Raw genomic sequence first — 55,000 nt, forward strand, 5'->3', positions numbered from 1 at the left:
TTTTCAAACACTTCTTTAAATAAACGAAGAGCTATTGTAACAATAAATGATCAAATAAGCATATCTATAATGATGATTCATGACAACACTGTCTTTTGCTTTTGAGGTTTATAATTCTTACATTTATTGTGTTGCATCAGTGGGTATATTAAATATGTCAGACGTGTATTGCACAGTAACTAGCCTGTATTTATGTCTACAGGAGAGGACGAAAGGATGGAAAAAAATCTCAACAAATACAGAATCTGCCATGTCTTTTAAAGTGAAAATCCTTCCCTATTCTTATGTCCTAAACTCTAATCACCCCAGCATGTTGATGCACAGGGCTATCATTTGCTTTCCAACCCCCTAATTTCCCACCCACACTTGACTTTTCCTTCTCCTTGTCGCTTCCTTATTAACTCTCTTTCCATTTTGAATGCTGCGGAAGTGGTTTTGTCCTCCGCGCTGATTCTTCTCGCTCATGCTTCCATCTTCTACTTCTTTTTCTTCTGGGAAGCGTCTGCACTGATTCTGTATTGCCAAAGCAGCTTTCTCTGTCTCTGGCGCCTCCAGATCATGTCGATCTCTTCTTCTTGTTCTTGCGTTGGGGGATTCGCACTTTGCTCGCCAGGTTTCTCCTGGGCGGCTGAGAAACACATCACAGTGCAAATATTAACAACATTATTGGTATAGTAAGTGGACGAAAGTGCAATATTTAGGCCAGTTAAATAATTTTTAAATCAAATTCTAGAGTTTTTATTTGTTTTGATGTCAAAATAATTTTCTCATATCTCAGCATAGTATGCAGAAACATTACATTTAAGTATTTAGTAGAACGCATTCATTTATTCATTTTCCTTCGGCTTAGTCCCTTTAATTATCAGGGGTTGCCACAGTGGAATGAACCTCCAACTTATCCAGCATATGTTTTACTCAGCGGATGCCCTTCCAGCTGTAACCCAGTACTGGGAAACATGCATACACACTCATTCACACACATACACTACGGAAAATTTAGTTTATTCAATTCCCCAATACCGCATGTCTTTGGACTGGGGGAAACCGGAGCACCCGGAGGAAACCACGCAATACGGGGAGAACATGCAAACTCCACACAGAAATGCCAAATGACCCAGCTGGGGCTCGAACTAGCGGCCTTCTTGCTGTGAGGCGACAGTGCTAACCACTGAGCCACCATGTCACCCTATTTGGTAGAATTTTTAATCTAAATTCACCGACATTGCTTTCAATATGCACATTTTATGATTTGCTTTGTCTGGGATTCAGTCCTGTGAACTTGACTTGACCCGCAGGATTTATTTACCCTCATGTTGTTTCAAATAAAATATTCTATAAGAAATGCGTTCATCTTCGGAACACAAATGGAGAAATTTTTAATCAAATCTGTGATATTTCTGTCCCTCCTTTCAAAGTCTAGTCACCTCAAAACATTTGGTTACTATAAAATATTTCAAAAAAGAATAATAATAATAATATTTACAGCTAATTTTCCTAATTTTAAATATTCTGGATGCTTGACACATGAGAACCAATGAGGTTTGTTTTTGCAAGTCAAGCAAGTGTGGTTGAGCTTTTGTTTGTGTAGCTTATTTCAACGCTTTTACTTGCTTACTCCCAGAGCCGTTTATATCGAAGTTGATATTTAGCCGCACCCATGTTGGTGTTTTGTAACATCTACGAGGTGGGTCGTTAACCCAATGCTCAACCCCCAACCAGGAGGACCAGGACATACAAACATACATTACGGACAGTTTAGCTTACCCAATTCACCTATAGCACATGTCTTTAGACTGTGGGGTAAACCAGAGCACCCGCAGAACATGCAAACTCCACACGGAAATGCCAACTGACCCATCCAGGGCTTAAACCAGTGACCTTCTTGCTGTGAAGCGACAGTGCTAACCACTGAACCACCGTGCTGCCCATATCAATGCTTTTAAGTGATATAAATAGCTAAATTAAGTCTGTTTATTGTATAAAGTGATTACTGTATATCTAATAAGAAGACTTCTTGATTCATGTCACGTGTCCAGCGTTTTGGTGTGTTCATGTAGTTTCCATGTTTATCTCATGTGATCTTCCCCATGTTTCCAGCCTCCATGTGTGTTTGTTTGTATCGTGAGACCCCTTTGTTCTAGTTCCTTGATTATTAGTAAGTCCCACCTGTGTTCAACCCCTGTTTGTAGTTTATTAGGTCTTGTGTATTTATACTGCTGTGTTTTGTGCAGTCCTTCATCTGGTATTATATTACCACACACCCCTGTCAGTGTTTGGATGGTCCTGTTGAGTTCGAGGTTTCTAGTTCTTTACAAGTGTAAATATGTGGTTTTGATAATTGCTGTGATCCAGTGCATCTCTTTATAGAGTGAAAGTGTGACAATTCATGTGGGTTTATTTTTGATCTCTTGCATTTTGAAGCATCAGAGGTTTTGGGTGAACTGACTTTAAATAGGTGGACAGAAATTACTTATATTTTGTTAATTTTTTCATTTGTGTTTGGAATATGAATGAAAATTTGGAATGACACTATGAGGGCTCTCAACTGAATGATGGTTGACCTTATAGACCAGCCTCCACTTGATATGCAGTAGTGAAGGTTTGAGTAAGCATGTGCGCTTTTGTTGTTGAGGGGATAGAGACAGAAAACTGAACTGATCTAATCAGAAATAAAATTTTAAAATATAGAATATTTCAACATTATTTATCAATATACAGAAATTTAAAATACAAAACAGGAAATATGCTGGGACCAATGTTTTTGTTTACATCCCTCAAAATGGTCTATAAAACTGTAAAACCCAGCAGTCAACTTTATCAAATGAAATGAGTATAGTAACTCAAAATTCACTGAAAGTTAATTCTACTCATTTGAAAAGAGTTTTGAACTTGTAGTGTTGAAGGTAATGAGTTAATTAAATACTTCATTACTTTACTTAAATGGAAGTAAGTTCTCAGTACTCATATAGATTAGTTGTTTAACTCAAATGGTTTGTCAGCAATTGGTTTTCCACAGTTTGAGTTGCCTTAACTTATTGAGTTTTACAGTACTCAGTTGGTTTGAGTTCTCTTCATTTATCAGGTTTTACTGCGCTCAAATTGCTTTGTTTACTCAAATGGATTAAGTTCACAGTACTCATTAGGAGTAATTTTGAACTTAAATGATTTGTTGCAATCGGTTTCCTAAAACGGTTTGAGTTGCCCTAATTTTTTGGGTTTTACAGTGTAGAAATCTGATTGAAATGGTTTTGACATTTGTGTTGTAGGTGAGTATATACAAATACAATTGTGCCTCGTGTACCTGGACAGGATTGGTGGTGAAAATGTGGAATAGTTTTCATAAAGTACATTAAGAAAAGTGTAAATATAGTGTAATGAAACTCATAAAAATGCACCTTTATCGTCAGTGACGGGCCCCTGAGTGCTGTTGGGAGGATCAGAAGAACTGTTCTGAAAGAAAGAGATGGCAGCTTTTAGATTTATCAGCATTCAGACAAGCAGTAAAACAAAAATCACAACATTTGTGATTTTTTTTGGGTCTACCATGGCATTAAAAGCTTTATCGTGCATGTGTTAGGACACTGAGTGATAAAGACCCCTTAATCCCCATCAGTTTAATCCTCCTTTTTCAATTCTGTGTGCAATCTGGAACAGTGGCACTCAGCCCTGGAGAGGATCCCTATAACATGCAAGCTTAATATGTATGTTTTATATAATATATATTTAATTATTCATAACTGCTGATGTTTGATATTTGAAATGCAAGGTTATAAAATGTTTATATGGACATGTAATCAGTTTTATTTATCCGTGTCTCCATAAAAGTAGGGATATGCACAGCATGAGCAAACTACTTGAGGCCAAAATGCATTCAGTATATCTGTGACCTTGCTTCTTCATTATAGAGCCTTGAGATGATGGCCTAGATTTGAGTTATTCCTATAGACATCGGTATTCAAGACATGTCAGTTTCATTTATTTTTCTTAATTTGTGATGTGTCACTGCATCTCTGATATTAGCTCGAAGCTGCCAGTATACTGTACATACTTTGCACACAATTTTTGGAGCCCATAAAATGTCATGAAGAGAGACGAAATGGAGCATCGCCTTACACACACACACACACACACACACACACATATGCACACATTATCCACCCTTTCTTGCTGCGAGGCACTCTTTCAAATGCAAATCTCTGCAGACCTTCCCAAATAATCCTTTTTTGGGGGGGGTGAGAGAACATCTTCACCCTTATAACTCAGAACCATCCTCAAATTCCTCTCTCCATTTTCAGCACACCTACACATCCACAACACATAATCCCTGTGTGCATAAAAACGTCAACATTTGTTCTTCCTGTCTTAGTCCATGCCCTTCTGTTGTTTACTTTCTGCTTTTTAATTTGCAAAAAGTAGGTCATGTGAGTATTACAGAGGTATTTTTTCCCCTCACTTCTGGTTTTCACACTTAAAAGACACAATGATGAGGGGTGAAAAGAGCCCATCCACAGCCAGCTGGCTCCCAGTGTGTTGGCTATTAGTTTTCCCCTGCTACATTACCTCAGCCAGCACTTTATTTTCTCTCTTCCTCACACTTCAGTGATACACAAGCCTCACGCCACAATCTCCATCTGCTAATTAGCCAAGCTCACATCAGCAAGGTCAAGCTCCCCTGAGTCACTTATTAATTGCCAATTAATAGGACACACACACACACACACACAAGAAGAATGTAAAGCATCACATTTTCGTTTTTACCATGGTAAAACACCATTCTCAATGAGTAAAATCTTAAAGACGAGGGTTATCTGTAATACTACCTCTAGTTTATCTTAAGTAAACTTCATTCATTCGTTTTCCTTCGGCTTAGTGCCTTTATTCACCAGGGGTCAACACAGCGGAATGAACAGCCATCTTATCCAGCATATATTTTACACAGTGGATGCCCTTCCAACTGCAACCCAGTACTGGAAACATCCATACACACTCATTCACACATACACACACACACAACGTATTTTTTTAGTTTATTCAATTCACCTGTACCATATGTCTTTGGACTGTGGGAGAAATCGGAGCACCTGGAGGAAACCCAAGCAAACACAGGTAGAACATGCAAACTCCACACAGAAATGACAACTGACCCAGCCGGGACTCGAACCAGGATCCTTCTTGCTGTGCTAACCACTGAGCCACCGTGTCGCCCTTTATAAGTTAAACGCCCTTTTATAACTTAAAAAGTACAATATATTTTTATATTTTTATCTGCACTGAGGATAAACTGGAGACACGTCGACGTCTCTAATGTTAAACCATCCGTTAATAACGATTTACGTTCTAAGTATGTCAATATATTTTGGTCACCTGTGAATAACGTTACATTTACATTGCACATTGACGCCATTTTAGAATTTTATAATAATCTTCTAATGAACTTTTAAGTTGTTAGGGTTTATATTAGTAACAAATAAGCACTCACCTCACTCATAGTTCCGAGAGATGCCGAAATGGCCGTTTGACTTCGCGGGTTAATTTGTGACGTGACTTTGAATCAATGAAGAATCTCCGTCGAATTGTCCTTTTTTCAGAGTGCTTTGAAAATATGTCAAAACAACTGAACCGAGGATAATGTTATGCAGAGGTCTGTATCTCCATCTCTCATCCCGAAAAACACGCCCCCGATCTCTCTCTCTCTCTCTCTCTCTCTCTCTCTCTCTCTGTCTCTCTCTCTCTCTCTCTCTCTCTCTCTCTCTCCATCCGCTGATCACTGCAATGTTTAGATGTTTAAATTTAGTTCGTTTATTCATTTGTCAATAATAATAATAATAATAATAATAACTAAACATTATGTTTAATTTGCAATTAATTCTGTTTAGATTAACATGATTATCAGTTTTCCCAGTGTTGGATTGCGGCTAGAAGGGCATCCGCTGCGTAAAACATATGCTGGATAAATTGGCGGTTCATTCCGCTGTGGCGACCCCTGATTAATAAAGGGTCTAAGCTGAAAAGAAAATGAATGAATGATTATCAGTTCATCAGTATTTATTTTTCCGTAATTGTTTATAATCAATATTAATAATTTTCTAAAAATATTATCAATATTGTAAAACTAATATTTAATATATTTAAATGAATCAAATTGTATGAAATATTAATATACAACTGGTAAAATAATAGATAAGAATTAAATGTTAACAATTAAAAAATAATAAAATAATAATTACGAATATTTGATAATATAACTTATAACATAAGTTTTTGTTAATTATTATTATTATTTATTTACAACTTTGGCAATATTTTGTAATTTATTGCATAGTGCATATTTATAATAATAATAATAACAGTAATAATTATAATAATTATTAATATAATAATAATAATAATAATAATAATAAAATATTATTATTATTAATTAGTATAATATAATTATATCATAATATAATACATAATTATATAGTTATATATAATAAATATATAGTATTATAAATAATATCATATTTAATAATATCATTATTATTATTACTATTATTGTTTTAATAATAATAACAACAACAATTATTATTATTGTTGTTGTTGTTATAATAATAATAATAAAATATTGGTTGTTATTATTATTATTATTACTATTATTATTATGTTTATTAACTGACTTTTCGCAATATTTTGGAAATAATAAGTGATACACAAACGTTTATTGTTATTAATATTGTTATTGTTGTTACTAAATTGGTAGTTAATATTGAGTGCAAAAAAAATCTTGTGCGTGTATATTTTTAGCGTGACCATAATCCATCACATAGTGTTTACTGTAAAAATACGTGCTGCTTTGTTCGTGAATCCAGACGCACTTCCGGAGAGCGAGCGTCTTGCCGGAAAAAGAAAGAGAAAAAAGAAAGAGAAAGAAAAAAACAGAAGTGCTAACGAAGCAGGGCAGTGAAAACATAAACACTGTGGGCACGACCGAAAACGTGACCTAAATCTGCGGGCTTTTTGCGCATCGCCACCGCCTGAGGTTGTTGAGGGCACATCTCACTAATGTGTCGAGCTTTTGTTTGCGCTTGACTCGAAGGTGAAGGAAGGAAAATCTGCGCAGAGGATTAACAAGTGCGGAGACTTTGGGCCTACAGTAACGTTAGAGGTAACACCGTTCGCTAGTTAGCTCTCCATTTTCACGCCACGACAAGTGTTTACATGTTGTCAGCTTGAACCAACAATCATAACAGACTCTCCGCGGACGCGTCGAGTTCGCCTTACGGGTGCACGACAGATTACACGATGTTTTCCCGTCTAGACGATTTTGTAAACTTGACAACATATATCTCTTTGTTCAAACTGAAGAGCCACTGCTTGCTTGCCAAGAGCCGTGTGTGCGCTTGCAAAACTAGCCAGCAGCTTTTCTATTTTTGACTAGGGTAATGCCACAAAAGCAATTGCTAAGATTAGTTAGCACATTAGCTAGTCGCAGCCAGTTTACTGCGCAGTCACAAACATAAACATTGCTAACTTTGCTGCTGTCTAATGGTCGTTTGCAGTGGACTAGATTGGACTAGGCAATGTTATGGTCATTGCGATTAGAGTGTTTATCATAGTGTCCAAGTAGGCTTATTTTGCCATTTTTAGCTGATGTCAGGGATCCTGTCAGCTCGGTCAGCCTAAGAGGTCAGCACCTTTTAAATGTGTCAGAATGGCAAACATGTGTTTGTTGTGCTCACAAGTTTGAAGACCTGTTTTTTGATCGAAATCAGTGATTGGAATCCATCTGTCAATATGCTTTAGATGTATCATCAAAGCTACTTGACCGTAAAATATAGTGTAGTTGGTAATCTGGTGAACATACTGGAGTATGATTTAATTAAAGTAACATGGTCTCTTTTTTTTCTTAAGGGTCTCTTCTGTCAGAAGAGACAATCAGACAGAATGAGCGATACAGGTGGTAAATCCAGCATCCCAAATGGTAAGTCAACAACTTGTTTTAGCTTTGTTTACTTGCTTATTAAAAGGATTTGTTCTCCTAAAACTAAAATTTAGGTGAAGTTTCAACCAGGGTGCGAATTACACATTGACAATTGGGGGGAGGTCAAGTTTTATGGTTATGTTCGGTAATATGCCTCAGTGAATCAAAGTTACATATTTAATTCAATTACATCTAATTTATTAATCAAACATAAGTTTTTGTTTTGAGGGATATTGAGTGGTTCTCAATGACATTTGGGATATTAAATAAAAAGTGATAGGCTTGCATTATTGCACCTATTAATGGCCATGAAAGACTGCAAATATTTTTATTTTACTGTTTAACTTCCATGTGCGAGCAAGTGTATAATAAAATACAAGCTATGTATCTAGTTTTATGACAACCTACAGTACAAATCTTACAAGAAACATGTTTGAATATTTACGCTGTCTGTTGGCGCTCTAGATTTGCCAGAATTAAACCACTAGATTAATATTTTGGGTCAAACATGCATTCACAATGATATGAACCATTATAGGAGTTGTCAAATATATATTTTTACGTTATCTATTATTTTAATTAGTAATATTTTTTTAAGATGCAGAGCAAACTATTTCTTAACTATTAAAGGGCAGACATCTTGTTTTGATGTTTTTCAGGGGGGTTAGTGTGTTAATTAGAAGGGTCAGACCCCCACAAACCCCCTGTAATTGGCATCCGGGTTCCAACCACATGTTGTCCTCTTTTCTAAACAGCATGTGGAACATAATTTCTCATTATCAATATTATATTCTCTTTAGGATGAAATTAGGTAGTGCTTTTAACAGCCATGCTTCTAAATTCATTCATTCATGTTCGGCTTAGTCCCTTTATTAATCAGGGGTCACCACAGTGGAATGAACCGCCAACTTATCCAGCAAATGTTTTAAGCACGGATGCCCTTTCAGCTGCAACCTGACACTGGAAAACACCCATACACACTTATTCACACACACTACGGCCACTTTAGTTTATTCAATTCACTTATAGCGCATGCCTTTGGACTGTCGGAGAAAACCGGAGCACTCAGAGGAAACCCAAGCAAACTCCACACAAAAATGTCAACTGGCCCAGCTAGGACTCAAACCAGCGATCTTCTTGCTGTGGGGTGATCGTGCTACCCACTGTGCCATCGTGACGCCCCATGCTTCTAAATGTCACCGTAAAATACTTCAATGTTATTCACGTGACTTTTGAAGCAATGTCGTAGCTTTGAATGAAGACCAGACCAACATTTCATTCTTTCCAAACTGATAATCTTCACCTCATTTGTAGCTGGTCTGTTATGTCTTGCTTTGTGTCAGATGTCATTATTCTTAAAATCAAATTTTTTTCAAGGAAACAAAATTAAATGGGATCAATATGACATGAGAGTGCATAAAGTTTTGGGTGAAATACTTCTAATCTGTTCACATGATGTCAATTAGGGCTGCACGATATTGGAAATTTTTAACGTGGCCATATTTTTTTTTTTTATTCTGCAATATATATTGTGATATAAATACAATTTCACTACATGAGTTGAATTAATGTTTGTAAAGAATTTTTAATTTTAGGTTGATTTGGATGATTCTGTTGGAGCGTGCATAAATGATGATAAACGGTCTACAAGCAAAAATATATTCAACAAAGAAAAAGATACAAATTAAATAAACACCGTCTTATTGTTACACAAGGAGTTAAAATGTGTTCAGATGTACAGTAATTGAATAATCACATGTAAAAAAAATACTGCATATTCTTCTTTTTATAAACAATTCAATAAAATTTATCATTATTAATTTTTCAAAGTTACAAATGGAACAATTTTTTACACCTGAATACTTTTATAACCCTCATATCCCTCGGTCACAGGCCTCATAAACACTAAATTATAATCCAGGCACATCGTGATGTGACTATTGCGAATGATCACATTGTGACATCGATGTTGAATCGATATATTGTTCAGCCCTAATGTCAAAACCAACTTTTTTTTATGTCTGGCACTTTACCAGGTGGTTCTGATGATCCAGAACCTGGGGAAGGAAGAGGGGAGGCTGATACATCTGATGCATCTGCAGCAGCAGAGGCCCAGGCCAGTCCTGAGTCAGGTATGGAAACCAGTAGTCTTACTGTAACTGTCATTTACACTTCCGTTCATAACTTTGAGGTCGGTAGTAACTTATTAATGCACTTGAATGTAATCTAATAAAGGTTTTTTATGTTCAGCAAAGCTGCAGTTATTTTATAATTAAATAATTACACAGCAACCATTACACCAGTCTTCAGTAGCTGTGTTTCCATTTAGCTTTTTTGTGCATGCTTGATATTGTAGTAAAAAGCAGTAAGATGCATATGAATTCTAAAATGTGTAAAAAAAATTCAATAAAAGAAAATTATTTGTGCCAGATAATGTGTCTAAACAACAAACATTAATGCAAACTATGATGAAAGCACATCTCTATATAAAAGACAAAATGTGATGTGATTGAATGACTCAGCCGATTGATCTCGCTCCACAACATCTTAGGGATAGTTCACTTTGAAAATGAAAAAAAACCACAACAATACATTTAGGGCAAATTTTACTACTATTTCTTTATGTGGTTTTCCCTGTTAGGAAGAGGTAAAATTTGTAGTTTTTACTGTTAATCATCAGTTGGCACTGTTAACCCTTTATATAGGCCTGTGCAAATAAAAGCTTAGTTTCTGGATTTTATACAGTTATATGGAGTATAACAGCAAATTTATGTGTCTGTATGTGTGCCTGTGAGTGTGTGAGAGTGACCTTTGCACACTTACCTTGATGTGTCTGAGAAAATCAAAATATGCTCCTCAGTTCTCAGAACTACAAGGAGTAAACAAAAACAAAGAGGCTGTATTTATTCACTGGCTGCCTTTTGATGTTGAGAAGTATGAACAGCCCCTATGTGAAATGCTTGTGTTTTCTTGATGGTAAATCCAGTTTAAAACCTTAAACCTTTTCATCCCAAACATAACGAAAGGGTAGTAATTTTGAACAGTGCACAAGGGATAAAAAAAACGTACTCTGGGTTTTTGGATTTTGCATTAGAAATTTGGATATTGTTGGTCACATTGACCAATAAATAAATAAATAAATAAGCAGTGTGTCACCAATTGGTCATTCTTTATCTTCACAGCGAATTTGAATTCAGCTGCAGAGGGAAGTGAGGGTGGTCAGGACAAGCTGATGGCGGACTCTGAGCAGAAGCAGGGTCTGGCTGAAGAGGAGGACACCGACAGCATGGATGGCAGTGGGTTGTACTCCCTCACTGAAGAAGGAGAGCGGGAGAGTGAAGGAGGAGGGAGGGGAAAAGATGAAGGTAAGAGATCAGCCAGGAAGAGGAATCGACCAAGCGGTGGAGCCGCACATCACTCTTCTAGTTCAGATGATGACGATGAAAATGAGGACGACGATGATGTTGAGGAGGAGGACGAGCAAGCCATGGAAGCATGGCTAGGAGCAGACTTGTGTGACCTGAGTCGTCCATCGTGGCGTGCCGTTCCTTCACTACGGGCCCGAGAGATCGGCCGGGATTCACAGCAGTTTGTGAGGAGGGTGTGTGGGGCACGGGGTCTGGTGCAGAGGCTGGAGCTGCAGGGCCGTCTGGAGAGACACACGGGCTGTGTGAACACCCTTCACTTTAACCCCTCTGGCACCAGACTGGCTTCCGGAAGTGATGACCTCCGCGTGGTCATCTGGGACTGGGCTCGCAGAAAGGCAGAGCTGGAGTTTGACAGCGGGCATAAAAGCAATGTCTTCCAGGTGAGGAAGCTCCGTTCACCTGATTGATGGTGTTTAAAACTCTCAAATGTTTATATTTAAAAACCAATGTACACCTCTATGTTTGGTAAAACTGTTACTTTAAATGTTTTTTTTTTCTTATTTATATATTTTTTATTTATATATTTTTTGCTAAAGGCGACATTTAGGAGTTTGAAAATATAAGGGTGGTCTTGAAATTTTTATATTCGCCATTTTTTAGATAATTTAGTAGTCAAAATATAAATTAATGTTGTAAATAACATTGTACGTGTGTAAAATAAATTATTCCTGGGATGACAAAGCTGATATTTCAACAATAAATCATATAAAGGGCACCTATGATGAAAATCTACTTTTGGAAGCTGTTTGGACCAAACTGTTTGTAGGTATTGGAGAGACGCAAGCACGATAACACTCTTATAATACTCAATAATAACTCAATAATACTACTTTTTTTTTTACTGCCATTAAAATATGATCCAAATTCCTGAAATTCTGAGTCCCACTGCAACGCAACTTAGGAGTGCGCTTTCCCCACCCACCATCTTGATTGACATTCTCACATTAACATATTGATTAACAGTCTTGTACAGTCTCCATAGTAATGCGTATAATCATATCCACAAGACAGGACATGCGCGAAGCAAATGGGATTATAAGATCTGTTCAGCTCGCTGTGATTGACTGCACCTCAATAAGTTTTATAAGTTTAAAACATTTTTAAAAATGTTTGTCATAAAGAGAGTAAAATCGCTATGTAATAGCAACACAATTATAAAAGATGTCAGTCCTGGTTTGTGGTCTTAAATCAGGTTTAATTTTGTACATTAACATAACGGATGTCCATACAGCAGTGGATATTAACGTGTATCTTGTTACATTTGCCATGACATTGTATGTGACTCATTGTTGCAGAAAGGCTTGAATTAACTCCACAACAAATGTATCAAATAACCGTTGGGAAAGTGCCTACTGTAGTGCTGTATGTGTATGCTACGCGCATCAGAGCAATACAGAAAAATCTCTTTGGCTCTGACACACACATGGGAACAGTGGGTGGGGATAACCAGATTATCATTGAAGGCACAGGCAGCAAAAACAGCTACAATGCCTTAACAGCTCAAATTTCCCAGATTCAGAAAGTATATTATAATAAATAATCTGATGGATATTTTGAGCTGAAACTTTACAGGCACAAAAGGCTCGTCTTAAATCTTGAAAAAGGGGTAAAATAGGTGCCCTTTAATATTTATTTCTTAATAGGTTTTTACAATCATTTAGTCACATGATCTTTCATCATTCTAAATCACTGATTTGGTGGTTAAGAAACATTTATTATAATTAATAAATATTCTAAACAACGGTTAATATTTTTGTGGATGCATTTGGCATGACTGTTTTAGGATTCATTGTTGTAATCAAATTCAATAGAAGAGCATTAATTTGCTAGAAAGCTTAATTAAAATGCTGAACAATTAATGCATCCTTAATAGAAGCTTTAGGAGATTGTTTCTCAATCACGTTCCTGGAGGACCACCAACACTGCATGTTTTGGATGTCTCCTTTGTCTGTCACACCCATTAAAGGTCTTTCAGTCTCTGCTAATGAGCTGGTGATCTTAATCAGGTGTGTTTTGTTAAGGACACATGGAAAATGTGCAGAGCTGGTGATCCTCCAAAATTGTGGTTGAGAAACACCACTTTATGGTATTTTAGAAGAGTTTAGAATCTTTGCATTATTTAAAAATGTTAAATCTATCTATCTAACTTGGCTGTATATTTCGATCCAGTTTAAATTGGTGTTGTGTTTTTGTTTGACAGAAACCGCTTTTTTAAATGGAGAAACTTCCTTCTTTTATTTATTATTCTGTCCCCAGGCAAAGTTCCTCCCACACAGCGGTGACTCCACATTGGCCATGTGTGCCCGAGATGGACAGATCAGAGTGGCAGAACTGTCTGCCACACAACGATGCAAGAACACCAAAAGAGTGGCCCAGCATAAAGGTGCAGCTCATAAGGTATGAGTTTTGTTGAATTGTTTGACATTAATAATTGATGACAATCGGAATTCAAAGATTAAGACCTAACAGTTATTCGGATGTGTGGATTCGCACTAAATTAACAATTTAACCATGGTTAACCTAAACCAATCAGCTTTGAAATCTTTAACTGTTTGGAGCTGAGCATTAGTTGACTAGTTCATTAGTCAACAGTGTGCAACATCTTTCAAAGAATCAGAAGAATAATTCTGTACTTGAAGCGATTGTTTTATTGATTTATGGCAAAAAAAAATCACATGTGAATGCTTGTGATTTTTATTTATTTATTTTCTTAGCTTGCACTGGAGCCAGACTCTCCCTGCTCTTTCCTCTCCGCTGGTGAAGATGCAGTAGTGTTCGGCATTGACCTGCGTTTAGACAGACCTGCCAAGTGAGTGCAAAGTCATGTCACAAACAGCCCTAAAATTGCCAGAGGAAAAGAAATGAAGCACTTCAGCCAAGCGACAGGAGCAGGATTAGATATCCTACAAAGAATTGTGTCAGCAGCTAGATGAGTCAGTGGAAGCTTCTGTCTCATGCTATTATATGGTTTACTTGACAGTGGTCCTTTTCAATTTGTGTAACGCTGCTGATGCTTTTGGGAAACACCTCGTGTTAATTATATTGCTTTCTGTCGGTATGCTATTAAAGAGTCCCTATTTTGCATTATAAAGGGTCATATTTTGGTTTTTGGGGTCTCCAACAGTAGGCTGATATGCATGCAAGGTCAAAAAACACTTTCATTGTTCTATAATAAGCATTATTTTTACCCAATTATCCCAACAACTCCCATATGATTCGTTTAGTGATTCATTTGTAATGTATGACGCACATTCATTATTAATCCATATAGTGGCAAAAGTTGAACTTATTTGGAAATTGAACGCATCGCACGTGTATGAACAACTGAAGGCCAAAGCAACGGCAAACCGCAGAGGATCAGTAACGCGTTCAAATTGGTAAAGGAAGAAGCACAAGTCTTTTTAACATGGTTTTGGACGCAACATGTGAAGGTTTAACCTGAGAGATACAGTACAAGCACTAATCTACAATAGATAAGTAATTACAAGCCGTACGGGGGCGATTACAACTTACAACACACAATTAAATACATATCCTGTGATCCCTGCTCTCCGCTAGTGTCTAAATGGAAAGGCGCGTTCACGTTTTACCGGATTCGGCACTTCATATTTGGTTATCACGTTTTACCGTATCGATGTCGACGCGTTCAAGCAAAAGAACCCGAACACAACATGATTCATTTATTCGACTCTTGAGTTGACTATTTCATCAGAATCAAGAATCAATAGTTTTAAACACTGCACACTTTCAGATTTAAAACTCAGCTGGATGTTTTTATTCACTTAGAGCTGTGTTACACACTGCATGGAAGGTCATTTTCAAAAACCCATAACAGGGGCTCTTTAAAAAAACTGCTGCATTTATCAAATTAACAACAATTTGACTACATTTCAAATGTTTTAAGGCTTGAAAGATTAAAAAACATAATCAGTCAATACTTTTATTCAACAATGATATATTAAAGTGGTGTAAAACAGGAGTATGTTTTATTTTTTACATTGATCTAAAAATGTAATGTTTCATGAGCACCTTTTTAGTTTATTACATTACGATGTAATTTCATATGATGCAGAAGACTGGAGTAAATGCTACTTTGCATCACAGGAGTAAATTACATTTGAAACAATTATATTTTCTTTTTTTAACCACAAAAATAATCATTTTAAACAGATTATAATTTTAAAAAATGATATTTTAAATTAACATAAAATGTTTTATGGCATTATACTTACTCCCAGAACTACTCTTTTGATCCTAAAAAAATATATTTTATCCTCTAGCAACGTTATAGATTTTTTTGTAGCAGAAATGCAACATAATGTCTGAGTAGCTTTATTGAAAGGAATGGCTGTGATTCACAGGATACATAACATGCCTATGTTCTATATTAAGCGTACACTCTAGCTTACTGACCTACCATTTTCCCATTTTTTTTTATTCTCAGCAAACTGGTAGTGGTGAAGGAAGGTGAAAAGAAGGTAGGACTATACACCATTTATGTGAACCCAGCCAACACACATCACTTTGCTGTGGGTGGCAGAGACCAGTATGTCAGGTGAGACCAACAAAGTCATGCTGCTGTCTTTTGTTTTATGCAATTTAAAACATTCCTGAATATCCAGTGCCATTGTATTTCTGTCTTTAAAATTTCAAGCTTCTTCTGCTGTCAAACATGATACCTGATCCTGTAGGGCTGGCCTGATAAACAATATCATATCGAATCGCAATAAAATTTATGTCGATTAGGATGATAAGCTCTGGACATTATTACTCGATATTATTCCTAATCACCAAGGATCAGCCAATCACACAGCAGATATATGCAACAACAGGAATCTTTAATTGTGTTGATATTAGAGATTCACTGAATTTTTTCGCCAAATATAGCTCTTGTTGCGTCACCCAGTATTGGTTAGCACGCTCGTTTCCCTTTCTGGTCAGCAGTGTCCACCTTCAGTCATGGTTGGGATACTCTTTTAAAGGTGGAAGCAACTTGTATCGAAATATATATTGTTATCATTCAATATAGAAAATAGTTTTCGAGATTGTATTTTTGCCATATCGCCCAGCCCTATGATCCTGTTATTTCTCCAATGTTAGGCTGCCAGTAGATAAAGGGCTGCTGTTCTGCATCACTTACTGATTCTGTCCCTTCCTGTTTCATATGTGATAGGATCTATGACCAGAGAAAGATAAATGAACACGATAATAACGGTGTGCTTAAGAAGTTTTGTCCCTCCCAATTGGTGTCCAGCGAATCCAAAACAAACATTACCTGCTTAGTGTACAGCCATGACGGCACAGGTAATATGCTCCAAATTTGGCTCTTGTATTATTGCATGGCTTTTATTAAACTCTTCACATGTTGCAGAATTCAAAGTGTGTTGTACTGCATTTCAGAGCTGCTGGCAAGTTATAATGATGAGGACATCTACCTTTTCGACTCTAGCCACAGTGATGGAGCAGATTACCGCCGGAAATACAAGGGCCACCGCAACAATGCTACAGGTCTGAAACCTGAATGCTTTTATTTGGTTCAGTTGTGACATAATTCTTGTATAACACCTTAGCTTGTGTGTTTTCACCAAAATAGATTCTGTTTTTGAAAAATACAGTCTTTAACCATCTCCCCCTTTTCCTCTTTCCTGTTTGGAACCTGCTCCTCAAGTGAAGGGAGTTAACTTCTACGGTCCCTGTAGTGAGTTTGTTGTTAGTGGCAGTGACTGTGGACACATCTACCTGTGGGATAAGAACTCTGCTCGGGTGGTTCAGTTTATGGAGGGAGACCGAGGAGGAGTGGTATGATACTGTCATGTTACCAAACTAATTATCAAAAGCCATATTTTATGAAAAAATAAGTCTTTAAAGTCACACCAGGTTACACTGTTGTAAAAATGTCTTAAAGGTCCCATGAAGTGCTTTAAATTGTGCAGTTTTATTTGATGTTTGACGTAAATGTGGACATAAAGTAGCTCCACTCCTTTTTGAAAAAATGCCTATAGCGTTTAGTTTTTAATCAAAGCTCAGCCAGTGAGTGTGGTTGAGCTCAAGTGCATCAAATTAAAAGCAAATAATAATCATCTTGAAGGGGTGGGGTGTGTCAGATACTAGAGAGCATTTGATTGGTCAAACTGATGAGAAACTGGAGTATGAGATGACGTGAAAAAAATAAAACGTTAATCCATTTAGGCGGAAGTGACAAACAGCTATCTTTACATGTTTATGTCAGTGTTATATCTATTATGCACAAATTTTGTCACTGTGACTTCACTAAAAAGAACAATTTAATGCCAGTACATAAATACATTTTCTTGAATAATTGCTATAAATAAGTTAAAGGGAATCTATTGTTCTTTAACATTGTTGGTGACACACACCACTAGCTGTGCTGCCACAGCAAACAAACCCAGAATTGAACCATGGCTCCAATACCATGTACCAAACCATAGCATTGGTGTATCATTACAACCCTAAAAATGTATATAGGTCTTTATGCTATACAAGTTTAATTCAAATGTAAATTATATAAAATAGGCTGCCAGTAGCCATAACTCACCTGATGCTGGTAGGTCATGTAGTAGTGTACTGTACATACTAGTATGTCTCATTTGTCACACATTTGAAATGTATTTATTATTGAAATAGTCACAGCTTATTTCAGATGATTAAAAACATTAGTTATATGCTTGAAAATAAGGTTGATCATTTAATTTCTGGTTTCCAAATTGATATGGAGGTAATGTTCCCGTTTTTTGCTCAGGTTAACTGTCTGGAGCCGCATCCTCATCTTCCAGGTTTAGCCACCAGTGGTTTGGACCATGATGTGAAACTGTGGGCGCCCACTGCTGAAAATCCCACAACACTAAAGGGACTTAAAGAGGTACATTATGTGCTGCAGACATTATCCTGAAATGCATATCATTTGAGGTTTAGTGGTCCCATTTGTGCCAGATTTAGATATACCAATTTAAATATGAGGTGATTTTTGCAATGTTTTTGATGGTCTCTTATGTTCAGTAAGGCTATATAATTTTGTCTTTAAATAATAATGCAATTCCTGTGTTGGCAAAACTAAATTTTTCATCAGATTTTAAACAAAGTTTAGCAGAAGATTTATTTGAATGGAAATCTTTTGTGACTGTCTAGAAGTCTTCAATGCTGTCACTTCTGATTGTTTTAGTGCAGGGGTGGCCAAACTTTTTCGTATGAAGGGCCGAAAACCAAATGTCATTGATAGCCATGGTCCAAAGATAAATATGCCAAATTATTTTACATTAACGCTACCATGTGTAATTTCTTAATTCATTTCATAATATTAAAAAATAAATAGAAAACATTACTGTTAACATAATCACATTTATTACACAGTGAAGTTCAATGCTGACTAGTCAAGCAGAAGCCATCTTTGCCTTGATTTGCTCACCAAAGTCTGCATTGCCTTCTATGCGTTTTATGTACATTTAACACTAAATCTGATTAACGTACAGCATTTACATTGAAACATTTAATTTCAGAAAGCTTTTCTGTAGCTTAACAATAAAACAAACAAATAAAAGTTTCCATTAAATTTGAAATGACAATCTCTGAACCTTTCTCAGATAAGATGGCAGGTCAAATCATAGGTTACCATGGGCCAATCTCTGTTTTAGCGCTTTCTTGTTGAATAAAAGTATCTGTTAATGTAGTCCTATATTTCATCTGGTTTTAAAACTTTGAAATATTTTGACATTTCACGGTATGAAAATCCCATAGAAATCACCAGGAGTTAAAAATATAATGCATTACCTTTTTTCAGCTTATATGTAAAATATCATTCAAAAGTTCAGGGTCAGTAAACTTTAACAAGACACTTAAAATATATATATGTTTTGTGTTTGGTAAGGATGCATTACATTTTTAAAAAGTAATGGTGAGGTCAAAGAGTCAGTTTCCACAAAAGTATTAAGTAGAGAAAATCTTTTCTTTGTGGATTTTAAACAGATTCTGTGCCCCAAATGTTCATATTATAACCATGGGTCATATGAAAGTGAAAACTGAAAATCACAGAAATAAATAGCATTTATAAATATACTGAAATAATATTTTGTCGTAGCGTGTGAAATTTAGTTCCAAAACATTTTTTGCCAATTTTTTTGCTACAGTGCTCAGCATATATGAGTGCACCCAAATCTCTCTTTTAAATTCATATTTGTAATAGGAAGCTATACAATATTATATTTGTGCATACACATAGTCAGTACTGAAGGCAAATCTGGAGCCTATCTAACAAAATAACTTACGATAACGGTCCAAAAACTAGTACAGCCAAATTTATATGTTATAGAAAAATATTAAATAAAAATTTTAAAAAGAGGAAAAATCAAGAGAAGCAGAAAAATTTTGTTGAAATTTTGTAGGATGTAATTTTTTATTATTTTTTTTTGCAATATTTTGCTTGAAATGAATTGTTTTATCTTTCAATTTCTAAATATATTTGGTGACTAAAATATTATTTTAATAAATATGTCTTAATGAATCTGTTTTGTTTTAATGCACCAAAATACACTGCCTATATTCACTGAGAAATGGCAAAAAATAATATTTATTTTCAAAGTTATGCTGAGCGCTATATAATCAGTATTTTGCTAATAGTTTTACTAAAATGTTTTGTATTTTAACCTGGCTAATTAGGTAATGAAGAAGAACAAGCGAGAGCGTGATGAAGACAGCGTTCGTCATGGTGACCAGTATGACACACAGCTCCTCTGGTTCCTGATGAGACACATGAGAAACCGAAGACCTCAACGGGTAAGAATTGAATGGAGAATTACCTGTAGATTGCATAATATGCAAGCCTCTCAGCTTGATCATGTTGTCCATTTCAATACAGTTTCAATACAGTTAGCACTGTCACCTCACAGCAAGAAGGTCTCTGGTTTGAGTCCCGGCTGGTCCAGTTGGCATTTCTGTGTGGAGTTTGCATGTTCTGCCAATGTTTGGTTTCCTCCAGATTTCCCACACAGTCCAAAGACATGTGGTATAGATGAATTGGATGAACTAAATTGACTGTAGTGTGTGAATGTGGGGGTTTATGGGTGTTCTCCAGTGCTGGGTTGCAGCTGGAAGGGCATTCGCTGTGTAAATCATATGCTGGAATAGTTGGCGGTTCATTCCGCTGTGGCGACCTCTGATAAATAAAGGAACTAAGCCGAAGGAAAATGAATAAATGTTTTCTCTCTTTTATTTCCTCTTATAGGCCCGACGAGGCGAGGGAGGAGAAGGTGACACAGATGAATCCTGGAGCTCACCAGAATCCTCTGATGAAGAAGACGGAGGGCCAGACCACGTGCAGTGCATGTCCTCCTGAGCCACACACACACACACACACAAACACACACAAATGCATACACTTTGCCATATATTTAAGCACATACATTCTAGTAACACACTGGTACATAAATAGACACTGAAAGGCCAGCAACAGACAAACGCACACACACAGCTTTATACACACAGTGTTAGGGAGATGGAAACGACTGGCAAAATCTGGCTTTATGCTCCACACACACACTCCAATGACATCGATAGGAGAGACCTGATATGGAGATACATATTTTTGATATATTTGCAACCACACACACAATTAACCACTCTGATTTTAGACCAACTTGGACAAAGGTGCAATTCATTTTCAGTTACAGCGGATGACGGAGAAATGTCGCCTCTGATGTTTTGCTGCCTTAGCCGATCAACAATCTTAGAAGCAGCATGTTACTTCAAGTCGCAAGGCTCAGAAGAGGAGGTTTCTCTGTCGTGTAGTAAAACAGTTGAAACTTTAGTTTGTTTGGAGCATGATGGGACAGCACGGATACACAAAGCAGATTACTATGATGATGAGTGTTACTTTATTCAAAACCAGCACCATCCTTTTCCCGGCCTCATCAGACCTGAACTGCCTCGGTCTCCGACAAAGACTGAGCTGATGTTTGTTATTTTCAGACTGCAATCTTCATCTTTGATATACTGTCATTGTGCGTCTGGCTGTTCCCATCCTGTCTATTCTTGGTTCTCTTCTCCTGTGTGTGTGTGTGCGTGTGTGTGTGTGTTTGCTGAAGCCAGACACAGTGAATATTTTCTCGAGGAAAATCATGCTCTCTTAGATCTGACTGAAGACGCAGAAGAATAGCCAGAGCCGCTTCATCTGGCTGTTTTTGCTTTGTTCCTCTCTCCCATGCTACTGAGTGCACTTTAATCAGGGATCTGCTTCAAGTTTTCAGTCTCTATGACGAGTGTGCACTTGGGGGGGAGGCATGCAATACTTGGATTAAATGTGTTTATTTTGATTAAGTTCTTTTGCTTTGCCCGGCAATTGCCCAAACTTATAGTGGACTTTTAAATTGAGTACAGATTTGAACACCAGCTCTTTTGGGTTTTTTGGATTTGCACTTGGGTGGAGATACTTGATGGAGGAACTCCAAAAGGCTTAAAAAAACGTTACTCTCTGTGGACTGCCGTCATTTTCTCAGCCCTGTCCACTAGAAAATTGAGAAGACGTACTTTAGAGCCAGTGATTTGTTCAATCCATGTTTCTTCCTCTGTCTTTTGTTTGAAGGAACATCCTCCAGATCTTCGCCTCGATGGTGAGGATTAAATGTAGCAGGATGTTTCCATGTTTTCCTGAAGAAACTAAAGCCATTTTTCATAAAAATGGTGGCTGTTCTCTGTCAGCGTTTGGATTCAGCTGGTTAAGCGCTAAACATGGATGGACTGTGACCTGTTGCATGTTGAAAAAAGTGATTATTTGTGAAGGATGGGTCATCGGCAGGCGCTGGAAAGCACTTGTAGGTACACAGGGAGGGGTAAGAAGCTTGAATTACTTTGCCCCTTTTTTCCTTCTTCTTTTGTGAGGGGAATAATATCTCAACTTTTCTCTTTTTGTATGAGAAGAATAACTTAAATGACTATGTATATACAAATATATAAAGATATTATATATAAATATTAAAAACATGTAAAAATCATCTTTAACCATTGCTCTTTTAAAGGGTGTCTAAATTTAATTGGTATTGATGCAGAGGTTTATATTGTACAAGACGAAATACTTTTAAATGAATGGAAAGCATTGGATCTATTTTTCTTTTTTCTGAATCACAACCCTAATTGTCACTGAAGTTCAAAGCATTAATTTCTGTTGATGTTCATTTGCTCATTCTCACTTGTCTGCTCAAAATGTCTGTCCTATCACTGGCATGTGTTTTTTTGTTTTTTCTTCTTTTTTTTTAAGGGTTTTGATTAGAGTTATCCCACCGCTGCCTAATATTGTGTTCTTTCAGTTCAGTTCAGACAACATGTACAATTTGTGCAGTAAAAAAAGAGAGAAAAATCTGTTCTTTTGTTTCTGACCAAGTGCCTTATTTTTTCAACTTCTTCATTTACTGTAAATACAGTCAAATTACATGCTGCCATATGCATGTGATCATAGCTTATATGTAGTTATTGATGTTTAATTAGTCGTACAGTGCATCCGGAAAGTATTCAAAGCGCTTGTCTTCTTCCACATATTACAGCCTTATTCCAAAATGGATTAAATTCATTTATTTCCTCCAAATTCTACACACAATATCCCATAATGACAATGTGAAAAAAGATTTTTTGAAATTGTTGCAAATTTATTAAAAATAAAAAACCTGAAAAGTCACATTATTTCACAACATGTTTTTGTGGTGTGCTTTGGGTCATTGTCCTGCTGGAAAATGAACCGTCGCCCCAGTCTGAGGTCAAGAGCACTCTGAAGCAGGTTTTCATTCAGGATGACTCTGTACATTGCTGCATTGATCTTTCCCTCTATCCTGACAAATCTTTCAGTTTCTGCTGCTGAAAAACATCCCGACAGCATGATGCTGCCACCACCATGCTTCACTGTAGGGATGGTGGTAGCCTGGTTATGAGCGGTGCCTGGTTTTCTCCAAACGTAACGCCTGGCATTCGTTCCAAAGGGTTCAATTTAAGTCTCATCAGACCAGAGAATTTTGTTTCTTATGGTCTGAGAGTCCTTCAGATGCCTTTTGGCAAATTCCAGGCGGGTAGTGGCTTCCGTCTGGCCACTCTACAATACAGGCCTGATTGGTGGATTGCTGCACAGATGATTGTCCTGTAAGGTTCTCCTCTTTTCAGAGTGACCATCGGGTTATTGATCACCTCCCTGACTAAGGCCCTTCATCCCCCAATCACTCAGCTTAGATGGCCAGTCAACTCTTGGAAGTGTCCTGGTGGTTCCAAACATCTTCCACTTCTGGATGATGGAGGCCACTGTGCTCACTGGAACTTTCAGAGCAGCAGAAATTTTTCTGTAACCTTCCCCAGCCTTGTGCCTCGACAATCCTGTCTTGGAGGTCTACAGACAGTTCCTTTGTCTTCATGCTTGTTTTGTGCTTTGACATGCACTGTCAACCCTGGACCTCATATAGACAGGTGCCTTTTCAGATCATGTTCAATCAACTGAATTGACCACAGGTGAACTCCAATTAAGCTGCTTAAACATCTCAAGAATGATCAGTGGAAACAGAATATACCAGAGCTCCATTTAGAGCTTCATGGCAAAAGCTGTGAATACTTATGTACATGTGATTTTTCCGGTTTTTTATTTTTAATAAATTTGCAACAATTTTTAAAAAATCTTTTTCACATTGTCATTATGGGGTATTGTGTGTAGAATTTTAAGGAAATAAATGAATTTAATCCATTTTGGAATAAAGCTGTAACAAAAAAATTTAGAAAAAGTCACACGCTATGAATACTTTCCAGATGCACTCTATGGGTGATAACATATTTATACTCTTGTTTTTTTGCATCCTATGCTTAGATAGGAAATAAATAACAAAAAAATGAATTAAAATTGTTTAGTAGGAGACCTGTCATCTACAATTTTGATATTTGATCAGTTAGCCTAAGAAAATTTATTATAAAATTGTGGTAACACAGTAAGGTCTCGTTATTTTAACATTAGTTAATGCTTTAGCTAACATGAATTCACAATGAATTTTACTTTAAACAATTATTAATGTTCGCTAATAAAAACAATCTTGTTTATTGCATTTTGTTGGTGTTAAGAAATGTACCAATTTTGAAATTCATTATACATTTACTAGACATGCAGTAAAAAATAAGTCATATGCCGAAACGAATCGGAGAATATCACTTTTTGTTATACATGATATATTTTATATTTTATAAAAAAATATATATAATCGAATGAAATTTTGCTTCCCAATTAATTGCACCTTAATTTAAGAACCTTTTACATTTTTGCACTGTAAACAAGAAAAGCTAAATAATTATTAAAGTGTGATAAAAGAACAGCAAAGTGTCACGGTGGTGCAGTGGGTAGCACGATCACCTCACAGCAAGAAGGTCGCTGGTTCGAGCCTTGGCTGGGTTAGTTGGCATTTCAGTGTGGAGTTTGCATGTTCTCCCCGTGTTCGCTTGGGTTTCCTCTGGTTTCCCCCACAGTCCAAAGACATGAGCTATAGGTGAATTGGGTAAGCTAAATTGGCTGTAGTGTATGAGTGTGTATCGATGTTTTCCAGTGATGGGTTGCAGCTGGAAGGGCATCCACTGCGTAAAACATATGCTGGATAAGTTGGTGGTTCATTCTGCTGTGGCAAGCCCTGATTAATAAAGGGACTAAGCCGAAAAGAAAAGGAATGAAAGAAAAGCAAGTCATGTCGATAAGAGTGTTGGGGAAAAATAGTAAAATGAATTAAAAGGTAATTTTGATGGAAACAAGTATGTTTTGTATATTGCAAATATTACCTAACATTTAATGAATATTCACAGATTTTTTTGATTACATTTACTTTAATAAAACCTACAGAAACATTTCTCTGGTATTATGCTTAAAATAATATTTAGATAAGCATTAAAATTGTGTGTCCACTTGAATGGGTCAAAAGCAGAGGACTAATTTTAAATATGGGTAACCATACTTGACAATACTCACTTTAACCAAACAAAGTGTAACTACAAAAAAGAAGTATTACTTTCTTTGAAAAGAAATTTTAAAGATGGTCACGGTGGCACAGTGGGTAGCATGACCGCCTCACATCATAAGGCCGCTGGTTCGAGCCTTGGCTGGGTCAGTTGGCATTTTTGCGTGGAGTTTGCATGTTCTCCCCGTGTTCGCTCCGGTTTCCCCCACAGTCCAAAGACGTGGTATAGGTGTAAGCTAAATTGTCAGTTGTGTATGTGTGTGAATGAGAGTGTATGGGTGTTTCCCAGTAATGGGTTGCAGCTGGAAGGGCATCCTCTGTGTAAAACATATGTTGGATAAATCGGCGGTTCATTCCGCTGTGGCAAGCCCAAGTTAATCAAGGGACTAAGTCGAAAAGAAAATGAATGAATGAACCTGTCTTTCCCATTATATATTTGGAGTAAATGTCTTTTTGGAGTCATAATTTCGATGAGTACACAGAGAAAGAGTTCATATTGACTTTGTGTTCTTCACAATTATATATATATATATATATATATATATATATATATATATATATATATATATATATATATATATATATATATATATATATATATATATATATATATATATATGAATAAAACATATAGATAAAATATTTTATATAAGATAAAATATTTAAATTATTATTTCCCAGTGTTGGGTTGCGGCTGGACGTGCACCCACTGCGTAAGACATATGCTGGATAAGTTGGCGGTTCATTCCGCTGTGGCGACCCTTGACTAATTAAGGGACTACTAAGCCGAAAAGCAAATGAATTAATAAATTTCAATTATTATATTGCATGAAATAAGCCCTGACCACCAATCACACACATGAAGGGCACAGGGGATGCGACTCACACGATCCTTTTAAAATACAAGCCCCTGCTCATTTATCACTTTGTGGAACTGCAACTTAAAATCACACTTCACGACTTACATTTTCAAGATTTTAAAATAGTTTTTGATAACGTTCTAAATGTCAGCCTTGTGTAGTTTAAAGGAAATAGTATAATGCCAATAACAGACGATCGACTTTTATTTTGAAAGTTAACCGTCCAGCTTTTATGTCGTAGCAGGTTACCTGCTCGCGGCGAGTTCACAATTGTTGCCTTTTGCAGGCAGTGTTAGTTTATTGGGCCTTCATAAGTAACACATTTTAAACTTTAGGTAAGTAAAATGTGTTCTACCTTTTCCCCTACACAACGAATTTCCATATTTTTCGTACATCTTCTAGAAGTGTCGTTTTATCGTCTTCCGAGTGGCGAGGGCCTGTAAACGCAGAGCTCAGTGCGGTCTGTCCTCTTTGTCTACAGTGAGGATTTCTCTTTACGTTCATTCATTCATTTCTGCACGTGTGCTGTTCAACTAAAATGCCTTGCATTCTTCTCTTTTTTTTCAAAAGAAACTCAGTGCTGCTTAGTGTTAAATTAGGGAAAGTAAACTGAATTGTTTGTTCCTCGCGATGCACAAACACATAAATTACAGCATTGCAGCTCTCAGGACGTGTTTGGTAACGTTATTTCAGATTAAACAGTTGATTTGCTAATATTATCTCGTGGTATTATTATGGTATGTAGCTGATATTTTTTTAATCACGGGAGTCTGGTATGGCTTATGTTTTACACAGCCCGTTTAGATACATAGAGAGAAATATGTGTCGTTCTAACATGAAGAATATAAATTTAAAAATTTATTTATATATTTTAAGAATGTTAAAGTCTTGCTTAAGCGGCTTTTAAGCTAAATTTATACAATCTTCTAAAATACACTTGTTTTTACAATGGGTTTTATTTCAAATTAATAGCTTTTAACTAACGATTCATGCGAAGTAAATGTATTTTACTTCCACAGGGACATTTTCAAAAATATATAAAGCGTTAGAATGATGAGTCTCTGTTTATAATTACTATTATTAATGATTGAACTCAAAATAATCAATCAAAAATATCACAATCTAATAGTCAACAGAAAAGAACAACAAATCAGCATATTAGAATACTTTAAAATGTGTGTATAGAACATAGCAAGCTTGTAATAACCAGGGTGTTTGTGGGTACTTAATTTTTTAAATGTCTAAATTTTAGGCCTTAAAAAGTTTTAAATTCACTAAAATATTGTGTTGTATGTGTAAAATCTTTTTAAACAGGTGTTATTTTTCCAATGTCTATGTAGAGCTACCCAGTTGGGCCAACACCCATCCAATATTGAGGTAAAGTTGGTTATATATTCGCACTTTCAGACTTTCTCAAGGTTTCAGAAAAATATACTTTGCCAATTCTATATTGGTAAATCATATCAGCAGCCAATGACTATCAAAGTACGACATTGTTCAGTCAATTAAATACTCCTAATGTTGTTTTAAAGTCACACTGGCATGCTATTTCAGATGAAATATACAAACTAGCATGGTAAACAATATAGGGAGCGTTATAATGAATGAATGTGCAAAAATAAAACCAACTTTACCTTAATCCATCCCATCACTATCAGTCCATCTCAATAAGTTTTAACAAAAGTTTATTTATTAACTCTCTTTTTTTTGTTAACTCTATTTACCAACTCTATTTATATTTCTAATTATAAGCATATGGTTTAATTATCTTCCTAACAATAACACTTGTTTTTAATGTTTTTTTTTTATGTTTTAACTGGGTCATCCTTAGCGTTTAGCATTGTGTAAGTCTGAAATTTCATTCATAATGGTCTTTAAAAAGTCTTAAATTTTAAAACCCTGAAAAACAAACACAGCATTCCAGCTTTACCATTTGTTGCCCCATTTGTGTTTAAAAATGTGTGTTAATCAAATGTTCTGATTGAAATCTAACTAACTATGGTCACTTCTAATGAGTTGTTTATGTCTTCAGTTAATTGGTACAACTTTGACTTCGAGTCCACATTACTACAGTTGGAAGTGCCGTTCACTGGTTGGGTGCTGGAATTGTGATTTTGCTGCGAGGAATCTACACTGTGACCTACCATCTTCAATAAACCCCAACGCCATGGAGTGAGTCACAAACATCAACATCATCTTATGTGTGAAAAACATGTAGGAGTCGAAGATCATTAAGGAATGTTAGAATCTATCTGAACCATCTACATATGACTAAACATATCAACAAGCAGCAGAAAATACTGTAGTAAATGTCATAAAGGTGGAAAATGTTAGTCGCTTTACCTTTTGAAGTGCACTGAATGTCTCTTTTCACTGTCCTAGTCGTGCTTCGAGTGCAAGTCAGCTGATTGCCAGCAACGTCACAAATAAGACAGACCCACGATCGCTGAACTCGAGGGTCTTTATTGGCAACCTAAACACTATGCTGGTCACAAAGGCAGACGTTGAAGCCATTTTTAGCAAATATGGCAAGATTGTGGGATGCTCTGTGCACAAGGGTTATGCCTTTGTTCAGTTTGCCCAAGAAAGAAACGCTCGAACTGCTGTGCAAGGAGAGGATGGGCGGATGGTTGTCGGACAGGTGCTTGGTGAGGACATTTAAGAAAAAAAATATATATATATTTTATTCTAATATTTTTCTCTTAGATTGAGCTTCGAATCTTGTCTTTCACTCAGATGTTAACTTGGCAGGAGAGCCCAAACCTCACAGGTCAAAAACTACAAAGAGATCAGCTGGGGACATGTACAGGTAGGAAATACATTTATTATTGTTTTCACCCATTTTAATGTTGTATTTCAGAGGGTGTTGTTCCCACTAAGTTGTGTCTGGCTAAAAAAAAAAGAGGCATTCAATCCTGAATTGCTTAATGTGCACTCTGCCAATTTTAAGAACCTACAAATAAGGTTATGATCAAACTGACACTCGTTATTTCAGTTAAGGTGCCATAAAATGAAAATCTTGATATACCTAGAATTGCTGAATAATGAGAATTCAATTCATGAAAATGGCCACATGTGAGCCTCAAACACATGAGAAAAAGTTGTTTCCTCATTTTCATGTAAAGTGGCGCAGTGGGTAGTGCTGTCGCTAGTTCAAGCTTCTGCTAGGTCAGTTGGCCATTCTGTGTGGAGTTTGCATGTTCTCCCCGTGTTATAGGTGAATTGGGTAAGCTGAATTGGCTGTAGTGTATGTGTGTGAAAGGGTGTATGGGTGTTTCCACACAGTGATGGGTTGCAGCTGGAAGATCGTCCGCTGCATAAAACATGCTGCATAAGTTGACGGTTCATTCCGCTGTGGCAACCACCTGATTAATAAAGGGACTAAGCCCAAAAGAAAATGAATGAATGAATGAATTTAGTAAGTTCCATGAGTTTAAAAATTTGGTGAAAATCAGGCCAATTGGAACAAAACTCTGACTGTGACGATCCACATGAGATTATTAGTGTGCACAACCAAGGCTGCGTTTGATTGGCCACAACATTTTCAAGAGCGATTACAACAATAATAATTCTGCCCCATTATTTTGAAGTTTATCTAAGCTTATATTAAACTTGCAGCGCAATAGCCCAGTAGTTGGTGCGCTAACATATGGTGCAGAAATACTCTGGGCATCTTGAGTTCGAATCTCAGCTCGTAGACCTTTCCTGATCCTACTGTACCTTAAAGATTCAAAATGGAACTGTAAATGCATCTCTCTGTCCTTTTTGTTGAGTATAATAATAATTTAGGCTGCAATTCATCCACCGGTCAGAGATCTCCACCACTTTAGTTGAAAAGATTTAACAAGGAATCTACTCAATTTGTTATAGTTTGAAGTGTGGTTTTGTGTGTCTGTGTGTGAGAGAACAGGCATTGAGCTGAGGAGCAGCAGAGTAGAGCACATTCATTTTCATGACTGGCTTAAAACCAAGCTTCTGATTCTAAGAGTTATTCCTCCATTTACAAAAGAGCATATTATAACATTTCTGGATATTTTTTGCTTACTTAAGCCACATTCTAACTATGTAGATATCCAAAAAAAAAATTTAGCATGTTGAATCGGTGCACTAAAGAGCACCTTTAAGACTTAATTAAACACTAACAGAGCAGACACACAAAATCACTTTAATCAAACCAAACCTACTAAGTGGGAACACACGCCCTCAATTACCACACTTTTTGTTGTCATCATTGCTATAATCTCTAATCTCTCCAGCAGTAGCTCGTCTTTCGAGCTTGATTATGATTTCCAGAGAGATTACTATGACAGGTAAGACTTCAGTCATCAATGTGTCTTATGAATACTCTGCATGTGTTTTTTCTGAAAGTGTGTACTGTTATTTATTCCTTCTACTCTGAATGTGTTGTGCAGAATGTATTCATACCCTTCCCGTGTGCCTCCACCTCCTCCTCTCTCACGGGCTGTGATCCCATCCAAACGTCCACGGGTCAGCACGAGCGGAGCAACCAGCCGTCGCACCAAGTCCAGCTTCGCAACTTCGTCCAAGAGCAGCCAACGGACATCCTCTCGAACCTGTCAGTATCCCTTTATATATTCTCACTCTCCGGATGGTTTCATTTTAAGTTGGTAGTGTTAAACACAAAAAATATGAAAGGGGTGGAATTATAATGTATTTGCTGTTAATTGACATGACTTCATTCTAAAATGTTTATTTATTTTTATTTTTTTGCGTGAGTAGAACATTGAAGTTGAAGTTAATGAATCATTAGAGAATTCTTTCTGGTAAAACAAAATAATAGCACTAGTTCCTGATGATACACTGAATTTTATTAAATATAATGGTCAGTCTGTGCTAGTAGCTAGACATTTTTTGCTACTTTATTACCTTTAATCCACAACCTCTGCAAACCGTCCAGAGCATGTTCGGGAGCACAAGCTTCCTTCCTCTATTATGACAATCTCACATGCAAGCTGTGTGTTGTATTGTTCATTAAATGGTATTTGTAGTTTAGCTTGGATGCTAAAACCTCTATAACAAGTAGGGCTGTGGTGAAAATGAGTTCTCAATTGATTCTGCATGGATTCTGAGATCTTCAAAATGCATTGCTTTTCACCCCCTTGAATGGGGTACATGCACATGGGCCTTTAATTTTCAGACAGCTAGTCCAATTGACCGTTTGCTAAGCCCCGCGCTCCTTAGTTACTGTTGCTACGCCTGTCAAGCTTTCGTGCCTGGCACATCTATTACAATATGTTTGTGCCGTAGCTTGCAAAGCCACATACATATTGCTAAGCCACGATTGGTGGGTGGTGGTTTTTGGGTGTGGCTTAGCGAAGGGTCAATTGCTTCCGGTGAACTATTGTGTCATTACAAAATTGCCACATTAAAGATCTGATTTCTTAATGAATCATTGACCTTCACTGCCTGATTGATAAACAAAATGAAGTGGGTCTCAGATTGTACACGAAGCACTGCATTAAATTCCATTTTTCCACACTGTCTTTAAAGTGCGTAAATGTATTTTCAATGGAGTTTCTGCTCTAGCCTGATGCTACTGACGGCGTTAGTGGTTACACCCTTTCATCTCGTTTTACACTTGAACAACTAAATGAATGCTTAAGTCTATTTAACTGATTGTATTATAATTGCATTACAACGTCAATGCTGAAATTGAAAATAGTCATATAAACCTTTCACCGAAAGTTTATCGTTGGCTGAAATCTCTAGCTGTGCATATGCCCCATTCATTCTGAGCTTTAGTTTTTAACAGCAGATGGCGCTCTAAACCAGTGTTTACCCATACACTCAAATGCTCATGAGGAAGAATGCTTGTTACTGGCTGAGTCATGTAAATTGCTTTAAAACCAAGCTCAGAATAGATTCAGGAAATATTAGCAATGCTTTCTGAAAATCTCAGATTCAACACACGATCGATTTCTCAAATGATTTTTTCACCACTGTTCTAATAAACAGCGTCAGGTCACGTTATGCTGTGTTCAGACTGCATGATTTTCCACAAGTATTAGTATCTGCAGGCCAGCGGGACGTTAGGAGAGAAGTTAAACAGGTTTTTTGTTTTTTTTTTTTTGGTCTATTTGGACCCAAGAAATGGAGGAAAAACTAGTGGTAATTTTGCAGGAGCGTCCATGGTCAAACATAAAGTTTAGGAGAAATTGCTAATTCCCTTCAAAAGCCAGGTGAGCAAATTAAGTACATGTAGTTTATAACAAAATATATACTTTGTGACCTGGCGTTGTTTTCGTCTCACTTCTCACGTGTGTTTGGTTGTGGGACGTAGTTTGCGGACCGAGATAATGTTGTCAGCGATTCTCCTATTCTAAAGTCATAAAGTGTGTGACCCCCCCCCTGTCGCCGATCCACCCACTGAATGCTGCCCCTGATAGTCATACGTGACGCGACTACTTTGAGAATCGTGTAGTCTGCTTAAGCTTTCCATAAGAATTAATCTTGTTGCTTGTAATGCGTGTTTTTTTTTTTTTGTGTGTCTCTGTAGCCATTAACTCACAATATACAAATCACTAATTAATGACCGGTTTGTTTAAAATTGAGCAAAATGTCACCTACATCATGGATGACCAGAGGATGAGTAAATTAACAGCATATTTCCATGTTTGCATGTACTGTCATTATAACTAACTGTCATGTAAATACCACATTCTCCATGTTAAGCCTGTCAGTTTTTACATGAATTTAGTTTTTCTTTTCTTTTTTTTCAGTAAAATCAGATGATCTTCAGACCATTAAGAGAGAGCTTGCTCAAATCAAGCACAAGGTTGACTTTCTTCTGGAGAGTCTGGACAGGATGGAAAAGGATCACAGCAAGAAATCTGGTAAAAATATATTCTTTTTACCTCCGAATATATTTTTAATTCATGTTTATTTATATAGCGCTTTTCACAATGTAGATTGTGTCAAAGCAGATTAACATAGTTCTGGTAAAGTCCAGATTTCAGAGTTGAAGTTCAGTTTAGTGTGGTTTAAATTTTACTGCTGAAAGTTCAAACACTGTAGAGCAAATCCACCAAAGCGCAGCTCCACAAGTCCCTATCCAAGCAAGCCAGTGATGACAGTGCAGAGGAAAAAAAAAACTTTAATTGAGTTTTACAATATAAAAAAAAAGCTATGTTCTGTTTCATATATTTTTATGTTATTTATTCCAACAAAATGCCAACAATTGCAGTCTTTAATGTCACAGATATTAATCAGAAATCATTCTAATACACTGATTTGAAACACAGAAAAGCATATTATCAATGTTAAAAACTGTTATGTTGCTAAATATTTGTTTAAAATAAAAATTACATAAGTTATTATCATTTAAAATGACATGTTTTAATTGTTAATTTATTTTAAAATAAACATTAATGCATTTTATATTTATTGCATATCTTTCTGTTACTTCAGAGGGGAAGAGTGTGAAGGCAGAAGTTGGGGAGGTTTCTCCCCTCCAGCATTCTAGCAAGAAAGAGAGAGAGAGGGAAGAGCAAGAGCTAAACGATTCAGAGGAGGAGAGAGATCTGCTGGGGGAGGAGGAAGAAGAGGAGGAGGAGGAGGAGGAGGAAGAGGTGAGTGTGGTTGATCCTGGGTTAAAAAAAGACATTATTTGAGAGAAGATGTGTGAAATGATGAATGTTGCTGAGGCTGACTAGCATCTTTGTTGTTAGATTAAAAGCCAGGGTGGAGAGAATGAGGAAGGAGAAGAGGAAGAGGGTGAGCACGAAGAAGGGGAAGATGATGGCGACAGCATCAATGGTGACGACTCGTAATTTTAAACGCTCTGGACACCAGACTTCCACTCAGATTTCAGCCTTTTCAGTTCTTTTGAAAAGGTTGAAGCAAGTCTTTAAAAGATTCATCTATGATGATGTAAATGTCTGTGCTCTTATCTTAGCTGACGCTGCGATCACATCGGTTTGAGTGATGTCAGTTTATTTTTAATGTTAGCATGACATCTTTCAGGCTCTTGAAGTATCCCTCAACCTTGAAGAAGACAAACGTCTGTTTTCAACACAAACTATTACATTCTCCACTTAATCTTAATCATTGAGACGTGAACCAGAGATGTTTTAATTTATCACTAGCAGAATATCTCTATAATGCTTTCTCTGTGTGGATCTGGCTTGTTCCTTGTTTGCCCTATGTCTCTGGTGAGTTTTTTTTTTCTGTTAGCAAAGTAAAAATTTGTATTTTAAAAAGGGGGAAACTTACAGTGGCTCCTTTACAGAGAGTCACCGAAACTTCCAGTGAACATCTATGTTTGTATTTACCTGTCTTTTTTATATTGCCCTGTTTCAGAATAATTCTACAGGATCATTTCAATAAAATATTAAATTAAATTGTGTTATTCTTATTTTAAACAGACAGAAAATAGTTTTTGACTGTTGTCAGTGAATATTTAGGATTATTCAAACTGTTTTTTTATTAGAATTGTTTGCTTTATCTAATTATAATTGTCTATATATATATATATATATTTTTTTATATTAGACATTCACAAGGGAAAGATCAGAAAACCACTGAAACTAGTGTAACTTGCTGGATCGTCATAAGTCCAGGTGTTTCTCCAAAGCTTTGTATACATTTTATCACCAGGCTCCAATGTGAGAACGACGCCGTTGCTGCCATTACCGTTGCTTGTAGGTTTCCAAGCAAACACAGAGCACTGGGTTACACCATTTTTTTGTAAACTGATTGCCATTGTGGTTCCACCGTGACAATGACCATAAAATCTGAAGTAATAGACTCCTTTAACTGGTGCTGTGAAAATGCCTGTAAGGTATAAAAGTATCAAGAGGAAATGTCATCGTATTTAAGCAGGAGTGCAATCTGTATCAGTTCTTTTTACAGCACTTACCAGTGTTTGAGTCATAGGCATTTCCAATATTACTGAAGACTTTTTTGTAGACCAGAATTTCCTCTGAATTAATGGGCCCAGTCTGTCCTTGTCCAGATGCCATAAGTCCAGCTGAGAAGGCAATCTTATTGACTGCGAATAAACAAACAGACTGATGTAAAGAAATTCATTTATAACATTGAAATATCTTTGTGAACAGAATGTACTGTTTACTTGCCTTCATTGTCTTTTTGGAAATGTTCTATCTTAATTTGTGACTCTTGCAGTAAGGTTTTCAAAGCTGTTTTTGTAATACAAAATAACATTGAGTTACAATAAACAGTGCTAACCTATTGCAAAACAAATATCTTTACAATAATTCATAATGACATGTTCAATAAAAGCAACTAGAGTTAGCTTTTTACCATACCTTCATTCTCATTTTCTAATTTTTGTATCCTTTCCTCCATGTTTTTCAGCTTCTCAAGTTCAGTTATAATGTTCACATTTGGTGAAAATAAATCTTCTGCAATTGAGCTTCCAACACAGAACAGCAGAACGATTTGTAACACCGCCATCGTCTCTTTTACTTAAATGACTCCTGTGATCGTTCTGCTATTGAATGCCAAGGTTGCATAAGCTGTACTTCAGACTGATGTTTTGTTTATTTTAGTTGTCCATTAGGACAAGTCAGATGTTCAATTGAGCTACAGAACGTAGTCCAGAATTAATCATGGAATGCTGGTCAATGGTATTCTGTAATGCAAAACAAAAAAGATGGTTATTTAACAGTATCGGAATATATTTAAGGAAGCTGCAGCTCTGCGTAGTTTAGCTTCAACCACCTCCAACTCAGTCTTGAACACCTTGATTAGTTGGATCAGCTGTGCTTGATTAGGGTTGGAGCAAAACTGCAGAGCTGCGGCCCTCCAGGAATCCAGTAAGAGACCTGTGGTTAAAGGGATGGTTCAGCCAAAACATTTTGTTTTTCCATTTACTCACCCTTAACCGGTTCCAAACTTTTGTGAGTTTCTTTATTCTGTTGAATATAAATTTAAGGTAGGTTGAACAATGTTTGGAATCGGTAACTACTGACTTCTATAGTATTAGTTTTTCCTACAACGGATATAACGTTATAGTTTTTCAGCTTTCCTCAAAATACCTTCGGTTTTCATCAGATTAAAGAAACCCAAAATTGTTTTGGAACCACTTGAGTTTGAGTAAACAGTGAGTATATTCTCATTTTGAGGTGAGCTATTCCTTTAAGTAGAACAATATTACATTTCCGTATCGATTAGTTTAAAGTAAAGGCGGGAATCAACGTCCGGGCAGACCATTTAGCGTCAGTGAAGAGGGAGAGATGAAGTCGTGGGAAAGTCAGATTTGCTATTTAAAGAATGAAAGATACACGAATGAACGTAAAAGGTATGTTTCAGCTAATTTGTATTATTATAAATGTGTATAGTTTAATCGCTCAATCAGTGTTTCAACCGCGGATAGACGTCAAGGCAGTTGTAAGGCCGCTTAACTGCAAACGTTAACATCTAGCCTACTTGAAGAAAGCTTTTCACTATTCAGAACTCATAAGGCTAACGTTACAGAAAATCTTATACATAAACGGTCAATGCTACAATTAGATACGGTACTACAATTATTTGTTATAAATACAATATTATAACAAATTATTATTACAATAATTTATTAATATAATTACTGTCGTTACAATAATAAATCCAAAAAAGGTTAGATTTTTTTTTATGAGAAATGACTTTTTACAAATGACTTTTTTCTTGTTTGTTTTTTTAGCAAATGACTTATGGCTTCTTGTAGGGACAGCATCCTCAGAATAGTAGCTCTATTTAGAACTTAACAGAATTTCCATAAGGAAGAAAAGGTCAGTTTTTATAAAGAGAGTCATATGGAAAGCCAAATGCATTTACTGGCCACTTTATTAGGTAGATTTATTAGGCCTTCAGAACTGCCTTAATCCTTCGTGGCATAGATTCAGCAAAGTACTGGAAATATTCCTCAGAGATTTTGGTTCATATTGACATAATAGCATCACACAGTTGGTGAAAATTTGTCGGCTGCACATCCATGATTTGAATCTCCCATCCACCACATCCCAATGGTGCTCTATTGGATTGAGATCTGGTGACTGTGTAGACCATTTGAGTACAGTGAAGTCATTGTCATGTTCAAGAACCTGTCTGAGATGATTCGCGCTTTATGACATGGTGTTATCCTGCTGGAAGTAGCCATCAGAAGATGGGTAAACTGTGGTCATAAAGAAATGGACAAGGTCAGCACTCAGTACTCAAGTAGGCTGTGGCGTTGACACAATGCTAAATTGGTACTAATGGGCCCAAAGTGTGCCAAGAAAATATCCCCCACACCATTACACCACCATCACCAGCCTGAGCCTTTGATACCAGGCAGGATAGATCCATGCTTTCATATTGTTGACGGCAAATTCTGACCCTACCATCTCAATGTCGTAGCAGAATATGAGACTCTTCAGACCAGGCAACGTTTTTCCAATCTTCAATTGTCCAGTTTTGGTGAGCCTGTGTGAATTGTAGCCTCAGTTTCCTGTTCATAGCTGACAGGAGTGAGACCCAGTATGGTCTTCTGTTGCTGTAGCCCATCTGCCTCAAGGTTCTATGTTCAGAGATGCTTTTCTGCACACCTTGGTTGTAACACCTGGTTATTTGAGTAACTGTTGCCTTTCTATAAGCTCGAACCAGTCTGGCCATTTACCTCTGACTTCGAGCATCAACAAGGCATTTGTGCCCACAGAACTGCCACTCACTGGATATTTTCCCTTTTTCTGACCATTCTCTGTAAACCCTAGAGATGGTTGTGCATGAAATTCCCTGTAGATCAGCAGTTTCTGAAATACTCAGACCAGCCCGTTTGGCACCAACAACCGTGCCACATTCAAAGTAATTTAAATCACCTTTTTTCCCCATTCTGATGCTCGGTTTGAACTGCAGCAGACCGTCTTTACCATGTCTACATGCCTAAATGCATTGAGTTGCTGCCATGTGATTGACAGATTAGAAATTTGCGTTGAGCAATTGGACAGGTGTACCTAATAAAGTGGCCAGTAAGTGTATATATTATATTGAAATATGCTGTGAAATGGTTGTGCTCATAACTGGACCAATCTTGCAGGCTACATAAACTGAAAGTGTTTTCAAAAACAGAAGCAGACAGTTCAGAGTGTATTTTATCTTATACTAAGTTGTGTTTGATCTTCATCATATCTCATCTACACTGTAAGAAAGTAGTTGAGTACCCCCCCCCCCCACACACACACACACCCTAAACATTGATATATTGCTTAGGGTAGGATTACAGGCACATTGTACAAATATTAGGCTACCACATTATTAGCATGTACACTACCGTGTAAAGTGTAAAATAATTTAGATCATTTAATGTTTTGAAAAGAAGTTCAATTCATCTTTATTTCTAAAGCACTTTTACAATGGAGATTGTGTTAAAGCAGCTTAACGTAGATGGTTAAAAGGGAATTAAAAGTCATAAATATATTTCAGATTGAGGAACATTCCAGCAAATCAGGAAGACAAGAAAGTAGTGGTGGAAGTCTCCTATATTTTCACTAAGGCTGCATGTAGGCATTATGAATGATGCTATAAAATAATGCCAGATTTACCACTAGATGGCACCATAATGGAAAATATTAATAAGCATTAGTTTGCTAAAAGTTCTTAAATTAAAAATGATTAGTTCCTAATTTAGCATATATGTTAACTATGTAAAGCAATTTTACAGATATTTAAAAAGTTGTGTGTGTTTAATGTCACTTGGACTATTTGTTACTTGCTCATTTTATAAAGGATAACCCCCCCCCCCCCCCCTCCATAATTGTAATTTAGAAATGCGTCATAGCATAGATTTAAGTTATCATGTCCTACCAATAAACGTCATCACCATTTAATGAAGGATTATGATTAAATAGGCTAATGTTTTTGACACAGTCTACACCGGATATGCAGTATCCTTTCACTTACATCTCCCTTTTCATCACATCATCTCTCTCAAACGTTCTGCTTTGCTTCATCATTAACCACCAGCTGACGACTAAATAGGCTCTAACTCCACAGGCCACTAAATAAAGAGGCTGAAGCGAAGAGAACATGTAAGATCACGTTACATGATTTTTATTAATACCTCGCCTCTCGTCTTTCAATTTGTAAAGTAATCTTGAGCTATTTAGCAACCTTGCGCACACATATGATCTTGCTCATACTCTAACTGTAGTGTGCTCATGGAACATGTAGGCCGTAAAACTAAATTCTCAGCTCTGATAAACACACCAACCATGAATGCTAGTCGGTATCATATGCACCGTTTTGGCCAAAGCAGAATTGCAAGCCAAAACTGACTGCCCAAAATGCAAAATGACATCTGTGAAACCTAAGGAGGTTTCAGCTTCGTCCCGGACTGACCTAGTGCCACATTCTAGCACCAAGGATAAGCCAAGTGCGACAAATAAGACACCCTCCACCCCACGTCCGTCTCCAGGCTACGTTTTGTATTTTTAGCCAAGATCTGAGCGCTGTAACACTTAATATGGCATAGGACGTCTTCCTGTGTGCCTTAAGAGCTCTTCAACTTTATTACGTGCTATTTCATTCTTTATACTCTTTCATTCATGCTTAACCTTCAGTTGTACCAAATGCACAAACTTTGCTTATTATTTTTGGGCCATATGGATTTCTATTCAGGATATAAACTACTGATATCAACTGTTTAAGCTATTAAGTTTTAGCAAATAGTCAATTCATTATCTGTTAAGCATTAACTCTACATAAACAGATGTTAGTAAGCAGTTTATAACTGCAGATACAAACACCTTGGGGACACAATTTCTGCAGAGAATTTTGATAAAAATCTGCGGATTTCCGCGGAAAAATTTATGGAGTATCATAACTAAAACCTTAATATGTGAAATTAAAAATAATACCTTTTTAACTTTTTATTTAATGTTTAAAATGCAAATCCAATTAGTTTCACATTATTTGGTAAACAAAGCAAGTCTATCATATAATATATCTACTAAAAGACAAAAAATATTACTGTACAAACTACATTGTACATAAATTAAATGAACATTTTCATATTAGCCAATAATATTACTGTAATTAATTTAAAAACGAAATAAAAATAGATTTACACACATTTATTCAAGTAAATAAACAGAATTATTGATGGGATAAAAATCAGTGGAAATTTGCGAAAAAATCTGCGGAATTCTGCGAGCGCAGATTCCGTGTGGGCCTAAAGCACATGTATAATGTGCTTATTAATTGTATTTTTTTTACTTTAATTATAATTTTTTCATTATTAAATTAAGTATTACATCATTTACAAACCAGTTATTTGAGAGAAGTTGCTGGTTTTTAAAGATTATTCAGAATGCATAAGTAAATGATTAATAAACTATTCAAACTAACAGTTATGCATCTTATTATTCAGGCATATATTAGTAGTTAATTTGTATGTTAATACATGCTTTAATAACTCAACTTCATCCAGTTTTGTGACCTTATCTAATGTGTCTCCTTATAAATCCCTTATAAATAACAAATAAAGGCTCAGTTATATTCTAAACTGTAAAAAAAGAAAGTATACGACTTTATTCATTTCTATTCATTTGAAGATACACAAATGAAACTGTATCAAATGAAAAATAAATCTTTGCAATCTTAACTAAAATGAAATTACTTTGCAGTTTAAGCATCGCTAAATAACATTGAAGTGTTGTATCATAATATATTGTAAAATTATTATATTCTTGTTGTTTTATCCAGTTCCATGTCATATTTTGACCTCATGTTATTCGGCAATGACTAAATTTTACAGTATTTTTACTTTTTAGGTAAGATTGCAAAGACGTATTGTTCATTTGATACTGAGCCTTTAATTGTCATTTATTAGGGATTTGTAAATAGTCCTCACTTTAGATTAGGTCACAAAACTGAATGAAGTTGAGTTAATAAAGCATTTATTAACATACAAATTAACTATTAGTATATGCCTGAATAATAAGAGATACATTTTGATTTGAATAAGTTATTAATCCTTTACTAACTCATTCTGAATGATCTTTAAAGGCCCCAACTACTCTTAAAAACAAATGAATTGTAAAAAATGTGATACTTAATTTAGTCATGAAAAATTAATCAGTAACAAAGTATGAAAGTACAACCATTAAGCACTTTATACATGTGCTTATAAGTCAAGAATAGAGCATTTGTATCTGCAGTTATACAGTGCATCCGGAAAGTATTCATAACGCTTCACTATTTCTACATTATTTTATGTTACAGCTTTATTCCAAAATGGATTAAATTCATTTATTTCCTCAAAATTCTACACACAATACCCCATAATGACAATGTGAAAAAAAAGATTGTTTGAAATTGTTGCAAATTCATAAAAAAACTAAAACCTGAAAAATCACATGTACATAAGTATTCACAGCTTTTGCTCTAAATTGAGCTCAGGTACATTCTGTTTCCACTGATGTTTCACCTTTTCAGATGTTTCAGCAGCTTAATTGGAGTTCACCTGTGGTAAATTCAGTTGTTTGGACATGATCTGAAAAGGTACCTGTCTATATATGGTCCCAGGGTTGACAGCGCATGTCAAAGCACAAACCAACCATGAAGACAAAGGAATTGTCTGCAGACCTCCGAGACAGGATTGTCGCGAGGCACAAGGCTGGGGAAGTTTACAGTTCCAATGAGCACAGTGGCCTCCATCATCCAGAAGTGGAAGATGTTTGGAACCACCAGGACTCTTCCTAGAGCTGGTCGGCCATCTAAGCTGAGTGATCGGGGGAGAAGGGCTTTAGTCAGGGAGGTGATCAATAATCCGATGGTCACTCCGGAGAGAGGAGAACCTTACAAGACAATCATCTGTGCAGCAATCCACCAATCAGGCCTGTATGGTAGAGTGGCCAGATGGAAGCCACTCCCCGCCTGGAATTTGGAAACAAAATTCTCTGGTCTGATGTGACTAAAATTGACCTCTTTGGAGTGAATGCCAGGCGTTACGTTTGGAGGAAACCAGGCAGCGCTCATCACCAGGCTAATACCATCCCTACAGTGAAACATGGTGGCGGCAGCATCATGCTGTGGGGATGTTTTTCAGCAGCAGGAACTGGAAAACTAGTCAGGATAGAGGGAAAGATGAATGCAGCAATGTACAGAGACAGCCTGAAGAAAACCTGCTTCAGGGTGCTCTTGACCTCAGACTAGGGCGGCAGTGCATCTTCCAGCAGGACAATGACCCAATGCACATCACCAAAATATCAGTGGAGTGGCTTGACAATAACCCAGCCAGAGCTCAAACCTAAATCCTATTAAAGATCTCTGGAGAAATCTGAAAATGGCTGTACACCATCGCTTCCCATCCAACCTGATAGAGCTTGAGAGGTACTGCAAAGAGGAATGGGCAAAAATTCTCAAAGACAGGTGTGCCAAGCTTGTGACATCATATTCAAAAAGACCCGAGGCTGTAATTGCTGCCAAAGGTGCATCAAGAAAGTATTGAGCAAAGGCTGTGAATACTTATGTACATGTAATTTTTCAGGGGTTTTATTTGTAAGAAATTTGCTCTTTTCACATTATCATTATGGGGTATTGTGTGTAGAATTTTGAGGAAATAAATGAACTTAACACATTTTGGAATAAGAATGTAACATAAAAAATGCGGAAAAAGTGAGTTTAAAAAAAAAGTATAAATACTTTCCAGATGCACTGTATACTGCTTACTAATGTCTGTTAATGTAGAGTTAATGCTTAACAAATAATGAATTCACTATTTGCTAATGCCTAATAGATTATTCATAGTGTGTAGTTATTATAAATTATTACCAAAAAAGGTATTTTAACTAGATATAGATATCTTTATCTAGATATCTTTAACTAGATATGTCACCATAGGCTGCCATTTAGATTCACCTGCTGAAGTCAAGAATTAATTTCTTTCTAGTTGAAACTAGTACAATAATACTAGTGTTTTGTTCAGAACTTTAATTGCTGCAAGTAAAATGTCAGTAATTACATTGTGACCATTGTATTGTTGATATCAAACATTTGTATGCTGCAAATGAAACGACAGTTGAATTTTGCAGTGGAAATGTTGACATTTAACATGTGAAAAAACTATTTTTGATTCTTTAATTTCTATTTGTGCAAATGTAATTCCTGAGATCAAAATTGCCCTCGTTAATAGTAGAAATCCAATTCCTGAAATCAACAATAGTAATAAAAATAATTAATAAAATTCATATCCAAATCAATGCAGGTTAAGATGGCCTGCCCTACTGTCTCTATCTATGTTTTTTCAGTCTCTCTCTCTCTCTCTCTCTCTCTCTCTCTCTCTCTCTCTCTCTCTCTCTCTCTCTCTCTCTCTCTCATGTCAATCTCACTATCTCTCTTTCTCATATCAATCTATCTCAGTCTCTCTTTCTCTCTTCTTCCCATATCAGTCTATCAGTCTCTCTCTCTTTCTCTCTAATCCCACCCCCTAAAACGCTCTGGACCCTGTTGCTCGTCTCTTTTAGCCGTGTGTTGGTGTTTCAAACAGGGGGCCTCAGGACTTGGTCTTGTCTGTTCTGGGTGGCGGGGATCACAGGTCCTTTCGAATCCAATTTTATGTTTTAAATTCAGCGGAACTACACATTTCCCTTCTTTAAGTATTGAATCATGAAGTGGAACCTTGTGTTCCTTGGGCTCCTCCTGACCTTCGGGCAGCTGTCATGGGGCCAGAAAGGTATGGACATCCCAGAGTATGATGGAAAGGACCGCGTTCACGAACTTAACGCCAAGAATTACAAGTCTGTGATGAAGAAATATGACGTGATGGTGGTGTACTACCATGAGCACGTAGGATCCAGCAAAGTCGCCCAGAAACAGTTTCAGATTGAGGAGCTGGCCCTTGAGGTGGGTTTGGGCAATGGGAAAGTGGGAGTTATTGGTAAGAGCTGTTACCAGTGTAACTGTAAGCAGATGTGAAGCGTAGATGTAAATAAAGAGTGTTGCCGCCCTTCGATTACACTCTTCATTTACATCTACGCTTCACGTTTGCCCACAGTTACACTGGTAACAGCTTTTACCTATAAACAAAAATTTGTGATGGCGAACGATGGCACTTGATATGAAGTTGCTAAGTACTTATTTGTGAGACTAACCTGTCTTCATTCAAGCAAACTTGTTATCATTAGATTTTAGATATTGTGAAGCGTTTTAATTAGAACAGAACATATTTGCAACTAACCGCTTGTAAACTGATGTCATAACTATTGTTACTGTTAAGCTTATACTTTTCCTGACAAAATAAAATAAATATTAGATGAAAAAGCAATATTGTTAATGAATAGAAAGAATAATATTAGAAAGAATACTAAATATATATGAAAATGACAAGTATATAAAATTACGCCCAAAATATTTAAAGTTTAAATGAAGACTAAAAATAAACATTTATATATACAGTTGAAGTCAGAATTATTAGCCCCCCCTTAAATTTTAAACCGCTTGTTTATTTTGTCCCCAATTTCTGTTTAACGGAGAGATTTTTTTCAACACATTTCTAATCATAATAGTTTTAATAAACTATTTCTAATAACTGATTTATTTTATCTTTGCCATGATGACAGTAAATAATATCTGACTAGATATTTTTCTAGACACTTCTATACAGCTTAAAGTGGCATTTAAAGGCTTAACTAGGTTAATTAGGTTAACTAGGCAGGTTATTGTATAACAGTGTTTTTTTCTGTAGACAGTCGAGAAAAAAATATAGCTTAAAGGGGCTAATAATTTTGACCTTAAAATGGTGTTTAAAAAATTAAAAACTGCTTTTATTCTAGCCAAAATAAAACAAATATTATCAGACATACTGTGATGATTTCCTTGCTCTGTTAAACATCATTTGGGAAATATTTAAAAAAGAAGAAAAACTTCAAAGGGGGCTAATAATTCTGACTTCAACTATATATATATATATATATATATATATATATATATATATATATATATATATATATATATATATATATATATATATATATATATATATATATATAAGCCCTAGCAAATTCTGACTGCCACTTTTTGTTCAAAGGTAAATAAAAGCTGAGAGATATCTATTTTTTCCCCACAATGATGCCTCTTGTAGATCATCTTTTTATCTTTTGGAAGAAGTTTGTGTCATTTCTGGTCAACAACAACAACAAAAAAACTTTAAAATAACTATTGGCAGGGGTATTAATAATTTTATGCTTGACTGTATATTAAATAAATGTTTCACAATGTTAATAAATATTGTCTAAACATATAAATAACAGGTCAAACCCTTTCATTATTTTCTTTCTTCATTTATTTTTAGTAAATCTTAAAAATATAGCCAGTCAAGATGCATACACTTTAAGTAAAGAGTAAAAAATATGGCTGAGGGGACATATAAAATGAAGCAGCTTTCCATCATGCCTTTTGAGGTGTTTACACCATATTTTGCATTATAAATGCATTGTATGTTAGATGTAAATTACAGCAAAAGTAATTTCTCATTTGATTTAGCAGAGTGCAGTACAGGAAAATGAATCTATTTTTAGCACATATTATTTTACTTCTCTGCTCGAATGGTTCATGCAGAGTTACACTGATGTTATAAACTAAGCTGCATTTCAATTTCCTATTTGATGCGACTGAAACTGCATTTGCTCTGATGCTTCAAGCATTTGTTAGTGTCCATTATTTTTGATTGTGCAAACATGACAAAGGACAGTTATAAGGTCATTAAATGAACACTACAGATCTCTCTATGGGCTTGCTAAAGACTTTGAAGGAGCAGTTCTACACCAGAGATTGGAATGTGGTGTCGGTTCCTCCAGCCATTAGAGCACTCTGTAGTATGGAGTCTGTGTTCACAAATCTGCTGATGCCACACAGTAAATTTGCACCCTGAGCACTAGCTCCAATGGCTCATTTTTCAAAGGAATTTGTCTTTCTGGTTTCAACCAGTATGCTTTGACTGTGGGTTTGTCCACAAGTGGACACCAAGACTAATCGTAAGTAGGATCCAAAAATGCATTTGCAGTATTTTCAAAAATATATACTATTAACTTCATTGTTTAAAAAGTGAAATACTTGATATGGGTCACATGCTCCTACAGCTGAGTGTGATACACTGTATTCAACATAGTATTTTGTGACATAAGCAAAATTGTCAGCTGCTGGCCTGATTTATGTTAGGACTGCATGTATAGGGCCTGAACGACAAGGCCAGGGGCCAAACTATTAGATTACATAAGAAAACATGAATCGACAATGGTTGACAGTTAACTAAAAGTATAAAAAATTGTTTTTGTTCGTTTTTAATAAAATTAATTTATAAATTTACATATTAAATGTAAAACTGAATTTTAAAATGTATATTTATAAGTTAAAATTTGCAATTATAAATATTTTTTTATAATAGCTAATTTAATAAATGAGCTAATTTAAAACATAGAGAGAGAGAGGGAGAGAGAGTGCTCAGCATAATAGAGTACACCCCATTTTGAAAATGACATTTTTATCAATTTTTCAGGCAATATAGGCAGTGTATTTTGGTGCATTTAAACAAAACAGATTTATTAAACAGATATATTTATTAAATAATTACATAGTCACCAAACATATTTAGAAATTGAAAGATAATACAATTAAATTAAAGCTAAATATTGCAAAAAAAATTGCAACCTGCAAAATTTTAACTAAATTTTTCAATTTTTTTCTTCTCTTAATTTTTCCTCTATTTTAAAGTTGTGTTTAATATTATCTATAACATATAAATTTGGGTGCACTTGTTTTTGTACCGTTATTGTAAGTTCTTTTGTTAGATAAGCTCCAGATTTGGCTTCAGTACTGACTAATCTAATGTGTATGCACAAATATAATATTGTATAGCTTCCTATTAAAAATATGAATTTAAAAGAGAGATGTTTGAGGGGTGTGCTTATATATGCTGAGCACTATATATATATATATATATATATATATATATATATATATATATATATATATCACTCAGCTCATGTGGTCAAAAGGTTACACCATCATTAGCCATGCTGTCACCTCCACAAAGCAACAGTCCTCTGTTGTTATTGAACACTTTGTGCACAGCTCACAGTGGTAGTCCTCAAGAGACAACAGGCACTGATCTATTGTGTTTACTGTGTGGAATAATAAGATTAAATAAGATATTGTGTGTAACTGTCTAAATGACCATGCCACAAAATTAATCAACATTTATTTATTTACTTAAAAACTTGCTTATAATTAAATACTTTATTTTGCTAAAATATACAGTGCCTATAGTAAATCATCATACCCTGTGAAAATCTAAACCTTTACTCACATTACACCCAGCTTTCAAAGACCTTCAAGATAAAGATTTAGTAAGGCACATGTTAGGAGAAGGCTACAACAAACATTTTAAATGATTGAAAGGTGATTTGGAGAGTGATTTGATTTTAGGCTGACAAATAACATGATATATAACATGACAATAACATAATATTATAAATAATGTAATTATTTCAAAGGGGTATGATGATTTTCCACAGGCACTGTACAGTATGTGTCAATGTTGTTCAAAATATAATATTGCACACAGTCATTTTTCTAAATAGACCTCTGATTTGAAAGTAATTTGTGGTGTAAAACATACATTGTCTGTTCAGACGGTTGTATGACTAGCATGTGTGGCTCCTAAATACACTGTACTCAGGTGCTGATGTAATGTTACATGAGTTATAACAGCTTATAAGAGCCTGTGTGAGCACATGAAATCTGCAGTGTTGGCTGAGAGTGCCGAATGTTGGGCACATTACTGTACCTGTCAGCGGATCCCGGGAACCTGAACGTCACCAGAACCTCGCCAAAATAGTCCCGGCTGATCACTGCACAGCGCTAATTATAGACACCATTGCTGTCATAGCTGTTTGGGCACCAGAGGCCTGCGATGCTTCATAACAGAAGATCTGCTTTCTGCCCTTATAGAAACTCTGGTATATGCTCTCATTTACACCAGTGTTCTGCTTAAAGTAACTTAACGATCAACAAATGATTCTGCTCGCAAAAAAATATGAGTAAACGCAGTTATAGAGAGAATACAAAGTTCTTAATTATGTTATTATTATAAACTCCAATACTTGTTTATTATTCAATGCAGAGGTTTTTATATTAAAGATTTGATTGGAAAAGATGGAGGGATACAAATAGGAAGAAGATAAAGGTGACATCAAACCTCTGGCTCTGTATTGGAGTAAACGTCTCCTCCTCCTTCCACTACACAGACTCTGATTTGCAAAAGCAAACTCATTGCAGATATCTTCTCTTGTTGACTCGTGGCTTCTTGTGGGTCACCTTATATAGCCGAGAAGATCTATTTGGCCTTAAGCCTCTAGCTGAGTTTAGCTTTAGATTTGATTAACAGACTTATATCCCTCTTCCCCCCCTACCTTTGAGCTCTAACGTAGTAGACTAAACTGTGAGGAAAACATTGAGATATTAGATAATACTAAAGACATACAATCAGGCACATTGAAAAAGAGAACATTGTTTACTATAGATAATATTGATATTGTTGCACATAGATAAAGAACCATTTGATAAAAAACAAATATTGATACAGATTGGAATGTTTGGATAAACTTTTAAAATCTGATTCCTATAGTATAAAAAAGTAAATTAAAAACTGTGCGACTAAATATTGTAATACAGTTTGTCTGTAGCTTGTGTTTCATGGGTGTTTTTGCATTTGTTTGCTTTTCGAATTACATTGTAGGACCTTAAAATCTGCTCAAACAACTTTTAATGTTTAAAATGCAACTCTACAGTACAAAGGTGAAAATTATTGAGATTTTTAGTAGCTTGAAAACATATATTGTACATTTTTAGTCTCATAAACTAGCTATGGAGCTGGCAGTAATTCTTTCTACTTATATTTTACACATTTTCATAGAACCTTTGCAGAAATTTGTCAGAATTGTTTAGTTTTTTTTTTTATTGGAGGCTAAATGGGCCTGTGGCAATAACACATTATTAAAAAGCTCTTGTTTACACAGGTTTCTCCAAACCAGCATAAATAGTAGAGATAAAAACAAGGGGGAAATTATTTTATTCCATGTCATTACCATGAATAAAATAGTAATTTTGTTTCTACTTGAACATCCATTAAATCCCTGCTGATTATTAATATTCTTCAGAATACCTTGTTTTGTGTTCAACAGAAGAAAGAAATGCATAAAAGTTCAAAAACAGTTGAGTAGATTGATTAAAATTTTCATTTCTTTTGTGTGAACTCTCCCATCAATTATAAAAAGACATTGGACGATAATTTTTAAAAATCTTTTTTATAATCTCCACACTCTCAATGATTCAGTTAAAGAATCAATTTGGTCAGAACATCTAAAACATAAATATCTGTGCATATTTTGAATAAGGTAACTTGGTGTCTACCATATTGAAGCACTTCATGAACATGCAAGAGCAAGATACAGTAACTGCGTCCAAATCTTATTTAATATGATAATTTATATCTGCAGTTTAGCAGAAGAGTTTCACAAGATTTGTTTAATGATTAATGTTGCATATAGTATTAATAATTTTGCATATAAAATGAAAAATATATATACCCCACCATAGATATCTGTGTTTGTTAGAAGTATTTGCAGTGCCATTTCAATCACCTTGAGCAAGTGATGAGCAACATGTGTAATGTTGACTGATAGAAGATTTGATCATCACATGATCACTTCTTTTCACATTACAATTTTCCAAAACCAGGTCTCATGTTTGTTTCACATGTGTGACTTCAACATCATATTGAACATAGGAAGATCATGTGTATTTTTCTGTAAAGTTTATGCCAGTTCTGCATCCTTTATGAAGTGTAAACTCTTCATTGTCAATGTACTGCATGGAAAAGACTTTCAGAATGTCATTTTTCAGCTATTATACTGGTATTATATCAGCTATTATATATAAGTCACTGATATATTCTGCGGACGCTACTAAATTATGTAAACTATTTTAGAGATAAAGGTATGGATAAAAATACCAATGACAAGGAAAGTGTGTGAATCTACATGAATGCAGGAGCAATTGTTTAATCTGTTTCACTTTAGTTCCACATAAAATTTGGTGCACCTGTTTCCACCTCAGTCCCCTGTTCCTCCAGCTCAGCAGGCACACATAGACCTGCGATTGGTGGAGGCAGCTGTCCATCAGTCGGGTCAAGTTTCACACCGATTTAGAAAGTGCAGGAGCAGCGCTTTTGATGACGGCTTTTATGGATGTAAGACTGTAGACCAAACTAACTACAGTTCTTACAGCATAGCCTGAAATATCTGCACAGGCAGAAAACAAATGTGCTGTCCTTGTCCAACACAGTGTGTTTGTATGTCAGCTCTAAGGCTGATAATTAGAACATAATGGTTGTGTTAACAGGACACAAACCTTAAGAAGATTAAAACAAGTAGTCCTTTTACATTTGTGTTTCCACATAAACATGAACAGCCCTCAACGCAGTTATTCACAACTAAAGCACACATACTTTTTAAGGAAATGGAATACCATTAAAATCATATTGTTTTGTTACACAGCTTGCTGCACAAGTCCTGGCGGATTTTGATGATGAAGATATCGGAATTGGCCTACTCGATGAGAAGACGGACAAAGCTGTTGCCAAAAAGCTAGGTGCGTACATACATTCAGTAAATATGACCATATCTGTGATGTGACAGACTCTACTCCAGTGAATACTATTTTACTGATGTATATGAACATTTCGATTTGAAAACATTGAATGTTTGAACATAAAAAATACACCACAGAAGAGAAAATCTAAAATAGAAATTCATATAAATATATATATATATATAGGTTTATGTTATGCATCAATAAAATATATTGTGTTTATTTATGTCTACTAAAAGGGATTTTTCAACGAAACATTTAAATTCTTTCATGATTTACTCTCCCTCCACTCCCTACCAAACATTTTTGAGAAATGTCCCCACAAAATCTAAATTTACTGGTATTACTATATTTGTGGGTATATTTGGTCCCTACAACGCACTGTATAAAATGTTGGGTTTCACACAATCGATTTGTGTTGGGACAAAAACATGGAGGAATTAAACGAACTAAGAAGTTTTTACACATTTAAGTGAATTGAACATAAAATTATTAAGTTGTCCCTCCAAAAAATTGTATTGTTTCAGCTCATTTTAAGTAGGTAGTTTGAGCAAACAGCAAACATATTTTTTTGGAGTGCATACAGATTACAATGGGCACACACATAAAATTTTTGATGTTGGAAACTGGTAGCTATTTACCACTTCCAAAGTATTTTCCCTACTCTGTAAGTAATTTGATAACAGTTATCAGCATTCACCAAAATATCTTCTAACACATATCAATAACATCAACAAAAACATTCATGTCAGCAACATCCCATGGCACTTGTCATAAAGAGTAGGGGTGTAACCCCTGTGTCCTGGACAAATTCCCTCCATTGGCCCTTACTAATCATGGTCTCCCAATCATTCGCATTCCACCAAATTGGCTCTATCATGTTTCACTGACGCCGTTGTCCTGTTGCTGCCAACGCATCATCCAAGTGGATGCTGCACACTGGTGATGGTGTGGAGAGACCCCTCTCATGATTGTGAAGTGCTTTGGGCGTATACATGATAAATGTGCTATATAAACACACATTACATTACATCACAACAAAAAAAGAAATTCAAAGCCAGAGTTTTGCATCGACTTGATGAGGATGAGAAATTTTCCTTTCTTTTTTTTGAGTGAAATATCCCTTTAATGCAAAAATGTCAATGTCTGATATTTCTGTCCAAGAAATTGGATGATAGATTTTTGTTTTTTTACCTTTTTTTTAAAGTTATATTGGATAAAGTTTGCAGTTTTTTGTGCTATATTGATGTCTTTTACATAATTACTTGCAGAAGAACAAACATGACCTCTTGTGGACATTTCCCATATTGGTCTACAAATATCCACAGGTTCTCAGAGTTTGTTTGTGCTCTTTAGGTCTGGATGAAGCTGACAGTATCTTCATCTTCATTGAGGATGAGGTCATCGAGTACGATGGAGAGCTTGCTGCGGACACACTGGTGGAGTTCATCTATGATGTATGTGTAATGAACATGAACCTGTTTCTTGTTAGACTTTTAATCAAGCAACATCAAGCAACTTCTTAATCAACTTCATATGTTTTTTGTTTTCTTTCAAATCTTTAAATGACTTCCTTCCTCTTCACTTTGTTTCCGACTTGGTCCTCACATCAACAGTCTGTCTTTTACTTCCTGTCCTGATTGACTTTTTTTCCCAGGTCATTGAGGATCCAGTTGAGATCATTGGCAACATGCGTGAAATGAAAGGTTTCGATAATATTGAAGAGGATATCAAGCTGGTGGGATTCTTCAAGAATGCGAAATCTGACCGTATGTATCAAATGAACATGCAATGGGATTTTTTACCTTTGTAAGCTAAACTATTAAGTTGGTATACTGTATAAAACGTTCACCAGTGGTCTTGTGAATTTTAGACTACCATGAATATGAGGACGCAGCAGAGGAGTTTCACCCACACATTAAGTTCTTTGCCACTTTTAATCCAAAGGTAATTGATTGTATTCTGCACAACCCTGTGTATAAAATGAATTTTTTGTAATTTTACTTATCTCTCACCAAGTTATAGTGTAAAAGAAAATATCAAATCACAATATGTGGCCTTTTTTATGTATAAATGGAAAGTTACTATTTTATTATTTTTTTTTTTTTGCCATTTTTCATCTTTTAAACACCCAAAGTGCACACTCTGTTGCCACCAATCCCAGTTTAATTAACAAAATTCTTTGCTTTCACTTTTCAATTTTCACTGGTGTAATAGTATTTTATGCATGTTCACACTGCTTGTGGCTTCATACATTTTTTGTGACTTCAAACATCATTAATGAAATCAATAGTAAACCTGCATTAATGTTTTTTTAAAAGCAGCACTTTTATGACTAAACGTCTCATCAAAAACAACAACCTAAATCTAACAGTTTCTTCATTGATCAAACCCAGGGATGGGCAAAAATACATTGAAATGTGTTTTAAAATAAAAAACCAAATACCTTAGGTTTAAGTGTATCAAAATAAACTACAAAATACAGTAGCCAAAACATATATCACAATAAAATACTGTATTTTTGTATTTTTAAAATACTTTTACAAAGGAGTGTGAAATGACTGTTCATTTTCATTTTTGTACATATTTTGTAGATAATTTAATACAAAAAGTCCTGCAATCTCATACAGTTTAAACCATTTAATGCAGATAATGAGTCGTTGTGTTTTCACTGTTGGACTTATAAGTTATTTTCATGTAGGACTTAGTTTGTTTAAATTACAAATATTTGGCATCAGCGATCCATCCAAAACTACTATAATTTGTAGAGTATACACATTCTCCCAAGATTTTTTTCTCATTTCTACTTTTAAATGGAAGAGTTAATAACATACAAAGCACCAATCAGCGGGTGCATTTTTATCATGTCATCTTACAACGTATTTTATAAATACAATAAAACAAGACACTAAAGTATTTTGATACAAAATATTAACCCATTTTTATCAACCCTATCAAATACAATTTACAAAACACTATTTTGTATTTAAAATATGTATTTCAAATACATGTATCATAAATACTGCCCATCCCTGATCAAACCGATGCAATGTATGTTTTCAGGTTGCTCTGAAACTAGGCTTGAAGTTGAATGAGGTGGACTTCTATGAGCCCTTCATGGATAAACCCGTTGTCATCCCTGGGAAACCCTACAGTGAGAAAGAGCTTGTCAAATTCATTGAAGACAATGACAGGTGTGTTGACTGATTTAAAAAAATACTCCAGATTAAAACGTAAAATCATTATAGAGCATTATTGAAAATGTCTCCACAGGCCAACATTGAGGAAAATGCAGCCCCATAACATGTATGAGATCTGGGTAAGCTGATGTTTTTTTTTCAGTGATGTTAATGGTGCTTGCAAGGCAACATTGTATTGATATTGCAGAAACATTCTATTTTCTTCTCTTGTGTGACCGTGTGCCACAATACATTGAGCTTGAACCACTTTGTGTATAGAAACTTTTCAAAGTTTGTGTTAGATAATGAGATGAATGGGAATGCTAAAGGATAGCGCTGTCCAGGTATTATAGACCTCTTTGATTGAACCATCAAACCATCAATATATATCATGCTTTTATATTGATTTTGGTGGCCTTTTGTGGCTGTTATATATATATACAGGGATTGGACAATGACACTGAAACAGGCCTCCTTTTGCAGCCAAAACAGCATCAGTTCGTCTTATGAATGACAGATCTTGCACAGAGGCCAGAGGGATTTTGAACCATTCTTCTTGCAGAATAGAGTTCAGGTCACTATGTGATGCTGGTGGCGAAAAGTATTTCCTGACTCGTTCCTCCAAAACAGCCCAAAGTGGCTCAATAATATTTAGATCTGGTGACTGTGCGGGCCATGGGAGATGTTCAACTTCACTTCAATGTTCATGTGTATTGGTGTATTATCAACCTGATACACCGCACCGCCTTCAGGATAAAATGTTTGATCGGTTTTGTGCACATGGTCCTCCAGAATGGTTTGGTAGTCCTTGGCAGTGACCCACCCATCGACCCAGTGACCCACCCACCCATCGAGCACAAGTCTTGGGCCTAGGGAATGCCATGATATAGCAGCTCAAACCATGACTGATTTAACCCCTTGTTTCACTTTGGGCAACAGTCTGGGTGATGCACTTATTTGG

General features: G+C 35.9%; 5 protein-coding genes across 6 annotated transcripts in view; 3 read left to right on the forward strand and 2 right to left on the reverse strand.

Annotated features, from left to right (window-relative positions):
• Window positions 1-76: 76 nt before the first annotated feature.
• Window positions 77-5,674, reverse strand: pcp4l1 (Purkinje cell protein 4 like 1). The gene is given in 4 exon segments (XM_056467484.1): window positions 77-560; window positions 563-628; window positions 3,396-3,450; window positions 5,480-5,674. Coding segments are annotated over 4 exon segments (342 nt in total). The 5' UTR covers window positions 5,489-5,674; the 3' UTR covers window positions 77-348.
• A 1,215-nt stretch (window positions 5,675-6,889) lies between these two features.
• On the forward strand, window positions 6,890-22,756 carry dcaf8 (DDB1 and CUL4 associated factor 8). The gene is made up of 13 exons (XM_056478913.1): window positions 6,890-7,144; window positions 7,891-7,960; window positions 9,997-10,092; window positions 11,143-11,768; window positions 13,645-13,785; window positions 14,103-14,197; window positions 15,833-15,943; window positions 16,562-16,692; window positions 16,789-16,896; window positions 17,057-17,187; window positions 18,149-18,268; window positions 20,059-20,175; window positions 20,624-22,756. The coding sequence occupies exons 2-13, from the start codon at window positions 7,924-7,926 to the stop codon at window positions 20,732-20,734; spliced, it is 1,824 nt and encodes a 607-aa protein (XP_056334888.1). The 5' UTR covers window positions 6,890-7,144; window positions 7,891-7,923; the 3' UTR covers window positions 20,735-22,756.
• A 3,689-nt stretch (window positions 22,757-26,445) lies between these two features.
• LOC130246081 (heterogeneous nuclear ribonucleoprotein C) lies at window positions 26,446-34,575 on the forward strand. 2 transcript variants are annotated; one of them, XM_056478945.1, is made up of 9 exons: window positions 26,446-26,550; window positions 28,248-28,387; window positions 28,598-28,863; window positions 28,952-29,024; window positions 30,472-30,525; window positions 30,628-30,791; window positions 32,956-33,069; window positions 33,644-33,804; window positions 33,904-34,575. In XM_056478945.1, the coding sequence occupies exons 2-9, from the start codon at window positions 28,383-28,385 to the stop codon at window positions 34,003-34,005; spliced, it is 939 nt and encodes a 312-aa protein (XP_056334920.1). In that variant the 5' UTR covers window positions 26,446-26,550; window positions 28,248-28,382; the 3' UTR covers window positions 34,006-34,575. The 2 variants fall into 2 exon arrangements, with proteins under 2 accessions (XP_056334920.1, XP_056334926.1); XM_056478951.1 differs by having other exon boundaries at window positions 30,475-30,525.
• c1ql4l (complement component 1, q subcomponent-like 4 like) lies at window positions 33,365-35,690 on the reverse strand. The gene is made up of 4 exons (XM_056478958.1): window positions 35,503-35,690; window positions 35,311-35,373; window positions 35,094-35,225; window positions 33,365-35,008 (listed from the first exon to the last, which is right to left on the reverse strand). Exons 1-4 carry the CDS (start codon window positions 35,648-35,650, stop codon window positions 34,731-34,733), a joined length of 621 nt encoding a protein of 206 aa, XP_056334933.1. The 5' UTR covers window positions 35,651-35,690; the 3' UTR covers window positions 33,365-34,730.
• A 7,946-nt stretch (window positions 35,691-43,636) lies between these two features.
• Window positions 43,637-55,000, forward strand: part of casq1a (calsequestrin 1a) — a 15,575-nt gene continuing 4,211 nt past the window's right edge. Inside the window, exons 1-7 of the mRNA XM_056478926.1 lie at window positions 43,637-44,056; window positions 50,767-50,860; window positions 52,217-52,317; window positions 52,518-52,629; window positions 52,734-52,807; window positions 53,924-54,054; window positions 54,134-54,179. Coding sequence (XP_056334901.1) covers window positions 43,820-44,056; window positions 50,767-50,860; window positions 52,217-52,317; window positions 52,518-52,629; window positions 52,734-52,807; window positions 53,924-54,054; window positions 54,134-54,179 — 795 coding nt within the window. The 5' untranslated portion in view covers window positions 43,637-43,819. The remainder of the gene's footprint in view (window positions 44,057-50,766; window positions 50,861-52,216; window positions 52,318-52,517; window positions 52,630-52,733; window positions 52,808-53,923; window positions 54,055-54,133; window positions 54,180-55,000) is intronic.

This window comes from Danio aesculapii, chromosome 2, assembly GCF_903798145.1.
Source record: "Danio aesculapii chromosome 2, fDanAes4.1, whole genome shotgun sequence".
NCBI classification, from domain to species: Eukaryota; Metazoa; Chordata; class Actinopteri; order Cypriniformes; family Danionidae; genus Danio; species Danio aesculapii.

Excerpts from the sequence above, each read along its gene's own strand:
- dcaf8 (XM_056478913.1), top strand. The coding sequence starts at position 7,924 with ATGAGCGATACAGGTGGTAAATCCAGCATCCCAAATG. Across the intron at positions 7,961-9,996 it reads TAAATCCAGCATCCCAAATG|GTGGTTCTGATGATCCAGAA; the intron begins GTAAGTCAACAA and ends GCACTTTACCAG. Across the intron at positions 11,769-13,644 it reads ATAAAAGCAATGTCTTCCAG|GCAAAGTTCCTCCCACACAG; the intron begins GTGAGGAAGCTC and ends TTCTGTCCCCAG.
- LOC130246081 (XM_056478945.1), top strand. Across the intron at positions 30,526-30,627 it reads CAGAGAGATTACTATGACAG|AATGTATTCATACCCTTCCC; the intron begins GTAAGACTTCAG and ends TGTGTTGTGCAG. Across the intron at positions 30,792-32,955 it reads ACGGACATCCTCTCGAACCT|TAAAATCAGATGATCTTCAG; the intron begins GTCAGTATCCCT and ends CTTTTTTTTCAG.
- c1ql4l (XM_056478958.1), bottom strand. The coding sequence starts at position 35,650 with ATGGCGGTGTTACAAATCGTTCTGCTGTTCTGTGTTGGAAGCTCAATT. Across the intron at positions 35,374-35,502 it reads ATTAGAAAATGAGAATGAAG|CTTTGAAAACCTTACTGCAA; the intron begins GTATGGTAAAAA and ends TTACAAAAACAG. Across the intron at positions 35,009-35,093 it reads TGCCTATGACTCAAACACTG|GCATTTTCACAGCACCAGTT; the intron begins GTAAGTGCTGTA and ends TATACCTTACAG.